The 72,089-nt window shown below is 43.7% G+C and overlaps 3 protein-coding genes across 6 annotated transcripts in view; all 3 read left to right on the forward strand.

Moving 5' to 3' along the window:
• Positions 1-2,760: 2,760 nt before the first annotated feature.
• Positions 2,761-21,654, forward strand: LOC115171025 (male-specific lethal 1-like 1). 3 transcript variants are annotated; one of them, XM_029727478.1, is made up of 9 exons: positions 2,761-2,838; positions 13,565-14,390; positions 14,761-14,966; positions 19,497-19,762; positions 19,987-20,051; positions 20,151-20,218; positions 20,386-20,510; positions 20,761-20,833; positions 20,951-21,654. In XM_029727478.1, exons 2-9 carry the CDS (start codon positions 13,713-13,715, stop codon positions 21,039-21,041), a joined length of 1,572 nt encoding a protein of 523 aa, XP_029583338.1. In that variant the 5' UTR covers positions 2,761-2,838; positions 13,565-13,712; the 3' UTR covers positions 21,042-21,654. The 3 variants fall into 3 exon arrangements, with proteins under 3 accessions (XP_029583338.1, XP_029583336.1, XP_029583337.1); XM_029727476.1 differs by lacking the exon at positions 2,761-2,838 and adding an exon at positions 12,734-12,821; XM_029727477.1 differs by lacking the exon at positions 2,761-2,838 and adding an exon at positions 12,809-12,855.
• Positions 21,655-22,018: 364 nt separating this feature from the next.
• On the forward strand, positions 22,019-38,912 carry LOC115171024 (protein CASC3). The gene is made up of 13 exons (XM_029727475.1): positions 22,019-22,236; positions 27,392-27,416; positions 27,556-27,611; positions 28,528-28,725; positions 28,825-28,970; positions 29,154-29,327; positions 29,707-30,584; positions 31,173-31,234; positions 31,374-31,482; positions 32,909-33,025; positions 34,327-34,529; positions 34,752-34,948; positions 36,329-38,912. Exons 1-12 carry the CDS (start codon positions 22,051-22,053, stop codon positions 34,911-34,913), a joined length of 2,316 nt encoding a protein of 771 aa, XP_029583335.1. The 5' UTR covers positions 22,019-22,050; the 3' UTR covers positions 34,914-34,948; positions 36,329-38,912.
• Positions 38,913-54,360: 15,448 nt separating this feature from the next.
• Positions 54,361-72,089, forward strand: part of LOC115171027 (rap guanine nucleotide exchange factor-like 1) — a 31,305-nt gene continuing 13,576 nt past the window's right edge. For both annotated transcript variants that reach the window (XM_029727479.1, XM_029727480.1), the window contains exons 1-2: positions 54,361-55,640; positions 69,175-69,253. In XM_029727479.1, coding sequence (XP_029583339.1) covers positions 55,259-55,640; positions 69,175-69,253 — 461 coding nt within the window. In that variant the 5' untranslated portion in view covers positions 54,361-55,258. The remainder of the gene's footprint in view (positions 55,641-69,174; positions 69,254-72,089) is intronic.

Below are 72,089 nucleotides of genomic sequence, written 5' to 3' on the forward strand. Positions count from 1 at the left end.
TGATATCATGTCAGTGATTCTCTTGTTAACACAGGTGTGAGTGTTGACGAGGACAAGGCTGGAGATCACTCTGTCATGCTGATTGAGTTCAAATAAAAGACTGGAAGCTTCAAAAGGAGGGTGGTGCTTGGAATCATTGTTCTTCCTCTATCAACCATGGTTTCCAGCAAGGAAAAATGTGCCGTCATCATTGCTTTGCACAAAAAGGGCTTCACAGGCAAGGATATTGCTTCCAGGAAGATTGCACCTAAATCAACCATTTATCGGATCAAAAACTTCAAGGAGAGCGGTTCAATTGTTGTGAAGGAGGCTTCAGGGCGCCCAAGAAAGTCCAGCAAGCGCCAGGACCGTCTCCTAAAGTTGATTTAGCTGCGGGATCTGGGCACCACCAGTACAGAGCTTGCTCAGAAATGGCAGCAGGCAGGTGAGGCAAAGACTTTGAGGATGGCCTGGTGTCAAGAAGGGCAGCAACTTCTCTCCAGGAAAAACATCAGGGACAGACTGATATTCTGTAAAAGGTACAGGGATTGGACTGCTGAGGACTGGGACTAAAGTCATTTTCTCTGATGAATCCCCTTTGCGATTGTTTGGGGCATCCGGAAAAAAGCTGGTCCGGAGAAGACAAGGAGAGCGCTACCTTCAGTCCTGTGTCATGCCAACAGTAAAGCATCCTGAGACCATTCATGTGTGGGGTTGCTTCTCAGCCAAGGGAGTGGGCTCACTCACAATTTTGCCTAAGAACACAGCCATGAATAAAGAATGGGACCAACACATCCTCCGAGAGCATCTTCTCCCAACCATCCAGGGACAGTTTGGTGATGAACAATGCCTTTTCCAGCATGATGGAGAACCTTGCCATAAGGCAAAAGTGATAACTAAGTGGCTCAGGGAACAAAACATCGATATTTTGGGTCCATGGCCAGGAAACTCCCCAGACCTTAATCCCATTGAGAACTTGTGGTCAATCCTCAAGAGGCGGGTGGACAAACAAAAACCCACAAATTTTGACAAACTCCAAGCATTGATTATGCAAGAATGGGCTGCCATTAGTCAGGATGTGGCCCAGAAGTTAATTGACAGCATGCCAGGGCAGATTGCAGAGGTCTTGAAAAAGAAGGGTCAACACTCCAAATATTGACTCTTTGCATCAACTTCATGTAATTGTCAATAAAAGCCTTTGACACTCATGAAATGCTTGTAATTATACTTCAGTATTCCATAGTAACATCTGACAAAAATATCTAAAGACACTGAAGCAGCAGACTTTGTGAAAATTAATATTTGTGTCATTCTCAAAACTTGTGGCCACGACTGTACAGTGCATTCGGAAAGTATTCAGACCCCTTCCCCTTTTCTACATTTTGTTTCGTTAAAGCCTTATTCTAAAATAGATTACTTTTTTTTTTTAAATCCTCATCCATGTACACACAACACCCCATAATGACAAAGCGAAAACAGTTTTTGGGATATTTTAGCAAATTGATAAAAATTAAAGAACAGAATCACCTTATTTACATAAAGATTCAGACCCATTGCTATGAGACTCGAAATTGAGCTCAGGTGCATCCTGTTTCCATTGATCATGCTTGAGATGTTTCTACAACTTGATTGGAGTCCACCTGTGGTAAATTCAATTGATTGGACATGATTTGGAAAGGCACACACCTGTCTATATAAGGTCCCACAGTTGACAGTGCATGTCAGAGCAAAAACCAAGCCATGAGGTCGAAGGAATTGTCCGTAGAGCTCTGAGTCAGGATTGTGTCGAAGCACAGATCTGGGGAAGGGTACCAAAACATTTCTGCAGCATTGAAGGTCCCCAAGAACACAGTGGAGTCCATCATTCTTAAATGGAAGACGTTTCAAACCACCAAGACTCTTCCTAGAACCTAGGTGCCGAAGGTTCACCTTCCAACAGGACAATGACCCCAAGCACACAGCTAAGACAATGCCGGAGTGGGTTCGGGACAAGTCTCTGAATGTCCTTGAGTGGCACAGCCAGAGCCTGGCCTTGAACCTGTTCAAACATCTCTGGAGAGACCTGAAAATAGCTGTGCCTCAACGCTCCCATCTAACCTGAAAGAGCTTGAGAGGATCTGCGGTGAAGAATGGGAGAAACTCCCCAAATACTGGTGTGCCAAGCTTGTAGTGTCATACCCAAGAAAACCCGAGGCTGTAATTGCTGACAAATGTGCTTCAACAAAGTACTGAGTAAAGGTTCTGAATACCTATGTACATTTGATATTTCAGTTTATTTTTTTATACATTTGCAAAAATGTCCAATAACCTGTTTTTACTTTGGCATTATGAGGTATTGTGTGTAGATTGATGAGGGGGGAAAAAAACAATTTAAGCCATTTTAGAAGAAGTCTGTAACGTAACAAACTGTCGAAAATGTCAAGAGGTCTGAATTCTTTCCGAATGCACTGTATTGGCACTTGGCCCCTCCTAGGACCACACAATTACCCAATTGGCAATTACAACCAACAAACTAGTTCTACAATGTAAAATGCATATTCCACATCCATTGTTACATTAGAATTAGAATGATTAATGATTTTTCATCACCATTCATACATGGAACAGTCATTTTATCTTATTCAACGTACTGACTCCAAGGCATGGCGTGCAGCCCACGTAGTCTATTTCTATGCCCACGTACTCCTATTACGCACAACCGGAATGACAGAGAAGTAGGACACAGACACACGGAATTCTAACATAGCCCGTGAAATATGAACAAAAGAAACCATACATAGAATTGAAATGAACTGAACTTCTACCTCGTGAGTCTTGCTAATGTTCACGTGCACAATAAACATCGCGCCCACTCAGAGGGTGAGTAGCGGTAGGCTAAATGAAAATGTATGGTATCAAACATGAAACGTGTTGAAATAAAAGTTACCGGGATGGAATGATGACACGCTAACAATAGGATTAGATGGTAGGATTAGATGGAATATAGATTTACCACATATGCATTTATTTTACTTGTGAAAGCAACTACAAACTTTTAAACTAGCAAAGCTCTCTCTCTCTCCACTGGCAGGAGTTTGGAGAGTGCAAGTAGGACCCAGACACACGGAATTCTGACATAGCCCGTGAAATATGAACAAAAGAAACCATACATAGAATGTGTCTGTGTCCTATTAAACACGTTAATAATTTTAGCAACAAATTCCAAATGCATCAAATTATCAATTGAAAACAATTTTGACATACCAAAAGACTAGTAGGCCTATGCTAGTAATTGTTTATTGATGCCCAATTGTTGGTGAGCTTGCAAAGTAAATGTAAAGTATTATTGATTCCAAACTATTTTTGAAGCTGCATATTGTAGTTATTATGGCAATCCTCGTCTCCCTACAATTTGACGTTTGTGCTGCACCGGATCCTATGGCTGTACAAATCAGCAATCTGTTCGCTAGCTCACCTGTCCTGTGTTGAAGGACAAGAATGATGCTGCGTGGAGAGCAATCCATGGAGACTTTTTGTAACAAAATGAGTGACAAAATGTTACAAAACCTGGCAAAATCATTTCAAGCCGTCAGCTTGAAGTCAAAGTCGAGTCCCGAATCTTGAGGCTCCAAGTCAAGTCTCAAGTTATTTTATTTTCTATCAAGTCCACTCTCAAGTCAAGAATTTGTGACTTGAGTCCATGTCATGTGACTCGAGTCCACAACTCTGCAAATTAGGGTAGGCCTAAATAATTGGCCTTAAATTATTTTTTTTCTATAGATTGATGATAATCCCTTTGGAGACTGTATATCAGACCCACGATTAAGCCCTACAGAAGTATTGACAGTGCAGTATGATTCATTATACAACAGGGTGGGTCTAATCCTGGATGCTGATTTGTTAAAACCGCATTCCAGCCGGTGTCTATTCCACAAGTTACCACCGGCTAAATCTATGAAGTTAAATGTTTATTTACTCTGTTCCATCTGACTGCGCAATCCACTGTCTCATCAGCCCAGCCAGGCACTTTATAAATGTCACTAGAAAACAGCTTAAACAAATGCAAATACGGCTACTTTGCTGTTATTCTTGCTGCACTTTATGACGTGACTGTAAATTAGCCATATCTGGTTAGCTAGCAAGCAAGGGATAAGAATGTAGCCAGGAAGTATGGTAATTGGAACATTTAGAACGAACGACTGGGTCGAGTCCATAGATACAAATCAAAAAGACTGAACGACTCGTGACCAGCCGGTTTGGGTAGCAACCATAGATTTCTGCCGGTTTGCGTAGTAACCCCAGATTTGTGTCAAGATTATATCTTGTGGAAGTATGAAATAGTATGAATAAATTCATCAAAATAAAGTTTTTAAGGAAAATATGTAAATCATCATTTGAATATGTTGGTAACCCGTTGTATAATGTGATAATGCCCTCGAAGCAGCACCCGCCAATATATCCCCTAAACACCGGTTTCTCGGGCATTATCACTTAAATAAATGTGTAACATTTGAAGTGCAGCAACTGGAAATCAAATACAAAAGGTTTGCTTAAAAAACACAATCCACCTTAAATACCCCAAACCAACATTAGTTATGTATTGACGAAATTGATTAACATAAGAGAACACACTATCAAAAATAGACCTAACAGGAATGCCAGTCATGTCTTTTATGTGTGCATAATGAGCACTTGTGTGACCATAAATAAGCACAGGGAGATAGGTGGCCTATATTCGTAATGCTTTCTGTCTCTTTAATTGTGACCTCCTTATCATCTAAGCCATCTCTTACTACCCGTCACTGTCTGCCTATTTGGGCAGGGGTGCCCTTGGCATGGAGAGCCAATGTCCCCATCATGCTAGTTTCCCAGTCAGCATGACTTGGAAAGCATATCTCATCTATTGGGGTAGGAAAGTTTGGTGTTCAGTAAAGGTCTGTACTATAGCCAGCAGCTCCACAAGATCTGTCTCAGAGATGAGATGAAGCAACCCAGCGCACGTTGCCAAACTCCATATTTGGGGATGATCGGGAGATGCACATTTTTTGCTCCAAGTTCTATTTCTATAAGTGAAATAATTTGAAGAATCATAAGCTACTAATGGGTTATTATTCACTTTATAAGGCACACGAGTATCACACAGATTGGTGTATAGGCTTTAACTGGCTACTTGTTCTATTTGTTCAGCATACTGCTGTTTTCAACTCTCTAGAGACAGCAGGAGCGGTAGAGATACTCTAAATGATCGGCTATGAAAAGCCAACTGACATTTAGTCCTGAGGTGCTGACCTGTTGTAGCCTCGACAACCATTGTGATTATTATTATTTGACCCTGCTGGTCATCTATGAACATTTGAACATCTTGGCCATGTTCTGTTATAATCTCCACCCAGCACAGCCAGAAGAGGACTGGTCACCCCTCATAGCCTGGTTCCTCTCTAGGTTTCTTCCTAGGTTCTGGCCTTTCTAGGGAGTTTTTCTTAGCCACCGTGCTTCTACACCTGCATTGCTTGCTGTTTGGGGTTTTAGGCTGGGTTTCTGTACAGCACTTTGTGACATCAGCTGATGTAAGAAGGGCTTTATAAATACATTTGATTGATGATTTATGTTGCCATATCTGTTTTGAATCTAGGGCAGAGCACCACCTTAAGGGTCAAACGGATAAAGAGCGTATCATATCTCGTGCCTTTAGTAATCAAGAGTTGTTTGTGTCGACCCATCCCCGTGCCGTGCTCTGGTTATCAGATGTGCCACCAGCGGTGTCAGTGTTCGTCCTTGTGAGGATATTATTGTGTGCCACGCATGCGCATGCATGCTGCAGCAGTTCGGTGTTTCCGTCTCTGTTGATCTTTTATCACCGGCTCGCCTTGAATGAATGACGTATGAAAGAAAAACACTTTCAGCACGCCATGGCGACTTTTGAGACCATAATGAAAAAGTTTTCTTCACGTTTTGATTCTTTGGAGAACCTTGCCATACAGGCTTTTATGAGACACTCCAAATGATGACTTTGGTCAGCCTTAATTTAGACACTGTATTGGGAATTGCACTTTCAAAATGTCAATATTTTGCTTGATGAGGTTGAGAATTCAGCCTACCTTAATTTTTTCCTATTTTATTTATATTTTAAGAATTCAGGCTATACTTTTCAACATGCTACCAATTTACCTCTTCAATTCTCAGGTCACACACCTAACCACTGTTTCGGTAGCCCATTTAATTGCTGTTGTTTTTTTGTAGTGTAGTGTTATGTTGTTGTGTTGCAGAGCTACAAAATGTAACAGTGACCTAACATCGACCTCCCATGCTAAATATGTCAGTGGTCAAGTTCTACAAAAAAAAGTTGTTATAGCTTATGTTATAGCTTATGCATGAACTATTTCTTAATTTGATGTATCAACTGTGTCTGCCTGTCTCTGTCTTGTCTATTTGTCTGTTTATGTATGAATAGAATGGTTCCAACACTCTTCCTGGAGAGCTACCTTCCAGTAGGTTTGAGAGAGAGAGACTTGGCATACAGCCTACCCCTTGTAAATGAGGAGGGCCACTATGCCCATATCTTGTAACTAACCACACCTACTTATGAGAGATGAATGTTTGCGCATGAGTAGCCATATACAGTACCAGACAAATGTTTGGACACAGCTACTCATTCAAGGGGTTTTCTTTATTTTTACTATTTTCTACATTGTAGAAGAATAGTGAAGACATCAAAATGATTGAATAAGACTTATGGAATCATGTAGTAACCAAAAAAGTGTTAAATAAATCAAAATGTATTTTATATTTGAGATTCTTCAAAGTAGCCACCCTTTGCCTCGATGACAGCTTTGCACACTCTTGTCATTCTCTCAACCAGCTTCATGAGGTAGTCACCTGGAATGCATTTCAATTAACATGTGTGCCTTGTTAAAAGTTAATTTGTGGAATTTCTTTCTATCTTAATGCGTTTGAGCCAATCAGTTGTGTTGTGACAAGGTAGTAGTGGTATACAGAAGATAGCTCTATTTGGTAAAAGACCAAGTCTATATTATGGCAAGAACAGCTCAAGTAAGAAACGAGAAACAACAGCCATCATTACAATAAGACATGAAGGTCAGTCAATCCTGGAAATGTCAAGAACTTTTAAAGTTTCTTCAAGTGCAGTCGCAAAAACCATCAAGCACTATGATGAAACTGGCTCTCATCAGGACCGCCACAGGAAAGGAAGACCCAGAGTTACCTCTTTTGCTGAGGATAAGTTCATTAGAGTTACCAGCCTCAGAAATTGCAGCCCAAATAAATTCTTCACAGAGTTCAAGTAACAGACACATCTCAACATCAACTGTTCAGAGGAGACTGTGTGAATCAGGCCTTAATGGTCAAAATGCTGCAAAGAAACCACTACTAAAGGACACCAATAATAAGAAGAGACTTGCTTGGGCCAAGAAACACAAGCAAAAGACATTAGACTGGTGGAAATCTATCCTTTGGTCTGATGAGTCAGTGCCTTTGTGAGATGCAGTGTAGGTGAACGGATGATCTCCGCATGTGTGGTTCCCACCATGAAGCATGGAGGAGGAGGTGAGTTGGTGTGAGGGTGCTTTGCTGGTGACACTGTCAGGATTTATTTAGAATTCAAGGCACACTTAACCAGCATGGCTACCACATCATTCTACAGCGATATGCCATCCCATCTGGTTTGCGCTTAGTGGGACTATCATTTGTTTTCCAACAGGACAATGACCCAGCACACCTCAAGGCTGTGTAAGGGCTATTTGACCAAGAAGTAGAGTGATGGAGTGCTGCATCAGATGACCTGGCCTCCACAGTCACCCGACCCCAACCCAATTCAGATGGTTTGGGATGAGTTGGACCGCAGAGTGAAGGAAAAGCAGCCAAGAAATGCTCAGCATTTGTGGGAACTCCTTCAAGACTTTTGGAAAAACATTCCTCATGAAGCTGGTTGAGAGAATGCCAAGAGTGTGCAAAGCTGTCATCAAGGCAAATGGTGGCTACTTGGAAGAATCTCAAATATAAAATATATTTGTTTAACACTTTTTTGGTTACTACATGATTCCATATGTATTATTTCATCATTTTGATGTCTTCACTATTATTTTACAATGTAGAAAATAGTAAAAAATAAAGAAAAGCCCTTGAATGAGTAGGCGTGTCCAAACTTTTGACTGGTACTACATATATATACATATATATACATATTTATATATATACATATATATATATATATATACACTACCGTTCAAAAGTTTAGGGTCACTTAGAAATGTCCTTGTTTTGAAAGAAAAGCAACTTTTTTGTCCTTTAAAATAACATCAAATTGATAAGAAATACAGTGTAGGCATTGTTAATGTTGGAAATGATTATTGTAGCTGGAAACGGCTGAATTTTATAGAATATCTGCATAGGCATACAGAGGCCCATTATCAGCAACCATCACTCCTGTGTTCCAATGGCATGTTGTGTTAGCTAATTCAAGTTTATAATTTTAAAAGGCTAATTGGTCATTAGATATTCTTGTCAAGAATGGTAATGAGGTTTTAATGTTTTCTTCTGCATGTCATATGGATGCTGATCCAATTGAGGATAGTGTGAGAGGTTTCCACTATTTATTTTATTTAACTAGGCACTGAACTATGTTCAGAAATAAATCTTATTTACGATGACGGCCTACCAAAAGGCAAAAGGCCTCCTGCGGGGACGGGGGCTGGGATTAAAAGTAAATATATATAAAAATAGGACAAAACACACATCACGACAAGAGAGACAACACAACACTACATAAAGACAGACCTAAGACAACAACATAGCAAGGCAGCAACACATGACAACACAGCATGGTAAAAACACAACATGACAACAACATGGTAGAATCACAACATGGTAGCAGCACAAAACATGGCACAAACATTATTGGGCACAGACAACAGCACAAAGGGCAAGAAGGTAGAGACAACAATACATCACGCAAAGCAGCCACAACTGTCGGTAACATTGTCCGTGATTGAGTCTTTGAATGAAGAGATTGAGATAAAACTGTCCAGTTTGAGTGTTTGTTGCAGTTCGTTCCAGTCGCTAGCTGCAGAGAACTGAAAAGACTAGCGACCCAGGGATGTGTTTGCTTTGCTATGGACTGTGCATTATGGCATAGTTTACAATGTTGTTATTTAAAAAAAAAAAAAATTATTATAATTTTTTCCTAAGGTTATTGTGAATTTTAAAATAAACTTGATGTCCAAACACTCTAGGCCTATACAAGATGTCCCTATTATTTTTAGAGAAAAATAAGGACACATTGGATACGATCATAAAACACTACTAGCTGGACTAATTACTTAGTATTTTGAGAATGAAACATGCTTGAATATAAACTGGGTGGTTCGAGCCCTGAATCCTGATTGGCTGACAGCCGTGGTATATCAGACCATATACCAGGGGTATGACAAAAAATGTATTTTTACAGCTCTAATTATGTTGGTAACCAGTTTAAATAACAATAAGGAAACCTCTGGGGTTTGTGGTTTATGGCCAATATACCACGGCTAAGGGCTGTGTCCAGGCACTCCACCAGTGTGTAAGAACAGCCCATAGCCGTGGTATATTGGCCATATACCACAACCCCTCATGTCTTATTGCTTAATTATATACCAGAGAAGAGAGGTATAACATTTGCACCATTTGACTGTACTGTTGCCCAATGTCTGCAGAATGGTTGAGCCCACCCATTTACTGTCGGTGAGTCACACAAACAGTAGGTTGGGAGGCGGCAAGCCTCGCTATGTGACCTACTTTTACTTCAGTTACGTCTTCACTGAGACTTTTAAAAGATTCGAGTTTAACAGTATATAAGTGGTGGTTTAGATGATGGAACGTTTAGGCAATTGAAAACTAGATTAGGCTTTTTCTAATTTTACATAGGCTATGAAACAAATTATAGTATATATATATATATATATATATATATATATATACTACCGTTCAAAAGTTTGGGGTCACTAAGAAATGTCCTTGTTTTTGAAAGAAAAGCAATTTTTTTGTCCATTAAAATAACATCAAATTGATCAGCAATACAGTGTAGACATGGTTAATGTTGTAAATGACCTTTGTAGCTGGAAATGGCTGATTTTTAATGGAATATCTACATAGGCCTACAGAGGCCCATTATCAGCAACCATCACACCTGTGTTCCAATGGCATGTTGTTTTAGCTAATCCAAGTTTATCATTTTAAAAGGCTAATTGATCAGTAGAAAACCCTTTTGGAATTATGTTAGCACAGCTGAAAACTGTTCTGAATAAAGAAGCAATAAAACTGGCCTTCTTTAGACTAGTTGAGTATCTGGAGCGTATCAGTGAAGACGTAACTGAAGTAAAAGTAGGTCACATAGCGAGGCTTGCCGCCTCCCAACCTACTGTTCGCGTGACTCGCCGACAGTAAATGGGTGGGCTCACCCATTCTGCAGACATTGGGCAACAGTACAGTCAAATGGTGCAAATGTTATACCTCTCTTCTCTGGTATATAATTAAGCAATAAGGCACGAAGGGTTGTGGTATATGGCCAATATACCACGGCTATGGGCTGTTCTTACACACTGGTGGAGTGGACAGTTTCCTTATTGCTAATTTAAACTGGTTGCCAACATAATTAGAGCTGTTAAAATACATGTTTTGTCATACCTCTGGTATATGGTCTGATATACAACGGCTGTCAGCCAATCAGCATTCAGGGCTCGAACCACCCCGTTTATATTCAAGCATGTTTCATTCTCAAAATACTAAGTAATTAGTCCAGCTAGTAGTGTTTTATGATCGTATCCAATGTGTCCTTATTTTTCTAAAAAAATAATAGGGACATCTTGTATAGGCCTAGAGTGTTTGGACATCAAGTTTATTTTAAAATTCACAATAACCTTAGGTAAAAAATATAATACATTTATTCCAATAAAATAACAACATTGTAAGCTATGCCATAATGCACAGTCCATAGCAAAGCAAACACATCCCTGGGTCGCTAGTCTTTTCAGTTCTCTGCAGCTAGCGACTGGAACGAACTGCAACAAACACTCAAACTGGACAGTTTTATCTCAATCTCTTCAAAGACTCAATCATGGACAATCTTACCGACAGTTGTGGCTGCTTTGCGTGATGTATTGTTGTCTCTACCTTCTTGCCCTTTGTGCTGTTGTCTGTGCCCAATAATGTGTGTGCCATGTTTTGTGCTGCTACCATGTTGTGATGCTACCATGTTGTTGTCATGTTGTGTTTTTACCATGCTGTGTTGTCATGTGTTGCTGCCTTGCTATGTTGTTGTCTTAGGACTGTCTTTATGTAGTGTTGTGTTGTCTCTCTTGTCGTGATGTGTGTTTTGTCCTATATTTACTTTTAATCCCAGCCCCCGTCCCCGCAGGAGGCCTTTTGCCTTTTGGTAGGCCGTCATCGTAAATAAGATTTATTTCTGAACATAGTTCAGTGCCTAGTTAAATAAAATAAATAGTGGAAACCTCTCACACTATCCTCAATTGGATCAGCATCCATATGACATGCAGAAGAAAACATTAAAACCTCATTACTATTCTTGAGAAGAATTCCATAAATAGACTTTACGTTATTTTATTTAACTACCCCGCGGTTTTATTATAGCATATAGCATTATGTAAAACATATATATAATCCTTAGGTGCATATTTTGTCGCGCTGTCCAGGTGCTTCATGTGAGCGATATGGCACAGTGGACGGCTCTGCCAGCCGGAGAGCGTGAGAGGAGTGTCGACACTCATAAACACTGCAGCGGATATGCATGGTCACCGGGCTTGTCCACGTGACAGGGGCGCTGTTACGACCAGAGGCATACTGGAGTGGGAGCCGATCCTCTGCTATTTTCATGGAGAAAATACCACTTTAGATTGTAGCATCACCCAGTCATAGGCTACATCAATGTAAACACTTCTCAGAGGAGAGGTAGAGAGACATGTGAGGGAAGAAGCGCCACATAATGTTGGATTTGTATATCTCCATATTATAGGCCTAGGCTATAGTCTATTCGGGAAAAACGACCTAGCACGAGGCATATCTTTTTCTTTTTGAATGTTTCTTTGTATTAATAGGTTATTGTTAAAATATTGTAGTAGGCTATTACTTTTTGGCTGTTGAAGTTGGCCTATCCATGCATGCTTATGAAAAACAGTTTACTAAAAACAGGTGTTGCACCTGAATGCTACTTTACAATGATGGGTGGGACTGACACCCGTTTCAGAATGCCCTCTTGTGGTAAAAGAGCAGCATTGATCCACAGTGACTAACACCAATGTAACAGCCTGTGGTCTACTGTAGAATATGAGATATTAACTAATTTATAAGAAAAGTGGTAGCATGTAATGGTTTATCTTCAACTAATCTCCAATAAACATAACTCCCTTACAAGATAGTGAATTAGGGAGCCCAGAATTGTCCTCTCCCCAAATAGAGAAGAGCCCAAACTAATATCAAGCAAGCAGATGAAATGCCATAGCTGTACCTGTTCCACAGTATTTAAAAAAAGTAATAATTGGTGGTGACTGAGCCAGTTGCCAATTGGTTGCACCTAATCCCAGTGTGAATAGAGAAAATATGACAAGAACTCTCTCGACCATAACAATTTCATCATGGTTGCATGATTGTACAAGATATATTAACTACAACAAGTTGTAACAATCATAAAAATTAGGTAGGAATATGCATTTGTCTTGGCATTTTTATTCTTGGGAAATCTCTTGAGCTCAGTGGAACCGCTCGCTAATTGACCAATCAGAGGCGAGCATACAAGGAACGCATGCGCAGTATCATTATTTTAAAACGACCTGAGAAGGGGGGCATCAAGGCGATAGGTGAGTTCGAATGAGTACATAGAATATCAAATAGGTAGGTGGCCTTTAGTCATAAGTGTAAAGCACAATGTGTTATAACGTTCAAGAGAAAAACGTAACTTTGTAAAGCGTTTAAAGTTAAAATGGCGTCAAATGAGACCGGGTTGGTTGAAGCCAAAGTGGCTGTCATTGTTTTGCTCTTTGCTGCGGACCTAAAATGGAGGACTTGGCTAACCAGTTAGCTAGCCAACTAAGCGACTGCAGCTCAGCTGTAACGTTTGTTATTCTATTACTGTTTCCCTTGTAACCAAGCAATTGCCAGTCCCTGCATAATGTTTTCTTCAAACACCGGCTAGGTCAATTATACACATCATTGGGTAGCTGACGAAACTCAACTCTTTAATGATTGTATAAGCTAGCTAACTACCTCGTCTGCTAGGCATGCCTGTATTGTTGAGATGCAAGTCAGCTTATCTCCGGGTTGCTCGATTGTTGTTATTGTGTCAGTTTGTTGGTTCATGTGTCAATATCATACAGATTATTCATGGGCGTATAGAAATGCGTGAGGAGGGAAATTGTAGAGAACGCTAACGTTATTAGCAAAGTGGCTTTCTTAGTTGGGCTATATCTGCTGTAAGAGAGGCCATTGTGGCTGATTTCCTGTCTGTTTCAACATTTGATTTTAGTTAGTTTTATGCTTGATAATTCAACATAGACACAAGGTTAACTGTGTGCCCATCTGACATCCCTCCCTTGTATTTCAGGCTTGCATGGACATCTAGACAGCCCACTGCTGAGGAGAAACGGCATCCACGGTGTGAGATCAAGCTTTTTGTGCCACCAACGCCCCTGTCAGGAGGACATTGGTGGGCGTTGGTTGGCAAGGGTTCTGGCGGTGGGGTTGCCACGACAATGACATCCACTGTGTTTACAAGTGGAGGATATAAGCTAGACACAGTAGGGAAGATTGATTTGGTCAAAGCTCCAGCAGGAGGAACACCAGATTCCTTCATTGGCCTGAGGAGGGAGCCAAGTGAATACGTCATCGGAGTCCCACACGTGCTCGGCAGTATCCACAACAGCAGCGGTCAGCAGCTCCAGGGGAAAGCCAAGGTGGTGCCAGGACAGGGACTGATTACCTGCAGGCCTGGATCTGGACAGAACCCTGGGCTTGGGTCTGGGCAAGAGGAGAACTGGGTGATCTTTGGAGCCCAAACTCCCCAGGGCAAACCAATGGGGGGCGACGGCACCACACCAGTCAAGAGCAAGGCACTACTAGGACAGACAAACAGCAACATGGGCAAGACAGACCTTGCAGTGCTCAACACTATCAAACAGCCCCGGGACGATGCAGTGTGTGGCAGGGAGGTCAGAGGGGCTGCTACTGCATCAATCATGGGGGCACAGTCATCAGAACACAGCCCAGATGGCAAAAGAGGGAATATTAGGAAAGGACCTGGTCACTCCCCTACACAGACCAGCTGCATACGCCAGATCCTCCTCCTCCAACTGGAACTCATTGAACAACAGCAACAGCAGCTCCAGTCCAAGAGCAAGGAGATAGATGACCTCAAAGCTGAGAAGGAAATGGTATGCTAGCAAACACGAATGTATAACATTTCAATTGTCAATCCTGGTCAGCATATTTTGTGAAAAATTGAATTTTCCAGAATAACCAGCAGCCTAGGCCAGCTCCACAATGCCACCAGTGGTTTTGTGATGTAATAGCAGTGCAGCACTATTATGACATCATTGTTTCTATGAAGTGTAAGGTTATTGAAGTCAACTAAATCGGCCTCAAACACATATAATATTTTCGTTGTACTCTTGTGGACTGTAAATCTCACAAGTGTTGAAGAGAATAGGCTACCCTTAGACAAACTATTTAAATGCCAAATCATAAGGGGCTATAAACCTCACTTGAGCCCCACTGACGTGACGTGTTTTTTCACTACTGTAGCTCATGGCGCGGATCGAGCGCATGGAGCGACGTCTGCAGCTAGGTAAGAAGGATGGGTGTGACCAGCGTCCCAACCACATCCCTAGCCGGCAGGAAGACCAGGCGGCAATGCCAGGGACACCAGAGGGTCAGGGTCTGTCTGAGTGCCGCAGCAGCCATACACCCCGAACGTTGAATTTTGGCAGAGGAGGCAAGGGCCACAAACGGTAGGGCTCCACCTTCAATTTGTTTAACTTTTCTTTTTTTTTTAACTTCATGATATGACGTACTTCCTAGATCAGGCCTGGGTAATTATTTTCCATGGAGGGCCACATTAGAATAGATTTTTGCCATTGCGGGCCAGAAACATATTACAAGCTCCTTCCACAAACTCGGCCATCTCACGTTTGTGTGGTAGGGGAGATCTGCATGACCTGACTCTGTCTTCCAACAGTGCGACAAACTGCCTGTGGTTTAAAGATTTTGCGCTTAAGAAGTTTACCACTTTAATGACTGTATCCACAACATGGCTCATTTTCAGAACACATTTACAGAGCACTTCCTGATGGATAATGCAATGCAGGAAAATCATTTTCTGATCTGGGTTCAACTCAGCTACTTGATCTTGTATCCTTTTGAAAAGGCCAACATTTGTTCCTGTCAAGTTTGGGCAAGCATCAGTGGTGACACTGGATAACTTTTCAAAACTCATTCCCAGCTTTGCCACACACTTATTAACCTTCTCCAATAAATCTTTCCCTGTGGTTGTGCTCTTCGTTGACTGCACTGAAGCTCCTCTGTAATTTCAAAGTCTGGGGTTATGCCTCGTAAGAATATCAACAACTGCGCCATGTCACGTGAATCACTGCTCTCATCCAGGGCCAAGGAGAAATAGGTGAAATCCTTGTCTTTCAACTGTTGTTCCATATTCTCTGCGATGTCCTCAACACGCCGTGTCACTGTTCGTCTTGACAGGGAAACATTTTCAAACGGCTCTTTCTTGTCGGGGCAAAGTATTGCTGCAGAGTCAATTAAACATTATTTAATTAATTCGCCCTCAGTGAATGGCTTGCTATGTTTAGCAATTTTGTGGGACAGTACATAGCTAGCTCTCGCAATTCCATCGTTTGCTGAACTAAGTTTTGTGAAAAGTCCTTGCTGCTTTTGCAACTGAGAAAGCAACTCTTTCGATGCACCTGCCCTCTGCTCAGAAGACATATTCCTATATTTCTCTGCATGCTTCGTCTGGAAGTGTCGGGACAAGTTGTAGTCTTTCAAGACAGCGATGCTCTCTTTCCACACTAAGCACACAGCTTTCCCTTTACCTCAATAAAGAAGTACAGTCGTGGCAAAAGTTTTGAGAATGACACAAATATTAATTTTCAAAGTTTGCTGCTTCAGTGTCTTTAGATATTTTTGTCAGTTACTATGGAATACTGAAGTATAATTACAAGCATTTCATAAGTGTCAAAGGCTTTTGACAATTACATGAAGTTGATGCAAAGAGTCAATATTTGCAGTGTTGACCCTTCTTTTTCAAGACCTCTGCAATCTGCCCTAGCATGTTGTCAATTATCTTCTGGGCCACATCCTGGCTGATGGCAGCCAATTCTTGCATAATCAATGCTTGGAGTTTGTCAGAATTTGTGGGTTTTTGTTTGTCCACCCGCCTCTTGAGGATTGACCACAAGTTCTCAATGGGATTAAGGTCTGGGGAGTTTCCTGGCCATGGACCCAAAATATCGATGTTTTGTTCCCCGAGCCACTTAGTTATCACTTTTGCCTTATGGCAAGGTGCTCCGTCATGCTGGAAAAGGCATTGTTTGTCAACAAACTGTTCCTGGATGGTTGGGAGAAGTTGCTCTCGGAGGATGTGTTGGTACCATTCTTTATTCATGGCTGTGTTCTTTGTGAGTGAGCCCACTCCCTTAGCTGAGAAGCAACCCCACACACGAATGGTCTCCGGATGCTTTACTGTTGGCGTGACACAAGACTGATGGTAGCGCTCACCTTGTCTTCTCTGGACAAGCTTTTTTCCGTGTGCCCCAAACAATCGGAAAGGGGATTCATCAGAGAAAAGGACTTTACCCCAGTCCTCAGCAGTCCAATCCCTGTGCCTTTTGCAGACTATCAGTCTGTCCCTGATGTTTTTCCTGGAGAGAAGTGGCTTCTTTGCTGCCCTTCTTGACACCAGGCCATCCTCAAAGTGTTTGCCTCACTGTGCGTGCAGATGCACTCACACCTGCCTGCTGCCATTCCTGAGCAAGCTCTGTACTGGTGGTGCCCCAATCCCGCAGCTGAATCAACTTTAGGAGACGGTCCTGGCGCTTGCTGGACTTTCTTGGGCGCCCTGAAGCCTCCTTCACAACAATTGAACCGCTCTCCTTGAAGTTCTTGATCCGATAAATGGTTGATTTAGGTGCAATCTTACTGGCAGCAATATCCTTGCCTGTGAAGCCCTTTTTGTGCAAAGCAATGATGACGGCACATTTTTCCTTGCTGCAAACCATGGTTGATAGAGGAAGAACAATGATTCCAAGCACCACCCTCCGTTTGAAGCTTCCAGTCTGTTATTCAAACTCAATCAGCATGACAGAGTAATCTCCAACCTTGTCCTCGTCAACACTCACACCTGTGTTAACTTCTTGGGGCTATGTGGGACGTTAGCGTGCCCCCCGTGGCGCACCCTATCAACAGCAGGTGCATTTCAAGAGCGGCAAATTTGAAACCAAATAAATGTCAAAATTCAAATTTCTCAAACATACAACTAACTTACACCCTTTGAAAGATAAACATCTCCTTAATCTAACCACGTTGTCCGATTTCAAAAAGGTTTTAAGGGGAAAGCATAAAGTTAGGTTATGTTAGGAGAGTACATTGACAATAGCTGTGTGTAATGTATTGTCGATTCAAAGACAGGCGTCACCAAAACCATAAAATCAGCTAAAATTATGCACTAACCTTTTACAATCTCCATCAGATGACACTCCTAGGACATTATGTTAGACAATGCATGCATTTTTAGTTCTATCAAGTTCATATTTATATCTAAAAACAGCGTTTTACTATGGCGTTGATGTTCAGGAAATCGTTTCCCTCCAATACCGGCAGTCAAGTCATGACAACAAAATAATTAATTAATATTAGAAAACATTGGTAAAATATTATATTGTCATTCAAAGAATTATAGATTTACATCTCTTGAACGTAATGGACTTGCCAGATTTAAAATTAACCTTACTGGGAAATCACACTTTGCAATAATCTGAGCACTGCGCCCAGAAAAATACGCATTGCGATACAGACTAACCGCCATGTTGGAGAGATCTAAAATCGAAAATACTATGTAAATAATCCATTACCTTTGATTCTCTTCATCAGATGTCACTTCCAAAGAATCCCAGGTCCATAACGAATGTAGTTTTGTTCAAAAAAGCTAATCATTTATGTCCAAAAACCTCCGTGTTGTTAGCACATGATCTAAGCCAGCCGGACTCCACTTCACGAACGGAAAAAATATATTTACGTTTGTTCAAACATGTCAAACGTTGTATCGCATAAATCATTAGGGCCTTTTTTAACCAGAACATGAATAAAATTCAAGGCGGACCATTGGGTTCTCTTTTAAAACGTTTCGGAATGAGAGTACCCACCATCAACTCGCGCGCAAGGTGTCTAATGGGCCATCACCGTTCCAAGGCTCTTATTCGGTCAGATCTCACTGTAGAAGACTCAAAACACTTTGTAAAGGCTGGGGACATCTTGTGGAAGCAATAGGAAGTGCCAAAACATTCCTCACCCCCTTTGTTTTTCAATGGTATAGGCTTAAAGTCAATTCAACACATCAGGTATCCACTTCCTGTCAGAATCTGTCTCAGGGTTTTGCCTGCCAAATGAGTTCTGTTATACTCACAGACACCATTCAAACAGTTTTTGAAACTTTAGGGTGTTTTCTATCCATATATAATAAGTATATGCATATTGTAGTTACTGGGTAGGATTAGTAACCAGATTAAATCGGGTACATTTTTTTATCCAGCCGTGAAAATACTGCCCCCTATACCCTAACAGGTTAAGGAGAGAATCACTGACATGTCAGCTGGTCCTTTTGTGGCAGGGCTGAAATGCAGTGGAAATGTTCTTGGGGGGATTCAGTTCATTTGCATGGCATAGAGGGACTTTGCAATTCATCTGATCACTCTTCATAACATTCTGGAGTATATGCAAATTGCCATCATACAAACTGAGGCAGCAGACTTTGAAAATTATTATTTGTGTCATTCTCTCAACTTTTGGCCATGACTGTATTTTGATGTCCACTCTTGCTGGAACATCCTACATTCATTGTCTACTTTTCTTTTAAATCTTTGAAACTAATTTTTGCGCAATTTCTAGCTAGCTACTATTTGTGACTGTGGTGTGTGTGTCAGCCTGTCAGTCAATGTGTGTCCTCGTGCAGTTATTTATACGTGCCTTCAAAATAAATGTCCCACAAGTGGTGGGAGTTAAATCATTACACAAAGGCAAGTATTCATTGGGCTTTTAGTTTGAATAACAAATACGTTTTTCAAAACTTTACTATCGCAAATTCTTTGATCTGAGCATGATTCCGCGGGCCGTGTTGAATCAGGTCGGGGGCCCAGGCCTGTCCTAGATCCATACATGGATGGATATATCTATGTACTGTAGATACATGCAAAGCCCCTTATTGTCCCTCACGCAATTCCTCTAAAGGTTGTTTTTGTTCTTGCCAATAGGCGTTTCCTCTTCCAGGACCCCAGGGCAGCCAAACGACGTGCCCAAGCCAAGGCCTCCCAGTCCCCACACAACGAGGCGCTTCTCCCCAAAGAGGAGCCTCTGGACGGGGAAGAGTTTTCAGATGGGTCTCCTGGGACCAGCCCGGCCGCCATTGAGGAACTGGACTACCTGTCCACCACAGACATGTACCTGTGTCGCTGGCATGTGCCTCCCCTGTCACCAACTTCGCGGGAGCCCTCACCCAAGAAGGAGGAGCCTGTGGCCAGTGAGTGTTACAAACTGTCATGAAATGGTTATATTGGATCCCAAAAAATGAGGCAAAGGGCAAAATAAGTATTAACAGCACATAAAGGCTGAGACTTGGGCCTAAGTATTTTCTAATAGGCCACATGATTGCTTTTTGTTGCTTTATCTTTTGTAAAATGTGTGTTAAACAGGATTTGTAAAATTGCATGTGTGGTGGAATGACCTTCTCCATCTTGTACACAGTTCCCTCATGGAAGGAAAACCTTATGGAGCCCCTGGGAGAGGAGGAGGCATCTGATATCCCTGAGGTGGGTACTTGTCTTGCACTGTTTGAAGCCCTAGGCTGGTGGAAGTCCAGATTGGACCCCTGGTCAGGAGGTCTAAAGTCCAACTGTTTTCTCTTACAGAATCTGGATGACAATGTCTTCCTGAAGCGCCACTCGAAGCATGAACTGGATGAGAAGAGAAGGAAGAGGTAAGGGAGGGCTGGAGTTTTCACTATGCTCTGTTTACGTCTGACCAACTCTTGCTACGAGTCAGTATGTTTCTCTGGCATACTTCTGCCTTTCTCCTTATTTTTGTGTCCCTTATTTTGACCTTCCGTCGCTGTGTTCTTCACTCTCCTTCATTCACCTCCTGTAGATGGGACATCCAGCGGATCCGTGAGCAGCGGATGTTCCAGCGACTGCAGCAGCGCATGAACAAGAGGAAGGGTATCCAAGAGAGTGAACCAGAAGTGTTCTCCTTCTACCCAGAAGCCGAGGATGGTAAGCCTACCTATACACTGAATTGTTAGATACTACTGCACTGTTGGAGCTAGGAACACAAGCATTTCGCTACACCCGCAACAACATCTGCTAAATATGTGTATGTGACCAATACAATTTTATTTTTTACATCTGGCCAAAAAGCAACTATCCCATTAGTAATGTCTGTTGAGATGAAATGTAGTCAGTTGAAATACTGAGCAGGGTCTTGGACTCATCACTTATGAAGGTGTTCTTTCTCTCTCCTCAGTGGAGTCCCTCATGATCACCCCCCACCTTCCAGTGGTGGTGTTTGGCCGACCTCTGCCAAAGCTGTCGAGACGGTGAGTTGAGTCATACACACTGGTTCTTAAATAACACCAAGCCAAACATCACTTGAATACAATCGGAGCGCTTGCTTCCTAACCTAAACCCCTGTGTTTCTTTATTCACCCTTGAAGGAGCTTTGACCTGCCCTGGCTGGACGAGCGGAGCCGCTGTCGAGTAGAGTTGCCCAAAAAGCAGACCCCCCACCGGACCTGCCGAAAATAAATCTGTCCTTTCCAGCTGAGTCCAAGAGAGGAGACACCGGCTGGATTGGTGCCAGGCAGCACCCCTCTGTGTGAACGTCTGCCTTGATATTTGGGAGAGTACTACAGACGGGGTGGGGGAATTGCATGCCACAATCCCCTAAAATCAAAAGATGCACTGTGCCACAGTTTGGTCATGGTTGCTGGACTGCAGAGCGGATCCTATTGTTTGTTCATAGTAGGGCTGGTTTGGAAGAAGACTGAGGGTGGTGTGGACTATCCAGGAAGAGCAAAGATGTTTGTCTCCTCTAGATTCCCGCTGGGATAATTTGAGGACAGTTTTCCTCTGTGCAACTTCACCCCAAAAATTCCCAAGAAAACAAGCTAAAGTTCTACAAACTGTTGACGTTGTCATTCACATTGACATGCCTCATATTTGAACAGAGCAGAATGACTCTGTCTCCCATCTGTATGTGATTGCTGTTGCATCCTATAGAAAGGAGACCTGTTGGAGATAAAAGGAAAAAAACATTGGTCATTAGGAGAGTGAGATGTGTTGAAAGCGCTTCAGCAGCACTTATGGTTTGTGTTTCAAACAAGATGTTGTAATTAAAAAAATGCTTTATGCCCATGAACATGACTTTGTTTCTTTTGGATGGTGTCTTTGCCTGATTTGATAAATGTAGGAGATAAAATTCATTTGAAAGCACTGGACCATAATGGGAATTAGGTATGAGTGAACGTGAATATCACTATCAATATGTCTCTGGATAATACTTAATATTCATTCAACTCTGAGCAGATTTCAGGGGATTTATAATTTTGTTCACAGGTGTCATCATACTGACTTAATCGTTACAAAATGCTTCAGCAACCAATTAACGACACTTGCTAATTGAAACGATAATCTGCCAGAAAGATTGAAATTCCTTGATAAAAAAAGAAGCTCGTGGAGCTAAGGCGGAATTGCGTAACTAACGTTCACCCACAATTCCTGGCATTCTTCCGGTTTCCTTTATACGATTTCTAAGATGGCGGACCGGCGACGGCGAAGGAGGCGCGCGTCCCAGGATAGCGAGGAGGACGATGAATCTGGTTCGGGATCGGAAAGTGGAAAGTCCCTTTCGCCAACGACAAAGCCCCGAGTACGGGATCCTGAGCCAGTTGAGGCACCAGCTGTTCGTGTGGTGCCGAAAAACGATGCTGAATCCGAGTGTGTGAGTGTTGTTCTCGAGACGCAAAGCTGATCAATTTAATAGTACTTGATTAGTTGGCTAGCTAGCTAACGTTAGCCTGCTCACTACTATAATTAATGGCTGGGTCAACAAGTCAGCCGGCTATGGTAATGGAACAGTACCGCGGGGATAGTTGTCCAGTGGTTAGGCCAAGCCGCATCCCCATGTTTTGCGTTTGCTGCGTCCAGCTAATGTTGCTCATAAATCAACCAACTCTCATGTTTGGCCGGGAAACGTGTGAAGGGCCAACCCGTGAACTAACTAGACAAGCCAGTTCGTTTGCGCTAGCATGCTTTGTTTGGTAACGCTAGTTAGCACGTTTACCACGATGCTAACGCGTTAGCAAATGGTTAGCAAGATGAAAGTATTTTAATATATTAATATACTGTACTGTGTTTAGTTAAGCTTATAAGCTAGCTAACGTTGGCGCACGTTATCTGTCAGTAACTTGCTAACTACTGTAGTAGCTAGATGCTAATGTTAACTAAAGCCACAGGGAGCTTTGACGTTGTTGGGTTATTTCATCTGACTGTTAAAATGTGCCGTCGTTAGCTAGATAACGTTACAATATTTGCCTCCAGTCACGCCTCAGCTAGTAATTTTTCTTGACCAGTAATAATCAGTAAAGATCTTGACTTCACCCTCTGGTTTTGAATGGCCACCACTACGACAAAGCTTGTTGATATTTATGGAAATCCCTAGTGATGTGAGGAATCCATGTTTGGCATAATGAATGGTGGTTTTAGTTTATTTTTACAGGGACAGTGTACATTAATCAACGTTTAGGTAACAGTGCCGGTTTTAGCCAGCCAGCTAATTTTCAACAGCAGGTCATTAAAAACAATTACAATACAGACAATCAATGAGCAGTGAGCACATGCAGAGCAACATAGGACAATCAACATATAGCATGCAGACAGAGCAATAGCACAAAAAGCAACAAAACAAAATGCATTAAAGCAACAATGTTTCCACACCTCACAAGCATCAAACGACATGGAAAGCGGCAATACACAGTTTGGGATTATGTTCTGAAGACTGATTGGCCTTTAGCCATGTTTTTGTTAAGGTGTGATAGATGGTGCAGTTATTTATTTGATAGCAGTGTGTTCCAGACAAGGGATGCTCTCATGTAGAAAGCCAATTGACTAAAGCTGCTTTTTCTTACGGGAACTATATAGTCACCTCATGTTAGACCTTGAGGATCTGCTGCCATGGGTTTGTGTTTTCTGTGTAACAAAAGTACTAAGTGGGGGCGGAGCAAGGCCATTTAGGATCTTGAATACAAGACATGCGTTGGTGTATTACACAAGATTTTTCCAACGCAGGAGCTCATGCTTTCTGAGGGTGTAAGAGTGATGATGGCTATTGGGCTTTCTATCAAGCACTTTGAGAGCCTGTTTGTAGAGAGACTGAATTGGTTTTAATGTTGTACAGCAAGCTTGGGCCTAAATAGTCAATAGATAGATTTGAAGTACAGTTTTGCTACCTCTGCAGTCAAACAATTTTGTATAAATGGAAATTAGCTAGGTTGAATTTGGTTGAGTTACCTTTTTCACCTGCTTTTTAAAAGAGGTTGGAATCAAGTATGATGCCAAGGTACTTAAAATCGGATACCACCTGGAGCTTCTCCCCTGACATATCTGGCTCAGTAGCATCAGTTGCTCTCTTTGTGAAGAACATGCAGACTTTTTTCTTCTTAGAATTGAGATGCAAACATGAGTCACTGAGACACTTTGGAACCTGGACCATTACAGTAGTGAGTTCTTGTGCAGCTTGTTTGCTCTTTGCATGCACATATATCACTGTATCATCTGCATACATTTGAACTTAAGACCCAGTACAGACAGAAGGCAGATCATTAATGTACAGGCTGAACAGGAGGGACCCCAGTATTGACCCTTGGGGCACGCCCACATCACAGCTGAGAGTGGGCGACAGCTCATTGTTCACTCTGACACGCTGAGTTCTGCCTTCACGATATGATTTCATCCATCTCAAGGCATCAGGGGGGAAAGTTGAACTTGGACAGTTTTGTAATGAGAACCTCATGGTTAACAGTGTCAAAAGCTTTCCTTAGGTCAAGAAATACAGCCCCAACAACACCCCTTTGTCCATCTTGGACTTCACATTTCCCAGAAGAAAGCAGTTGGCTGTTTCTGTGGAGTGTTTTGCTGTGTAATGTGACAGGGCTGTTTTTGAGGTGGGCAGTCAGTTGCTCTGCTACACACTTTTCAGCAACCTTCAACACCACAGGTAGTATACTAATGGGCCTGTAGTTACTCATGTCAGCAGGGTCACCTGGTTTAGATGGCTGTTATTATGGCCAACTTTCAGGCCCTTGGAAACACCCCCTGACCAATAGATGTGTTGGTGACCTTAGTAATGGGGCCAATGAGTGACTCTAGTTTTTAAGAAAGGTAGAGTCCAGCCCAAACCCATCTTTGGCTTTAGAGTTCTTTAGTAAGCTAATCACCTTGTTCACCTCTGACTCAGAAACATCCCTTGTGATGAAGACCGGTTCAGTGTCATTCATTAGCGCGGAGCCCAAGAAACCAGTGGAGGGGTTCTGTGTCAGTACCTTGATAGAGTCAACAAAGTACAATGGTCTTTAAGACACTAACAGCTTAGACGGTAGGCAATTAAGGTTACAATTATGAAAACTTAGGACACTAAAGAGGCCTTTCTTCTGACTCTGAAAAACACCAAAAGAAAGATGCCCAGGGTCCCTGCTCATCTTCGTGAACATGCCTTAGGCATGCTGCAAGGAGGCATGAGGACTGCAGATGTGGCCAGGGCAATAAATCGCAATGTCCGTACTGTGAGACGCCTAAGACGGCGCTACAGGGAAACAGGACAGACAGCTGATTGTCCTCGCAGTGGCAGACCATGTGTAACGACACCTGCGCAGGATCGGTACATCCGAACATAACACCTTCGGGACAGGTACAGGATGGCAATAACAACTGCCCGAGTTACACCAGGAATGCACAATCCCTCCATCAGTGCTCAGACTGTCCGCAATAGGCTGAGAGAGGCTGGACTGAGGGCTTGTAGGCCTGTTGTAAGGCAGGTCCTCACCAGACATCACTGGCAACAACGTCGCCTATGGGCACAAACCCACCGAGGTGGAGGGTCCGTCATGGTCTGGGGCGGTGTGTCACAGCATCATCGGACTGAGCTAGTTGTCATTGCAGGCAATGTCAACGCTGTGCGTTAATGGGAAGACATCCTCCTCCCTCATGCGGTACCCTTTCTGCAGGCTCATCCTGACATGACCCTCCAGCATGACAATGCCACCAGCCATACTGCTCGTTATGTGTGTGATTTCCTGCAAGACAGGAATGTCAGTGTTCTGCCATTGCCAGCGACGAGCCTGGATCTCAATCCCATTGAGCACGCCTGGGACCTGTTGGATCAGAGGGTGAGGGCTAGGGCCATTCCCCCCAGAATCGTCTGGGAACTTGCAGGTGCCTTGGTGGAAGAGTGGGGTAACATCTCACAGCAAGAACTGGCAAACCTGGTGCAGTCCATGAAGAGATGCACTGCAGTACTTAATGCAGCTGGTGACCACAACAGATACTGACTGTTACTTTTGATTTTCACCCCCCCACCCCCATTGTTCAGGGACACATTATTCCATTTCTCTTAATCACGTCTGTGGAACTTGTTCAGTTTCTGTTTGCTGTTGAATCTTATGTTCATACAAATATTTGCATATTAAGTTTGCCGAAAATAAACGCAGTTGACAGTGAGAGGACTTCGTTTTTTGCTGAGTTTACATCTTTCATGCTCTTATTTGAACTTCAGGGCTGTTTTTAGAGCATGATCTCATTCTTTCATCAGTTTCCAGATTTCTCCATTTAGCTAAGGAAGAGTGCTCTTTTTCCCTTGTTTGGATTTGATTTTCTTTAGGAAGTCATTTATTGTAGTCTGGATTGTGAATAGAAAAACTTGACTGTCAGCTTCCACATCTGTATAGGACAAGATAATTCCAGTTAATTCCCTCAGTCATTCACTCTGAATGGCCTGGTCATTTAACCTCTTTTGGCGCATGAACCGCTAGTGGGACACCTACAACAACATCCGGTGAAATTGCAGTGTGTGAAATTCCAAATACAAAAAACGTAATATTAAACATGCATGAAAATACAAGTGTCATACATCATTTAAAAGCTTAACTTCTTGTTAATCCAACCGCATTGTCAGATTTCAAAAAGGCTTTACGGCGAAAGCATACCGTGCGATTATCTGAGGACAGGGCCCCACACCAAAATACTTTTTCAACCAGCACAGGCGTCACAATCACAACTAGCGATTAAATAAATCACTTTTGAAGATCTTCCTCTGTTTGCAATCCCAAGGGTCCCAGCTACACAATGAATGGTCGTTTTGTCCGATAAAGTCCTTCTTTATATCCAAAAAGGGCAGTTTAGTTGGCGCCAATGATCTCAGTAATCCAGTCTTTCAACATGCATACAAACAAATCCAAAAAGTTACCAGTAAAATTTGTCCAAACAAGTCAAACGATGTTTCTAATTAATCCTCAGGTACTCTAATATCTAAATAAACAATATTTAATTCACGTGCCAACAAGACCACTTTTCTAATGAGACACCTTGTAGTTCTTCCAACTACTTGTTCATTTTTCAAAAAACAAGCCTGAAACCCTTTCTAAAGACTTAAATCTAGTGGAAGCCATAGGAACTGCAATCTGCATCCTATCTATTTGTATTTCCCATAGGCAAGCACTGAAATGGCCAGTGACCTAAAAACAAAAAATCTGGATGGATTTTCCTCTGGTTTTTGCCTGCTATATCTGTTCTGTAATACTCACTGACATTATTTTAACAGTTCTAGAAACTTCAGTGTTTCCTATCCAATGCTACCAAGTATATGCTTTATCCTAGCTTCTGGGCCTGAGTAACAGGCAGTTTACTTTGGGCATGTCAGTCATCCGAAACCAGTATGCTAATGATTTAAGAGGGTACATTCCTAGTGACACAGATTCCCCCCCCCCACTACTAAACAATTGACATAAGGGTTGGTATCGTGACGGTGTGTGTATGCTACATACTGTTGCTATTTGTTGTCAATTCATTCACGTTGTTTGACTAGTGTTATCCTTTCTTAACAGGAAAGTGAAGATGGCGTAGGAGAAGGTGAGTCAGTGTTTGGTGACGCAATCCAATGTCCTATCTAGAATGATGCACACATCTGAAGCATTTCCCATTTGGATCACACCAATGTTAAACAGTTGATGCACTTGTTTCAGACACATTTTAATGTTTGTTTTTGCAGCTGTCCTTTCTGACTATGAAAGTGCAGATCCTGAGGAGAATGGCTCCCATTCAGAGGTGAGTTGCCACTGCTGAACAGAGTTATGCTGTAGGGTAAAATGTTAATGTCATTTTTATGGGTTTTATTTTCATGGACGCTTGGGCAACATAGTATTTGATTAACCAGATTTTTTAGAATTTCAGTGATGCAGGCTTCATGAGGCTACCCCAAGGTTCCTCATTCTCCCAACAGAATAGCCCAACTAGTGGATTGGAAAGATCATGATGTATCTAACTTCCAAAGTATTTGAGACATTTTTTTTCAATCACCATGAAACAAGAGTCCCTCCAGGATGTAGCTATTCTGCGACCCATATTTTTTTTTTTGCGACCCAAATCAACAATTCCCAGTATATTATGTGAGGGCTTGCAAATTTGCCCAATCCTGCACTATTACCTCATAAAACAGTCAAATTATCGCATACAACTGACTGATCACAACTAAAAAGAGGGCTTGCAATTTCAACCAATCACTGCAAATTTACTACATAATATTGTTCAGTTAAGCACACATCAACAAACTTTTTTCCCTCGTCAGTGCATTTTTGTAACAAATTGGACAAAATCATCACACATTGCCATGTAAAATGTCAGAATTGCTGCAGTGAAATCCTGGATGGACTGAAGAGATGAGCCGGTTTCAACCGTTGATACAGGTACCGGTATTTCGGAACACAGACCTTCTGCACTGTAGCAGCCCCTCGATGCAAGATACATTAATACATCCTGGATGGATGTATTAAAAAAAATATGTAAAAAAACATTTAAAAAAATCTACTGGGGTTCGGGTGACAAGTTTAATTTGTCCACTATGCATTAATGCTTTTGACTGGAATAAGGACTCCAAGGATATTTGCATTGATCTCTCTGACAGCATCTTGATAATGATACACAAGAAGCAAACTAAACTCAAGTCTTGTATTGTCTCTCTCAGGGAGGTGAGGAAGAGGAGGAGGTGGTCCCTCCACCGGCTGCTGAGCCCAAACCCAGTCCTGCTGCTGACACCCCTGCTGCAGAGGGGGAGCTGCAGGAAGCAGGGGGGAAGGAAGAGGGTGAGAAAGGTGTGAGTAAAGAAGTGAAGTGTGAAGATAAAGGCAACCTGGCAGGGGAGCGGCAAAGCGGGGATGGACAGGTAAAATGGATAATTGAAAAGAAAATACAGTTGAAGAATCGCATACAAATATAGGCCTCTTGGTCAATCATTTTGAGTAATTCTACTCCGTGTAACCAGGAAAGCACAGAAGACTCTGAGAATAAGGGTGCTAAACCAGGCCAGAAGCTGGATGATGACCAGGACCGTAATAACCCAGCCTATATCCCCCGTAAGGGAATGTTCTTTGAGCATGACGTCAGAGGAAACGCACAGGAGGAGGAACGGTAAGGGGGAACGGAACGTTTACCCTTTTTTATTTATCCGTTAAATGTTTGTCGTTCAACTGAAACTAGCTAAACGTGACCAACAACCACACAAAGGATGGGTGACTCCTAGTAATAGACGGATGTCGTTTCATTGGTAAACCTGTTTATTGGTTTATTTGCGGCTTCTTTCCTGTCCTCCAGGCCGAAGGGTCGTAACAGGAAGCTGTGGAAGGATGAGGGTCGCTGGGAACACGATAGGTTCAGGGAGGAGGAGCAGGCGCCCAAGTCACGTGAGGAGCTGGTTGCAATCTATGGCTATGACATCCGCAACGGAGGTGTCTCCAATGAGCGGTCCTATAGACAGCGCAAGCCCAGGTACTACTAACCCTCAACTCTACCAACCCAGTGTTCAAATTCCCATGTCTCTGAAAGCCTGTAACACTAACCACCATTACTGTCTATTGTGCCAATTTATATTTACAGGCAGAATATAAAAGATATATCTAAAGAATTTGAGCAGAGTCGCACAGATTTTTCCCAGGCCGATTTGTTAGTCAAAAAAGGATAAATTATTTGAAAATATATAGGTCCATTATAGTTTCTGTATACTTTCTACCTCGTTTTAGATGTTCAAGAGTGGCCTGGAGTGTTTATAAAAGAATCAAAACATAATCTGGCCCGTGTACCATCGTTTACCAACCGCTGGTCTACTAGCAGCTTGTCCTCACACTAGCCTCTTCTCCTCCCCCTGCAGACACAGCACCTCTCCAGTCCGGGACAAGCGCTGGCGGGACGGAGATGGGGAGAGGCCCATCCATACCTCCTGGCAGCAGGGAGGGAACTCCAACAGCCGTAGCGCTCCCCTAGCCGTGGCCCTGCAGCAGTCTGGTCCTCCCCCCTCAGCAGCCCCCAACACCCAGCGCAACAACAACCCCCCCAGGCCCTCCTCCCACCCCCCACCCCGTGGCTTCCAGGGCAACCGCCCCCCCCAGGCCCAGTACAGGAATGACAGAAACCAGGAGTCTCAACGGCCAGGCCCCAAGGCCGAGCCCCTCCAGACCCGGAGCCTACCGCCCATGGACGGGGAACGAGGCCCCAGGGGCCGGGGGAACAGAGGGGCCCATACGGAGCGCAGCTCTTCGGTAGTGGTGGAGGAGATCCGCAGCGAGGAGGATGACGAGCGCAACACAACTACAGTGACGACGTCTCAGTCCGTCTACCACAATCGCCACTACGGTGGCAAGGGAGATCGAGAAAGGGACTCTGCGCCACGGCGACAGGAGCAGCAGCGAGGGGGATCTGCTCCTCCGGCGGACAACCCGGTTACCCGCGATGCCTCCCCGGCTCCGGAGCGGCCCGTGGAGAAGAAGTCGTACTCCCTAGCCAGGAGGACTCGCACCCGGGCCACTGAGCTGGACAAGCAGGCCTCTCTTGAGGAGCCTGCCTCCACCGCGTCTTCCTCGGCACTGACGAGTGAGCCGTGGCAGGGCCCCGGTCAGAGCCTGGGGGATGCTGGAGACAGTAGCCAGGCGACGGTACTCACAGGGTTGGACCAGGACCTGGCCAGACTCAGCCTGGCTGGACAGAACTGGGCCCAGAACCCATCTTCGTTTCTACGTGCTGAGATGAGGGGTGAGCCTTCTGTCTTTTGCCCTCGCTCTACCCCGTTCTACCTCTCTCTCGCTCTAACCCTCCTTTTTAAATTTGTTTTTATTTTGAGTGTTATGGAGTGACACACATCCTCTCATAGTTCCAGCAGCACTGTTACAAGCAGCTCAGTCACCACTGCACCAGCAGCCCAGGTGAAGCTAAGCAGCAGCTCCCTGGTGCAGCACTGAGTCAGTCGGTCAGTGACCGTTCAGTGAGGCTGATTGACATAATGAGGCCATTAGTCAGTGTGTGAATGGAAGTCTCTTTTTAAGCCAGCTAATCCACTCAGTGCAGGTGGTGGTGCGTCCTTGCATGCAGTCTGGAGCCTGGGAGGTTTTTATCATGCAATACCTTTAGAAATAAAATGTCCTTTTTGCACCCAAGGTTTAAAGTGCCTCAAGTACACATTTTGTCAGGACAGAAACCCTAGTCAGAACTACACGTTGGTAGCTGGTTTGACGTGACGCTTATAAGATGTAACTAAACAGCAGCAGTTAATCAGGAAGTTGGATATGTTTTGATTGCGTGTTGTCGAGACCTTTTTTTTTCTTTTTTTCCATCTCGTTGCAGGCATCCCTAACTCTATGCACATGGGTGGAGCACCTCCACAATACAGTAACATAGAAGAGCTGGTGAGTAGGCCAACTTGTGGTGACTTATGTACAAAGATGGGTTTCTGTCATTTTATATGTTGCCTTCAAGGAGAAGTCTGTTTTTACCTGACATTTTGAGTGGTTCGTTCAGCTCTCATCCTCTTTCTCTCCATCTCAGGGAGCTGGTAACCGGGCAAAGCGGTACTCGTCCCAGCGCCAGAGGCCAAGCCCGGAGCCCGCTCCTCCTATGCACATAGGGGTCATGGAAAGCCACTACTACGAGCCCAGTGAGTCAGTGCCACACACTACCACCAGAAGGCAGGGGCACTACTGAAAACACACACTAGCCGGTGTCTCTTTGTCCATAGGCTCAGAGCCAGGCTCTGGTAGAATCAGTTCTAAACTACAGCATGTTGTAGCTGCGTTAGAATGCTGTCTTAAAAATAAATGGTAGGGTACACAGGTATCTGTGATAAACTATAACAAAATAAGCTACATGGTTTAACACATGATTACATGATTGCCACATCAGATACTTTTGTATATATGTATATGTGGACTCCCCTTCAAATTAGTGGATTTGGCTTTTTCAGCCACTCCCGTTGCTGACAGGTGTATAAAATTGAGCACACAGCCATGCGATCTCCATAGACAAACATTGGCCCATACTGAAGAGCTCAGGGACTTTCAACGTGGTACCGTCGAAGGATGCCACTTTTCCAACAAGTCAGTTCGTCAAATTTCTGCCCTGCTAGAGCTTCCCCGGTCAACTGTAAGTGTTGTTATTGTGATGTGAAAGCGTCTAGGAGCAACAACGGCTCAGCCGTGAAGCGGTAGGCCACACAAGAACGGGACCGCCGAGTGCTGAAGTGTAATACATTGTCAGTCCTCAGTTGCATCACTCACTACTGAGTTCCAAACTGCCTCTGGAAGCAACGTCAGCACAAGAACTGTTCGTCGGGAGCTTCATGAAAGATCTAACATAACCATGCGTCATGCCAAACGTCACCTGGAGTGGCGTAAAGCTCGTCGCCTTTGGACTCTGGAGCAGTGGAATCGTATTGCCTGAAGTGCTGTCCGACGGACAAATCTGGGTTTGGCGGATGCCAGGACAACGCTACCTGCCCCAATGCATAGTGCCAACTGTGAAGATTGGTGGAGGAGGAATAATGGTCTGGGGCTGTTTTTCATGGTTCGGGTGAAGGGTAATCTTAATGCTACAGCAATGATATTCTAGACGATTCTGTGCTTCCAACTTTGCGGCAACAGTTAGGGGAAGGCCCTTTCCTGTTTCAGCATGACAATGAACCCGTCCACAAAGCAAGGTCCATACAGAAATGTTGTGTTGAGATCGGGGTGGAAGAACTTGACATGCCTGCACAGAGCCCTGACCTCAACCCCATCGAACACCTTTGGGATGAATTGGAACGCAGACTGCGAGCAGGGCCTAATCGCCCAACATCAGTGCCTGACCTCACTAATGCTCTTGTGGATGAATGGAAGCAAGTCCCCAATGTTCCAACATCTAGTGGAAAGCCTTCCCAGGAGAGTGGAGGCATAGCAGCAAGGGGAGGACCAACTCCATAGTAATGCCCATGATTTAGGAATGTTTGACGAGCAGACCATGTAGTGTATATGGTTTGGTTGTAGAATGATATATCTGACTGTAGAGCGCAAACATGAGTGTCAATGCTATATTGTCTCCTCCTGCAGTGTCTTACCAAGGACCAATCTATGCCCACGGCGACAGCCCCGCCCCTCTCCCACCCCAGGGCATGCTGGTCCAGCCTGAGATGCACCTCCCCCACCCAGGCCATCCAGGACACCCAGGTTAGTGTCTGTCACCTTGCTGCCAGGGGACCCAGGGAAAACGTGGTGTGGGCAGCAGTTAGCCTCAACTACGATGATAGATATGAACTCGGCCTGTGTCTTCTCTGGCAACAAAAAGGAAGTCAATGACAAGCTTTCTTGAACCTCACTTACCTCTGTATAATCACCATGCAAGTGAAGACATGTTCAATCAACTCATTAATAGTATTGCTTAAATTCTCTTATAAAACTCAAATGAATTGTTATTCTTACTGGTTTAATGAATAACTTTTGTATAGTGCCTTTCAATAAGTTTTTCACGCCATAAAAAGTGGCCTCAAGTGCCTCCAAACTAGGGATGTGACAAATGTACAATTTGTCTTTTTTTAAACGATAAGAAAAAAATGTTAAAATGACATGCGAATTCACAATGCAGATATGGTTATTCATGACTGCTAGGGTGCAATGGTGCTCAATCGACCCCAGTCATGGCTGCCAGCAATGATGGTAGGCTCTCTGTGTGCCTCTCCTCCATGCTCTGGTCAGCACAGGGGGCTTAATGTCCCACTTCTCATCAGTGTGACGGCTCGTGACAATGATGTATGACAGCTTGTTCTGACGTCCAACAATCTGTGGTGTTTGAGAGCTCACGCTTTGTACTTGCAGAGCGATCATTGTACAATTTCTTTCTTGTAGTCTGGTTCTAGATATAGCATCAGGGCATTGAAGCCGATATCATCTACCATTGCAATGGCTGCATATTAACTGCAATTTCTGTCATCGGGGCTGTTACTTTATCCATCCCTTATCGCACTTCTTTGTTGTGAAGATCCCGTGTCTCTTGTTTAGGGTCCTGTGCTGCTGCCAGCAATGTTTCGGGTCTCACGGTGCCTCCCTTTCAGCATTGCACCTGTACCACCACTGTAGCTCAATTCCACTTTCCAAAGTTTGCATTTGATTGCCTAATTTAACCTCACGAAGTATTGCCATACAGGACTGTCACTTCCCTGTCTCACACTGCCATTTTCCCAACTGTTAACAAGGATGATGTGCAAAGTGCTTTATATTCTTTGAAAATAATATCTCCTAACATTACAGCATTGTTGCGTTAGGTATGTTTATTTTTCCCTTTGATGATGATCGGGACCTTTTTTTTAATGGTCGTTTTGTGATAACTAACTGCACTGTGATTTTAATTGGGTGTGGAACAAAAGTTTTTCGGGTAAGGATTTTTTTACCAGAAATGCTGGTATGTTGTTGGCTACTGTATGTTCCTCAGTCTGTCTGGTCACACCCATGAACCCCTCCTGTCTCCCCCTCAGGTCTACACCCCCACCAGTCCAGCGGCCCCATGCCCAACCCGGCTCTCTACGCTGCTCCCCCCGTCTCCATGTCCCCTGGACAGCCCCCTCCACAGCAGCTGCTGGCCCCGCCCTTCTACCCTCCGCCAGGTGTCATGACCTTTGGGAACACCAACTATCCCTACCCGGCAGGAGCCACCCTGCCCCCCATGTACAACCCGCCGGTGAGACCCCTGCCCTCAAGTCCCCATAGCAGCATGTCAAATGTTGCTATATATTGTACCCAATGCAACACATTACTGTTGCAGTATGCTGACAGCTCTGCAATTCTATGCATATTTATGATATTTGATTCCACCCGTACCATTTAGGAATGTGTAGGACTTGCTACAGACATCCAGGTATTTCCACACATGCATAAACCGTGTAACCTCCTCTCCCCTCAGGCCCAGTCGCAGGTGTACGGCCAGTCGCAGGTGTACGGTGGGGTGACGTACTACGATCCGATGCAGCAGCAAGCCCAGCCCAAACCCTCGCCTCCCCGGCGCTCCTCCCAGCCCGTCACCGTCAAACCTCCCCCGCCAGAGGTAGGGTACGGCCCGGAGTGAGCCCCAAACCCCAGCGACCCACCAACCAACAACCGGCAAGTCTTCCCTCTCTCACCCAATCAAAACGACAAGACTCCGACCTGCCTCAGTCCTGACTGGATGAGTCGGTGTGAGAGTAGGACGAAAGGGAAGGTTATGCTTTTAAAACATTTTGATAATGTTGAAAATCTGTTTTGGAGAGTTGGGTGGGGGAGGAGTACAGAATAGGCCTATCCCAGAGTGTTGCTGTAGGTCATACCATAGCCATAAAGGCGCTTGATTTCCTCATTTAGTTTTTTGAGCTCCCGTTCAAAAGTAGGCAACGCGTCTAAATCAAATGGTGTTTTTGCCTTGGACACGTGAAGTCAGGCCAGTGGCTCTGAGTCGGAGTAAAGCAGCTGAATGTGTGTTTAGATCTCTGCTCTTCAGTTCGTTCTGACAGACGAGCTCCTCTTATCCCCTAGAGCTCTTCCTAAAAGCCCCCAGGCAATAAGACTGTCTTCAGACTGATGTCTCTTTTTGAGATGTGAGTGGATACACACACGCACTACAAAGACGTGATTCAAAATCCCAGCAGAGAAATGCTTTGGTGCAGAGGTAACCTTCAAACAGATGAATGCCTAACACCTAGCTGCATGACAGTCAAGACTTTTCAAATCAAATTTATTGGTCACATGCGTGTTTAGCAGATGTTATTACAGGTGTAGCGAAAGGCTTGTGCTTCTAGCTCCGACAGTGCAGTGACATTTAACAAGTAATATTTAAATTTCACAGCATACACACGTAAATCTAGGTAAGGAATGGATACATATGTCAGCGCGGCATTGGACTAAGATGGCGGTATAGAATACATTATATACGTATGAGATGGAAACATTATTAAAGTGGCCAGTGATTCCTAATCTGTGTCTATAGGCAGCTGCCTCTGATGGGCTAGTGATATAAGCTGTTTTTCAGTCTCTCAGTCCCAGATTTGATGCACCTGTACTGACCTCGCCTTCTGGATGATAGCGGGGTGAACAGGCAGTGGCTTGGGTGGTTGATGTCCTTGATGATCTTTTTGACCTTCCTATGACATCAGGTGCTATAAATGTCCAGGAGGGTGGGAAGTTTGCACCACCCTCTGGAGAGCTTTGCGGTTGTGGGCAGTGCAGTTTCCGTACCAGGCGGTGATACAGCCCAACAGATGCTCTCAATTGTGCATCTGTAAAAGTTTTAGGTGTTAAGCCAAATTTATTTAGCCTCCTGATGAACTTCTCCTCTGTGATCCCATCGATGTGGATAAGGGGGTGCTCCCTCTGCTGTTTCCTGAAGTGAGCTCAGTTGTATTGCTGAACCATGCATTCTTGCCACCTCCTTCCAGCCTAATCCAAAGCTTGCGCGACAGAACAGTTGTGCTGATTTGTCCCGTTTCTGCCATTTTCCCTTTTCTCCAGGACCGGAGTGGGAAGCCCAGTCAGGAGGTCAGATCCTAGCACGGCGTTCCGAACGGCTGCGCCAGTTGGAAGAGAGTGAGGGACAGGGAGACGGGGTCTGCAATCGAGGACCAGCACCACGTGTGGAGCGGCTTCGATTTTTTTTATTTTTTTTTATTTTATGTTATCTGGGATGTTAGCCGCCTTGTGTTCAGGTGCCGCCCACAATACTGAAGGGTTGTTGTTTTGGTTCACCTACCAGTGTTTTGCCTCTGAGGGGAGTGCGGTCATAAAAACCCTATAAAACGTAACCATATAAAACCGTTGACGAAAGCCTTTAATAACAACACCTCTGTAAACATAACGTGACACCCGACAATGACATTCGTAGACATTTGTTCCTTCTAACAATCTGTCGTTCAACTGTAGGTATATTCATGCAAAAAAAAGTGTTTTTATTATGGAGAGAATCTAACTGGCATAGTTGGTCATTTATATGGGCTAGCTAGAGCTTTTTGTCCCACCCACCAGACAATCCAGCTCATTTTCTTGCTAACATTTACACTCCCCTATGTATTTATTTGGACAGTGGAGCAAAACTTTGAATGTCTCTCTACTCCAGCATTTTGGATTTGAGATCAAAGATTTCATACGAGGCGACAGTACAGAATGTCTTTTTTTTTAATTTAAATTTGAGTTTCTTTTCATAAATATATTTTTTCCTTTTTAGAAATGAAAGCCAAACATTTTGAAGATGTCATAAATATTTGGACAAATTCACTCAAGTTTCTGAACACTTCTACATTAATGTGGATACTACCATGATTACAGATACTCATGAATAACTCTTGAACAATGATGAGTGAGAGTTTGAGCCACAAAGATCTTGCTAACCTCTCACCATTGCCGATAAGAGGTGAGCATTTTTTGGGGTGGTTATGATATGTATGCCTCTAACTTTCTTACTCATTATTTACAATTTATTCGTGATTATCCGTATTCATGGAGACCTTCCTTATTAATGTTCCAAAACATTCTACTTTTATTTACAATAAGTGACTCCCAAAATGACAATACAATATTTACCATTAATTTCTATTGGGCACAACATAATCTGAAACACAACCAAAAACTGCAAATGCATCCAAGTTTGTATCTTAACAAGCTTGATGTCATTGTGTGCTATGAATATGGGACCAAGTACTACACTTGACTACTTTAATACACAAAGTGAATTTGTCCAAATACTTATGACACCTTCAAATGGGGGTACTAGATGCGTAAAGTGCTTTAATTTCTAAACATAACAGATTTGTATGGAAATACTTTCCAATTAATGGTGACATTCTTAAGTCATCGTATAAAACATTTTAATCTCAAATAAAAATGCTGGAGTATAGAGCCGAATGGACAAAATGTTGCTTCACTGTGCAAATAAATAGGTAGCGGAATGTCCCATTTCATCTCGCAACAGCATCGTAGGTCTTAGTTTTTATTTTATGGTTTCGAGTCTTGTAAACGCACACTTTTTAGATAAAGAATAAAACCTATATACAGATGGTGTTTACCTATAGCTAGTACCCTACAATTTCAACAACTTATTTTCGAGTTCTCTTGATACCTTCCACATTGCCCTGTTTTTTTTAGTTTTTTACGTAATACTGTATTACCAGAGAACCATTTAACCTTGCCTGAAACTGATGTACTTGACAGTGCTACTGCTTTCTAATGTAAGTGTATATAGATAAATGTATATTAAAGCCTGTGGTTTAAATAAGCAGAAATACTACCACCTTGTTATCAAATTAGTACTGTCACTATGAACAAAAGTCGTATACGTGGTTATGAATGGATAAAATAAAATAAAAACGAGGCTAACTCTGGCTTTTGAAATGAAATGGTTGTTTGGAAGTTTGCCGTTTCCTTTATTTCCCCCTCAGAATCCTTTTGTGAAAGTGGAGAGACTGGTGAGGCCACTCGACCACTAAAATGGATCTGATTTGTCTGTTTGCAGAACGTACTGCTGATCCCAAATGATTTTCCCTAAAGGAAATTGTGTTCATTTAGGCTGCATTTCACCAGGCAGCCAAATTCTGAATGTTTTCCACAATCAGATATTTTTCAGATCTGATTGGTCAAAAGACCAGTTAGTGTGTGGGGGGCGGTCAGAATGGGCTGCCTGTCTAAAAGCAGCCAAATAAACCTAACATACATGCATGTTATACATACATAAATATGATTGTGAAAGTAATTCAGTTGGTGCTGGTGGCTGCACACTGTTATAGTGAGTCTGCCCAAAAAAGGGCAAGTTATTGATGCATCTTTAAATTGGCTTTTTTTTCTTTAAAAAAAAACTCCTGAATCAGTATAAGTTGAGTTGTATTCAAAGTGTTTTGTTTAAAAATGGCTGGTAAGAATGTTTAAAATGTTTTATTTTCTCTGCCTTAAGGATAAATTGGTTTGACATGTTTCATTTGACTAGACCTGCCAACACTGTGAGGGCTTGTTTGTTTCATAGATGTTTGAATATATACAAGTTTTCTTGATTGTGGAGCAAATTTTGTTTAGACCGATGAACATTAAACAGAATCTAGGAAAAAAATAATTGTCATGTGGTTGATTGGCAGTTATTCAACGGCTACCACTGGATGGCAACATTGTGCCAAGCCTTCAACTCATAGGCCTATTAAACATTTGAATTATTTTAGTCATTTAGCAAACACTGAACCAGAGCAACTTACAGTATTGAGTGCCAACATTTTCATACTGGTCCCCCAGGGGAATCGAACCCACAACCTGGGTGTTGCAAGCATCATGCTCTACCAACTGAGCCACACGGGACTACCCATCTATGAACTGATACTAATAATCAATGACACAATTTTTCCTTTTCAGTTGACTCTCTAGTTAACATAACTTGAGTTCAGCCATCACATGAAAATTGAATTAGTTGAATTATAATGGGGACATTAATGGATGGTAAAAGTGGCCCATTTATAATGGCTGGGGCCAGTACTGAGACTGAAAGACTTCTTGCTGTGGAGCTACAGAGATGAGTGACAGCTTGAGGGTAAGAGACATTAACAGTAGTCGATAGTGATTCGAGTGGAAAATATGGTTTGTGTTTCAAGGACGAGGTGAACACAATTTGATTTACATCTGAATAAGAGGACAAGGCATGCTATGTTTGTAAAGTTACCTATAGCCCTTGTTTGGTTAGCTACGTTGTATAGGACAGGCTACAAAGGAAATGCACTTGCCTACCATCTCTTTACCAGGGCCCCTCTGTCTCTATGCCAATCTGGTGCTGACATGACCAATAGAGAATCTCAATTTCTGGCATGTCGTAGCAAATTGCAATGTTTCTGTCATGACATCTTCTGGGGAGTGTAGGCATGCAGAGTACACATTGGAAATGATCATCCACTCTCTTACCAATGCGGTATGACTCTCTTCATACAAGCATTGATGAGAATAATGTATCCATTTAAATGTATTTGTAGCGCTTTCCCCGGTCATTTGTCACAGACAGCCATATATTACAAAAACCAGGCGTAAACATACTGAAGGTGACATTTGGCATTGAAATGAAACACTTGTGGAAGAAACATTGAGACGAACCAGACCCTATGAAAGATTTCAAATGAAAGCTGAGAGAGTTGGGCGGCATACTGATCTGGTGTAAGAGGAGTGCGGGAGAGAGGAGCTGAGGGAAGCCTAGGGGTACTGAAGTTTGTACATCAATAATTGTGTTTGAATGAGGTAAAAACTCTGTATATTGCACAGCCATGGGGCTAAAAGCTTAACTAATTCAAACTCCCTAGACTGCTGTGGAGGTTTACTTTGATCTTGGTCCATGGCATAATATGTATATTTTAGCTGAGTTCTCAACGTTAAGCCACTGTTAAAAATTCAACCATTCTTTCTTTGAAGGTTAGTTCGGTTTGTGGAGAAATTATGACCAAAATCATTTTTATTGGTAATTTACCATAACTAATAGGTCTATTTGGGCCACATTCCACCAGAATTCAGGTGTTGGAGGACAAGCAAAGCTAATAGGATGTTTTCCTCTTTCCCCCTAAAAAAGGGTGGTTTGCTTCTTTTGTTTAGTGAACTTTGCTTTCGATACACTCATCCCTTTGGGCACAAATATATAGGAGGTAAATTAGAGAGAAGAGAAAGGTATTGAATGTTAATTGTTCCAGACTCTCATCTCATCGTTCCAGACTCTCATTACTCTCCACACTGCATTTTCACCATCATCAGTGTTGGGGAGTAGTTAACTACATGTAGCTCAACTAGTAATTGAACTACATTTTGCAGTAGCTTAGTGGTAGTTGAACTAAATTCTTATCTTGTTAGTGTTTTCAGAAGTGATTTACTTTTTTTGCCATGTACCAGTGTAGCTAACTACTGGAACTACACACTACTTATTTCGCAAACATATACTAAAATATGTGTGAAGTATGCAAGAATTTCCTTTCATTTTCGGCATCAGACCTGACAAATTTTTACTTGAAACAGTTTTGGTTTTTAATAGGCTCCTGATAAATACTAAAAGCATATTTTTCTTCAGGGAAGTTTTAGTGTAACTTAAGTTCTTTCAGTGTGAAGTAATTAGTATCTTGGTAAACTATGTTTTCATAGTTGCTTCCCCAACATGGACCACCAATCATCCTCCTTGTGAATATTTATGTGCATACAGTCAGAAATAGAGAATTCAGCCACTGGTAGAATCAAAGTGATTCTTTCTCTAACACCCAGCCATATTATGAGTCACACAGAAACTTGTATTGCAGATACTGGACTCTGTTTCGGGTATTCATTCATTAAGGATGTAAGCCTATAGTTTGTACTACTCATCCTCTGCTTTAATAACCATGTTATAAGTGGCCTAATGTATTCAGTACATTTGGAATGAAGGCGCTCAGCATTTACATTACAATGCTGTCCCTTTCCACACCTATGCTGTCCAATAGCATGCTCTGTCTCATGCTTTTTAATGCAGTTGACGAGCGAATCATTTCATCGCATGTTGTTCATGGAGGCAGCTGCCATGTGAGGTTTTGGATTGACAGTTCTAAACTGCTGCTTGTGTTCTGGCCCGGGAGGGATCTAAGCCATGTTTCTTATGTAATCGGGCTCATTTGAAAAAAAATATATATATATATTTTTGCCATTGATGTTTTGTGTATTTTAATTAGCTTTACGAAATGGCTTCACGACACCTCCCACACAATCAACGAAGCTGGCCAACATTTTCTCACAAACCCATTTCCACGGTTTTTTTCTCTCTCTCTTTCACACTCTTTCATGCAGACCTTCTTCTTCTGCTGGTTGTTACTATGGTATCATGCTGTAATCCTATTCTCTCCATAACTGTCAATCTTGTTTTCTTCCTAAGACCCATTTTTCACCCCCTCTCTTCCCCATTCCCCTCAAACCTCTTACCCCTCACCCCTCTCTTTCCCTTATTCCCTCACTATCTACCCCAGCCCCCGTTCTTCCTCTCCTGTGCCTGATGAATGTCTTGCATATGGATTCCCCTCCCTCTTTTGTGTCCGGCCCTCTCTACTTGTGTGGGCAGAGTTGAAGTGAATGGCTCTGTTTTGGTTGTATTGTTGTCGGCCCCTTTGGCCTTCATATGCACCACCAGAGAGTCTATTCTGTGTCCCCCTCGATACCTGCCAACTCCACTAACATGCAGTAGCACATACATGTTATTAATGGCCCATCTTTGACAGTCCTGTATATTTAACGCAGGGTCCCCCGTCCTTGTTGTTGTTCGGCATCGCGGTGTTCGCGTCGCGGAGGCGGGGCCCGTCCTCCCGCCCCATTGTAGCAGTTACAGGCCAAACAAAGCACCCTGCCACCAAGGGTGGTGATGTCACCACGACGCATTCCCCTAACCCCCCATCCATGTGTGTGTGTGTGTGTGTGTGTGTGTGTGTGTGTGTGTGAGACACGTCATTAAACTCAGGCATGATTCACGGCAGCCTCCGCTGCTCTGTATTGCTCATCCATAGACAAATGATGTGTCTGTAAGGCTCCGGCTAATGAGTGATGGTCAGGGCAGCACATCACATGCCCAGATGCTGCTCTTCTTCCTCACTTTTATATAGACACATAGAAAATTACTCGGGCTGTCACACTGTAGTGTGCAAGGGAGTGTAAAGTGTGAGGGTGCTCCTCTCCTCTCTTTCTATCTTCTTTGTTTACCCCTTTCCCAACACAGAAATATATTTTTAAAACAAGTCCACTAAGTTTTTACGTCTTTTATGAAGCCTTAGGGCTGTGTTTAGGTAGGTAGATCATTTGATGACCCCTCTTGAACATCTAAGTCCCGTTTGAGCCAATGTTTGAGCCAATTTATGAGCCAATCTGAAGTCTAGTGTTGGGACACTGAATAGGCCTCAAGATGACCCGCTGACTGCCAGTTTTATTATTATTTTTGTATTTATTTCACATTTACTTAACCAGGTAGGCTAGTTGAGAACAAGTTCTCATTTACAACTGCGACCTGGCCAAGATAAAGCAAAGCAGTTCGACACAAACAACAACACAGAGTTACACATGGAATAAACAAGCGTACAGTCAATAACACAATAGAAAAAGTCTATATACAGTGTACACAATATAACAAATAAAAAAAGTTGCAATAGCAGTAACCCTATGGCGTGTGAGTATACAGATGTAGGATATTAATTGGATCACTCTTTTGCTGCTGAGAATTTTCCTGCAGAGAAGGAAATGCAGACTTGAAGTGTATTCATGGAATAAAAAGGCTTCAAAAGTTTGCAATTTCCACTTTAAAATGTCAGACTTGATTTGCAAAGGTTGAAAAATGTATCAACACCTACAAAAATTTGCCATGAATTATAATTCACATAATTGGCATTTCCTGTTGTAGAAAACTGGCTCAAATTAAGATCCTACACTTAGAAAAAGGGTTCCAAAAAGGGTTCTTCAGCTGTCCCCATAGGAGAACCATTTTTGGTTCCAGGTAGAACTGTTTTGGTTCCAGGTTGAACTCTTTTGGGTTCCACGTAGAACCCTCTTTGTAAAGGAACTCAAAAGGGATCTAACTGGAACCAAAAAAGGTTCTTCAAAGGGTTCTACTATAGGGACAGCCAAAGAACCCTTTTAGATTGTAGATAGCACCGGTAAAGAAAGATGAGAATAATAACGAGAGATGAGTAACAACACGTTAGGCTACTCGAGCAGTATGTGTGAGTTTATTCACTGTTGAAGGACTCTGAATTGGAACAGTCTGAACTGACTCATCTTAGCCGGGCTGAAATCATGAGATGCAATTCAAAACAGCAGAGCCATAACGATGACACATTCTGTCTGTTCTTGCGACCGAGACAGAACATTTAGCAGCTCTCAACTAAATATGCAGCACCAGATAGACTTCTGGAGTGCATGTGTGGGTGGATGTGAAGGGATGGATGAAGGGGTGCGGTGGGTGTTGAGAATGAGAAGTGAAAGCTCCATATATCAGAGTGCTTGAAGGGGGAGTCTGCCTGTTTGAGGAGTTAAGGATAATCTTTTGTGGAACGGCCCCAGAGGGCCCCAGCCTCCCTCCTCCCAGATACCCAGAGGAACGCCAGCTGATCTCCATCCTCAGACACACTCAGGTGACCGGCCTCATTTATCTCTCAGCATGGCTCCCTCCTGGCTTTGTTAGTCTGTGTAGCCCCTGGAGCCCTGAGTGTGTGAGTGTATGAGTGTGTGTGTGTGTGTGTATTTCATTGTGTTACTCTATATTCTGTGTGTGCACATCTGTGTTACTTTATGCTGGATGTAGTGTTTATCTACTACAGTATGTCCATGTCTGTCAAATTAAATCAAATTGTATTGGTCGCATACACATTCTTTCAAATCAAATGTTATTGTGTACACTTGTCTATGTATGGGACATGTTTGTGTGTGTGTGTGTGTGTGTGTGTGTGTGTGTGTGTGTGTGCGTGTGTGTGTGTGTGTGTGTGTGTGTGTGTGTGTGTGTGTGTGTGTGTGTGTGTGTGTGTGTGTGTGTGTGTGGAGAAAGGGGTTCGCACATGGCATAAGGACAGCATTGTGCCAGCGGTATGGGGGATAGAGGGATGACGGACGGACGGACAGTCGGAGGGGGGGGGGGAAGAGGGCGGGGGGTTGTCCAGATGAGTCATCGCAGATGTGCGCCTCCCTCCCTCCAACTATGTCCGCCCATCAGTAGAGCAGAGAGTGGAGCGAGTGCGTTAGGCACGCTGGGTCATTTGTCATCTTGGTGGATGACACATTGTAGAGGAGAGGCACAGCACCGCTGAGAATCACATTCAATGCAGTCCCTGACTGATAGGGTTACGCAATCGCCACGGCAACGTCTGTCCCGCTGTTGTTCAGCCACAGTGAATATCAATTCAATATCTTTTCATGTCCTGAGGTACAAAGCAAGTGTGCCACTATAACCACATTGGTTGAGACAACAAAGCAATTATGGATTCTAAGGTGATTCCAGTCATTCATAACAAAACAGAATGATAGAAATATTGATCCAGTTGAACACAAGGGATATTTTGCTCAGTTTGCTTTGAAATGTTTATTTGACCACACCAAACAGACCATCCACAGTAAAGGACATTGGGTGGAACTCAAAACCTATAGCTCTGGCAACTGCATGTCAATAGACGTCTATATGTGACCCCGTGACCTTGCTGACCTCATCTCCATATAAAACCATTCACCATCGGAAGGGCAGTGCTCCCATAATAGCTAATCTGGTGATCATACTAGAACCTCCATGTGACTTTTTCCACCAGTGTGTGGTAAGCGTAAATGACGGTTATGACCAGTAACCTCATGGTTGGCCCCGCCCCTTCCCGCTCCTCTCCCTCCCAGCCTGTCCATTCACCTTTTAGCACCTCTGTCCTTCCCTTAAAGACGTTTGACTGCATAAGCCAGAGTGGAGAAACTGGTTTCCTCCATAGTACGGCAATAACGTGTAAAGCGCAAGTGCTACTTTTGGGAGTGCAGGGGATTCCTTCGTGGAAATACCCAGTGGTCTCACAGACCAGGCAGTTACAGAGAAAGCAGAAGAAACAGAAAGTCAGGGCTGAGGGGATGTGGAAGTACAGTAACATGATAACCGTATTCTAATTTCGTAGCATGGCAGACCTTGTGACTGAGGGCAATGCTTGCAATCACTACTACGCAACATAGCTCTGAGTCATAGTTTTGTGGTCAAACCTTGTTTGCATAGTTACCGAGGGGAGTTATTGTTTGGTGGGAATTATTTTTAATTCAGGGTATTTCCAGAAATAGAGCATTAAGAAAATGTATGTGTTATTAAGAAAAGCCTAAAAATAAACTTAGAGGAACAAAGCCTTAAAGAGGCCAATCCTTCTCTTTCAAATAAAAGGCTGGAATTTCCCAATAGAATGCAAAACTCCAAGGTCAGTCAAGGTGAAGAGAATCATTTTAGGTATCTGACAATATTTTACAGATGACGGTATTGGTGCAACTTGAAGCCACCTTATACATTCCCTGAGCTATCCATTGCAGCCATACCTCTTTCAAGCAGTCCTGAGGTATCAGATAACGACTTGAGCTGCACCTGCTAGCTAAATCGGTGGATTTTTGACAGCAGCAAAGCTTCTGGAGGGTCAAGTTAGGAATTAGCCCACTGGGCACAGACGTCAATTCAACGTCTATTCCACGTTGGTTCCACGTCATTTCATTGAAATTGCCCAGTGGGAGGTTACCTGTCATAGCAAGACAAATGTAAGTCTATCTGGTTATTCAAGATCAGCACACCATTCACCGGTGGTTATTGTGAGGCTTTTGGTCAGCGATGATTCACTCTCTCTTCGCAGCTTGTGAATAATATTAAATGTTCGTGTGAATTAGAAAAGTCCATGTATTCAGACTGGACAAGTGCATTAGTGATGCATCAATATAACTATTCAATACGACTTCAATACGACTACACGACAGACTATTATGAAACGTCCCACCTACACGCTCTACATATAATCAAAAGTATTGGGAAAAATGCACTTATAGGTGTATTAAAGTAGTACAAAGTTAAGTATTTGGTCCCGTATTCATAGCACGCACTGAGTACATCACGCTTGTGACTCTACAAACTTGTTGGATGCATTTGCTGTTTATTTTTCAGATTACTTTGTGCCCAATAGAAATGAATGGTAAATAATGTATTATGTCATTTTGGAGTGACTTTTATGGTACATAAGAATAGAATATGTTTCTAAACACTTCTACATTAATGTGAAGGCTACCATGACTACCTATATTTCTGAATGACTCGTGAATAGTGATGAGTGAGAAAGTTACAGACGCACAAATATCATAGCCCCCTCCACCTCCTGTGGAGGAGGAGGATGGAGAGAAGAAACAGAAAGCCAGGGCTGAATGGATGTGGAAGTCACAGGAGGTTGGTGACACCTTAATTGGGGAGGATAGGCTCGTGGTAATGACTGGAGCAGAACAGGTGGAATGGTATCAAATACATCAAACACATGGTTTCCATGGTTTCCAGGTGTTTGATACTATTCCATTCGCTCTGTTCCGGCCATTATTATGAGCCGTCCTCCTCCCAGCAGCCCCCTGTGGTGGAAGTACAGTACAGTATCATGATAACCGTATCCTCATTAAGTAACATGACCTTGTGACGGAGGGCAATGCTTGCAATCACTACTACACAACATAGCTCTGCATCATAGTTTTGTGGTCAAACCTAGTCTCCATAGTTACCGACAGGAGTTATTGTTTGGTGTGAATCATTTTTCATTCAGGGTATTTCCAGAAATAGAGCATTATTAAGAAAATGTATGTGTTATTAAGAAAAGCCCAAAATAAACTTAGAGGAACAAAGTCTTAAAGAGGACAAGCCTGTCCTTCTCTTTTTAAAAAGAAAACTGGAATTTCATGATAGAATGCAAAATTCCAAGGTCAGTCAATTCAATGTCTATTCCACGATGGTTTAATGTCATTTCATTGAAATAACGTGGAAACTTGATTCAACCAGTATGTGCCCAGTTGAGAGTGAGAGAAGAGAGGGCGAGAGAGAGAGAGAGAGGGTGAGAGAGAGAGAGGGCGAGAGAGAGAGAGAGAGGAGAGTGAGAGAGAGAGAAGAGAGGGCGAGAGAGAGAGAGAGAGAGAGAGAGAGAGAGCGAGAGAGAAGAGAGGGCGAGAGAGAGAGAGAGAGAGAGAGAGAGAGAGAGAGAGAGAGAGAGAGAGAGAGAGAGAGAGAGAGAGAGACAGAGAGAGAGAGAGTGTGAGTGTGTGTGTGAGTGGGGGACTCCACTCCTGTGTCAGTGATGTGGGGCAGAGGGGTTTCCCTGAGACAAGTCACTCAGTACACATGTTCCCCATCCCTTCCCCCATCGACATCCCTACAGCTCCGGGACAGACGTCGCTGAGCTTGGCATATTGCCAGCGGTGACGGAAGGCTGCGGTCTCTGTGTGTAAGCGCTCCTGTCACTCACAGACAGGAGCTAGGGAGCTAGTGCCTTGTGTCAATAGAGACAGCTAGTGGGGTTGAGCTGAAGGAAACCAGAGACAAGGATGAGGTCATTCCTCAAGGAGACCAGACAATCAGAACTATTGTCTCAGGGGGCTTGCAAATCCATGCACGATCCCATAGCTAAAAACTCAACTATATTGTGGCGGGTTGTGTGCGAGGTAGGCTTCACTACTACTGTCAGGCACTGTCTTGTTTGACATTTTATAGAGGGACACACAGCTTGCCGTTCACTGCAAAGAAATGAACTGATAACTTTGGCAGCGATTAAGATATTTCTACATTGCCTCAATGTCCAGGCAATAGCCTGAATGAGTTAGTATGCAGTAGGTTGCGAGAGAAACGATGCCCCAAGTACATGTTATTGAGAAGAGAAGCCATGCTTTTCAATATCCCCAGCCATGAGCTCTCTAACTCTGACATGTGTTGTATGGCACCTGTGTGCTCGCTGTTTGGAAAGACCTCTTCCATAGGCATGTAGCCGGATCAGTCAGCCGTGAGTGGCCGGAATCGGATCCCGCATTTACTCTGAAACAAAGTATTGAGTACGCGGCAGCTCAGAGTGAGTACACGGTTTCCTCCTGCAGTCCAGTTGATCAACGGGATGGTGGTGAAACCATAAGCGACACATGATAAGGTTCCATTTCATCGCGAGTGCCTCGGCTGCTGGTTGCATACAAACATGATTTAATAACTTCATTTGTTGCATCGAATAGGCTACCACAATCAATATCACTCAATTGGTGATTCCAAAAATACATCCTGAATGATTTTCAATCACAAGCCAACAAGTACTGGAGTAATGAAGTCGCACGCAACACCAGTAGTAATCAATGACACTACTACACAGACCTACTACCACTGACCTTTATTTTCCAATCTTTTAGCAGTCCTATGTTCTAGTAGAATCAATATCTGCTTTTACTACTATTCAAATGGCCGTAGTCGGTTTAAACAGAGCAAATTACATTTGAATGAAACTTAACTAACAAAGGCTTTCTCTGAAATAAGGTCAAATAAATTGCGCTTAGATGAATAATTAATAAATCCCTGAGTTATTTATTTAATGAACTACTAAATCTAATAAGTGAATGGTGATTTTAATAATTGATTAATTGGCTTCCATCCAACCCCTGACTTCTTCACAAACAGTCTGTTAGGCTATGCTCTTCCTTTGATACCTCAGCCCTTGCAATGTGCATTTATTCAATTCTTTAACATAACAGCATATTTGTTACCATGTCCATCATACCTCACTGAGGTGAAAAACAACAACACAATAATCCGCGGTCCATTATATTAGGTGCCTGCCTTGGAACCATGTGTTATTCTGTTATTGTCACAGGTTATGACTGCCACCTGTCCATATAGACAGCACCCATCCACCCACAATTAACAATGGGCCATGGGCCATTTGAGCAAATAGGCACATCCACAACAAAATAGGAGATAGAGCAAGACGACACCACAACTGACATATAGAACTGTCTTGTTCTACAACTGACATATAGAACTGTCTTGTTCTACAACTGACATATACAACTGTCTTGTTCTAGAACTGACATATAAAACTGTCTTGTTCTACAACTGACATATAGAACTGTTTTGTTCTACAACTGACATATAGAACTGTCTTGTTCTACAACTGACTTATAGAACTGTCTTGTTCTTGACCGGTGTGTATAAAGGGTTAACCTGCCACACACGTGTGTTTTCAGCAGGGCTCTAGCCTTTTGAGGACCCTAGGCAGGATTTGGTTTGAAAGCCCCCCTCACCTCCTGGGCAAAACATTTTAGTGGTCCCCCTTTTGACGGCAGAGAGAAATAATTTACTGTATATCTACACATTTTGCCATGGGTGGAGAAAGTTTTTCAGTTTTAAAGCTAATTTCATTCAATTCTACACATTTTGGCATGTTTGTTTTTTAAAATATTTTTGGTACTTTTTTCACAAGTATGTGGTGAATTTTCAAAACTAAGTAGAAACTCTAAACCCTATCTTATGTTCCGAACCTGTGATTGAGTATTCATTGGGGTTTCACACATCGTTCATGAAATCAAAGTTGTCAGTAAAATACCATCAGAACATTTAGTGTAGTGACCAATACATCCAGTGGAGATTTTAGCAAGTTAAATCTTGGTGGGGCAAACTCCCCAGAAATGTTTTAGATGAATGCCAGCAAACCCACAACACAACACTAAACAATACATTAATTGCACTATAACGATGACAAACGATGCCCACAAACTGTTAAAAACATAGCTGATATGGCTGACTTGCTTAAACAAATGTGGTTTCTACTAAAAATTAAGATGTACAGTGAGGGAAAAAAAGTATTTGATCCCCTGCTGATTTTGTACGTTTGCCCACTGACAAAGAAATTATCAGTCTATAATTTTAATGGTAGGTTTATTTGAACAGTGAGAGACAGAATAACAACAACAAAAATCCAGAAAAACGCATGTCAAAAATGTCATAAATTGATTTGCATTTTAATGAGGGAAATAAGTATTTGACCCCCTCTCAATCAGAAAGATTTCTGGCTCCCAGGTGTCTTTTATACAGGTAACAAAGGGAGTGCTCCTAATCTCAGTTTCTTACCTGTATAAAATACACCTGTCCACAGAAGCAATCAATCAATCAGATTCCAAACTCTCCACCATGGCCAAGACCAAAGAGCTCTCCAAGGATGTCAGGGACAAGATTGTAGACCTACAAGACCATCGCCAAGCAGCTTGGTGAGAAGGTGACAACAGTTGGTGCGATTATTCGCAAATGGAAAAAACACAAAAGAACTGTCAATCTCCCTCGGCCTGGGGCTCCATGCAAGATCTCACCTCGTGGAGTTGCAATGATCATGAGAACGGTGAGGAATCAGCCCAGAACTACACGGGAGGATCTTGTCAATGATCTCAAGGCAGCTGGGACCATAGTCACCAAGAAAACAACTGGTAACACACTATGCCGTGAAGGACTGAAATCCTGCAGTGCCCGCAAGGTCCCCCTGCTCAAGAAAGCATATATACATGCCCGTCTGAAGTTTGCCAATGAACATCTGAATGATTCAGAGGACAACTGGGTGAAAGTGTTGTGGTCAGATGAGACCAAAATGGAGCTCTTTGGCATCAACTCAACTCGCCGTGTTTGCAGGAGGAGGAATGCTGCCTATGACCCAAAGAATACCATCCCCACCGTCAAACATGGAGGTGGAAACATTTTGCTTTGGGGGTGTTTTTCTTCTAAGGGGACAGGACAACTTCACCGCATCAAAGGGACGATGGACGGGGTCATGTACCGTCAAATCTTGGGTGAGAACCTCCTTCCCTCAGCTAGGGCATTGAAAATGGGTTGTGGATGGGTATTCCAGCATGACAATGACCCAAAACACACGGCCAAGGCAACAAAGGAGTGGCTCAAGAAGAAGCACATTAAGGTCCTGGAGTGGCCTAGCCAGTCTCCAGACCTTAATCACATAGAAAATCTGTGGAAGGAGCTGAAGGTTCGAGTTGCCAAACGTCAGCCTCGAAACCTTAATGACTTGGAGAAGATCTGCAAAGAGGAGTGGGACAAAATCCCTCCTGAGATGTGTGCAAACCTGGTGGCCAACTACAAGAAACGTCTGACCTCTGTGATTGCCAACAAGGGTTTTGTCACCAAGTACTAAGTCATGTTTTGCAGAGGGGTCAAATACTTATTTCCCTCATTAAAATGCAAATCAATTTATAACATTTTTGACATGCGTTTTTCACGATTTTTTGTTGTTGTTATTCTGTCTCTCACTGTTCAAATAAACCTACCATTCAAATTATAGACTGATCATTTCTTTGTCAGTGGGCAAACGTACAAAATCAGCAGGGGATCAAATACTTTTTTCCCTCACTGTACAAACTATGGCATAAGGGAACGACGAGCGTATAAGAGGTAACATTTCTCTAAAACAGGCTATAGGCTACATGTGCACCACCAAGTCAAAACAGTAGGCAATGTTATGAGGGGGAAAGGGACCCAATTATTAGGGTGAGGCACATGGGCTACTAACGGCTTGCTACACAACATACACTTAGTCTTACTTTCTTAGCTACAGTATATTTATCTCCCTGGCATATTACATCATTTATGCAGCAGCATACAATACATTTTTGGACTCTTGGACAGGAAGGTGGGCAGCGGTCCTTCGTGGGAAAATCTTGTCATCAAAGTCTGGCATTCTCAGGATTTATGGTGCTTTCAAGACAACTGGGAACTAGGAAAAAAAACAAGGTTGAATCATGATGTCTGTGATCTTCAGGTCAGAGCTCTAAAAAGAGGCCAGAGTTCCCGAGTTGGAATTCTGAGTTAGAGGACCGTTCAAAATGTATTTTCCAAGTCAGAGCTCGTTTTTTTGAGTTCCCAGTTGTCTTGAACTCAGTGAAGTCTGAGATTTCCCAGTTCCGAGTTTCCAGTTGTTTTGAACGCGGCAGAAGTCATGCTGGATTGAAAGCATGGCCTATGTATTCAACCTTTTCTGGCTCATGGCATGTGAATATTTATCTTTTTAAACTTAGAAAAGAGACCCATAAACCCAGATTTGGACCACACATCCACTCCACTGAATAGCAGGCTAGTGATTGTTTTGCAACGCTTGCAGTTAGTCATTGATTCCTTCCAAACCACTCATTGTTAAATGTGTGATTTCCAAATTGTTGTGTAATGTTTATGTCCAATGGCCAATGAGCGCCGATACGTTTTATCTGTAATTTCTCTTCATATGACAAGGATTGAAAGGAATTTGCCAGTAGATTGTCGACGTGATTCATGATGACTGCTAGCTTGCTAGCTAAGATTTTGAAAGTATAATGTTGACATGATCAGTCCAATCAAAGCTACAGTAGATATGTGATTTGACATTTTATCTGTGGCCAATGACCTTGAGCCTTCTTGGATGGGCACTTCTAATGTAACTCTATGGCAGCACCCAAGGGGCTTGAATTTTCTAGCACACCCTGTAGATTTTGCGGCAATGTAATGTCCCCATGAGTGACAGAACACAGAGCCAATCACGGCGCAACTAGAGAACATTGCCAACCCCTACGCAATGTATTTTCAGCTTGCTGCCCCACCACCACAGAAAGCACTGAGCTAGGCTGACACACTTGCATTTTGGAGCTGCCTTACTCAACAAAGCAAAAAAGACACCATGTTTGTTTTTTACTTTGTTTGCAAACTGATAGGTGACACATAATGCCAAAATAACAATAATATATCGTTTTTTTTATTTTTGCTAAACAGGTGGGGCTCAAAATAGATGGGCCTCTCCATTTAGTAATTTTAACAACCATTTAATCCAACAGCAAAAATACAAGGTACACATTTCAAAGCTTATTTTTGAAGCACTGAATAGAACAAATAGAAGATGGTAAACATACACTGAGTATACAAATCATTAGGAACATCTTCCTAATATTGAGTTGCCCACCCTTTTGCCCTCATAACAGCCTCAATTTGTTGGGGCATGGACTCTACATGGTGTCGAAAGTGTTCCACAGGGACGCTGGTCCAAGTTGACTCCAATGCTTTCCACAGTTGTGTCAAGTTGGCTGGAATTCCTTTGGGGGGGTGGACCATCCTTGATACACACGAGAAAACGTTGAGCGTGAAAATCGCAGCAGCGTTGCAGTTCTTGACACACTCGGACGTGCGCGCCTGGCACCTACTACCATATCCGCTCGAAGGCATTTAAATATTTTGTCTTGCCCATTCACCCTCTGAGTGGCACACATACACAATCCATGTCTCAATGATTAAAAAAAATCCTTCTTTAACCTGTCTCCTCCCATCCATCGACACTAGTTATAGTGTATTTAACAGGTGACAGCAATGAGGGATCATAGCTTCCAACCAGATTCACCTGGTCAGTCTATTTCATGGAAAGAGCAGGTGTTCCTAATGATTTGTGCACTCGGTGAAATTGTCCATACAGTATTTGACTAACTTGACATGCACCATAAAAAATGTTTTTGTATCCAACGGCTGGTTGTGAGCATGTTGAGAAATATGTTAGTCTTACAGTTACATTGTCCTTATACAGTACGTAGGACAAATCATCAGAACTAGAGGTATTGTAAAGTAGCTATTGTAAAAATGTAGCATGTTGTATGCCATTTCTGCTCCATGCGACATTGTACAAGATCACCGTTTCTATGTGACTTGTCAACTGATACAGTATCACCTGTTTCTCTGCTTGCAACGTACCCTTAGTGCCCGGTTGGTAATTCAGCCATGATTACTACAAGTTTAGAGAGCTGCGTAAACTAACTAATCAATCAAAACATTGTTAGCTGACATGGGCTAATTGAGTGATTGTCAGTGACTGACATAACTAGAGGAAGACCGCTGATGCACAACTACATTTCGAAATTGCCCCTTGTGTATATTACTATTCTAACCCTAAACAGTAAGTTAAGACAACAACAACAAAAAATGTAAGTTGGTTTTTGTTGGTCGTGGCCCCCTAGCGGCCGGTGGCATTAGGCGACCACCTATATCGCTTATGCCTAGAGCCGGCCCTGGTTTTCAGTGGGAGTGAGCAGCTGCCATTCAGCGAGCACTGAGGAGCACTGACGGTAACTGCAGATGAAGGGAGGGAGTGGGCGAGTTAATATAGCAGCGGTCCCAAATTCAGCACATACACACACCCGCGAAGAGTTTGAGTGAAAGAGAGAGGGAGGGAGTGTGTGTTTGTCCACGCAGAGCTCGAACAACTGCATTCAAACGGAGAAGGGGAGAGGGAAACGGCTGCTACTTATCTGAACAAGCTTCTACACATACCGAGGAGCCGAGGCCATTCCCACTGGCGATATTACTGCAGTAGATTGCTTTGACGCCAGCAGCAAGATATACCTCATGCGGCAGAGACGCGTCGCATTTGTCGGTGGATAAAAAGCTACTGGGGCGCCTATTTACCAACCCCCGCTGTTATCCTTATATTTTGTTTCGGTTTATCTCATTCTCTGCTGAGTGTGTGTTTATTCGGCACCTTGCGTTCGTCATCCAGTGTATTTTGGCCGCTGCTTGAAACTGACAAACACTGTTCCTTGACGCACCCGAAACGTCTGCAGAGGTGGAGGAGACGCCAGGGAGCGGTTGTTGTGGAGCAGGTTTGGCTATTTTGCGATAAAAGCTACTCAACCAGAACGCGCAGTCGTGTGTGAGCACGCTGTCGCCGATGTCAATAGACTGCTGCTTCACAAATCGGATTTTTACACTGCCCTTTTAAAATCATGATTTGACAAATGGGTTAATTATCGCCATGCAAGAGCTTACTACGAAGACCGGTCAATAGAATTACGCATGGATGCTTGTATAATGTAGTCACGTTAGTTCCTGCAGAGGTATTCAGATAATATCAATCACCATCGAAAAAAGCCTTATTGCGGTATTGTATCAAAATGCCGGCTGGAATGAAGCCCCTGGAAAAGTTTTTGAAGAAACAGACAACGGCGCTCACTCGAGCTGGTGGCTTTGGGGAGAAGGCGACTGGCACTGGCGCTTCTCGGCGGCGAGCCAGCCTGTCTCGGGTGGTTCCGTTTTTCAGGGAGACTTCTCCAGAGAGCGGTCCGGCCAGGGAGGTGTTCAGCCCGGACACTGAGGAAGCACCGTGCTGGCCCTCGGCCACTGCGGACATTAGGAGCCCGTCGCTGTCTAGTGATGAGCAAAGCTCCGAGGCGAGTCTGGACACGAGCTGGACCCCGCTGCCTGCGGACACACCGGACAACCTGGCGCTGGCGCTCCTGGACAGTGTGGCGGGCAAACGATATGGCAACTGCACAGGTAAATTGACCTTGTCAATCAACAGCATCACACTCAGTGGTTTGACTAATTCCTCAACTGTTTCACACCAAGTCATGGTGTTCTTGCGTTTCACTTTGGCCAATTAGCCAAGCAATTCACTTGTCAAAGGAATGTAGCCCATCCAGGAACCCCAAACTACCATTTTGTCCTTGATTAGGCTATATCCTAGTCTATAGGCCTAATAGGCTATTGAAAATAACTAAGCTTTTGCTTATTTTCTCCTTTTTCTCATAACAATAACATAAAGCCCAAATACTCAGTCAGTGATCTATTCCAGGCTGTAGAATGAGGGATTAGGCGGTGATTCCGTCCCATCATTGCCTTGTTATATTATCTGATTCAACGGTTACATAAGAACGTCTGGCCTCATTAAGAAAAATAAAAAATAAATACAAATAAAAGCCTGTTATTTAAAGGGATGGTCCAGATGTTTCTCACCCCTCAGAAAAGAAGACCTCGCCAAATGAATCATATTTACGCTTTACATTTGTGACACTTAAACCAAAAACGAAAGTCGCCCAAAATCTAATGTATAGCCTCGGTTTATTCAACAAAAACATTTTTGATTGAGCTCATTTACACTTGCTTATTACAGTAGCAGCATGTCTTTCATATGGAAACTGGCTGCTTCATGATCAGTCATGGAGGAAAGCGCTATTTGGCTGCTGAGTTTGTGCACTTGTTTATTTATTTCTAAAAACGAGGTCATGATTCTCATCCTAAAAGACAATGTTTCTGTTGGCAGCTAAAGAGCAGACGATACAATTTGTTTTATCCTGGAAGGGGCCTTGCGTGGAGCGTCTCAAATAGAAGCAAGTTCTACTTTAGCGCTTGGCTAAGCAGACGCTCGTTCACGCACGCGAGCTGGTTGAGTGAAATGATTGAAAAACATGTGTGTGCATTTTTATTTTGCATCGCTCGCTCACGCAATGTAGCCAGTGAGGTTTGCATGTAATGCCTCTATAGGGAAAAGTAATCTTCAACTGAGTCAGATTACGTTACTGAGTTTGGGTAATCCAAAAATCAGGCTACTGATTACAATTTTGAACAGGTAACTGTAACGGATTACAATTAGAAAGCAACCAACGCAACGCGGAGCCCAGATTTGTATGCACTGTTATATAACAACCATAAAAATATGTATGTGATGGGTTATTGGAATGGTGCCAGAGAAGATTCCCAAGCAGTTGTTGAAGTGAAGTACGTTAGTGGTTATAATGTGATTTATTCCTATCCCGTGGGGGATGGTTGGTGAGCGATACACTGCATTAGATGACACCACCGCTGTCAATATCTACCTTTGAGTGAAACCTCCAGTGTGTCCATTTTTACTATGCATCTCATTGTGAGTTTCCCCCCCCCCCCACTGCTTATCTTTTAACAAGTCAGGATTTAACAGTTTTCCAAGGTAGATTGCCAAGGCTTCCTGTGTAACATGCAGATTTCCCTCCCAGCCAATCCTTGAATTCTGCTCAATTTATCTGTTGTGTTGGTTGGTGCATGATGCGGGTTTCACACACAGTCACACAATTGCCAGATCTCTCTGGAAAATCCAATAGATTTATCAAGTACAACTGTGATGTGCCGGTCAGGCATTATTACAGGCAACAATGAACAGATCAGTAGAATATGATCAGGAAATGTCTCAGAATGAACACCTGCAATGAACTGTGTGGAGGACACATATTGAGACCTACTGTTTAGTGACAATCCATATCAGTTCCTGGTGCTCTGTTGCAGGAGGAATCTGCTCTACCTAGGTTCACATAGTGCATAAGGGTTCAATGTACCTCCTGTAAATGATCTTAGAACTATTCTGCTTGCGGGCAACCATCCCCCATTATGCATTGTAAAGCCGGTGTATCTCCTGTCCTATGACCCCTTGACCTCGCCGACCTGCTCCCCAGGTCATCCTGTATGCTCCTGTTAAACTGACTGAGCATGCTTGAATTCCCCTCTCTCGCGCTTTTGTTTTTCTGTCAATTTCCCCCTACAGCATTTTACAGGAGAAGACTTATCTCCACTGCATCATTCATAAGAAGAGAGAAGCGGCATCGTAGTGCTAGAGATGGAATTGGCTCTGTATAGCAGCCAATAGTCATGTTTGAAACAGCAGATGTGATTCCAGAATGTATGTCTGATTCCCGAATGAATCAAAATGGGAGATTTTAGTGATAAATGGGTTGATGTTAAACCTGATCTGTGTATGTTTTGAGTTTGACAAATACACAGGGAAGTTGGTTGGCGTACGGCTGAAGAGGGTTCATGAGAGTTCATCTGGTCCATTCCAAAAGGTCACTATTCTGTTTGACTTTTATTTGTCTGACTCATTTTTCTCTTTGATTTATTTCACTCCAGCGAGCTGCGTTGGTGTTATGAACACTTAGTGAACTACAATCCAGATGGCTTAAATATGTTTATTCTCGTTTAACCTGTTTCTTGGAGGGCCAAGTTTGCTGCTGTTTGGATGGGGATGTTCTAGAATATGTAAAAAAAAAGCGTGGCTAATCCAGGATTAGTTAACAATAGCGGACCTGCCCACTCTTTCATGTGGAGCAGAAATTAATCTTTGGATTATGGATCTAGGTTGGATCTTGATCCTGCCTTCTAGTCAAACATTTTCTAATTAGGAAGTGTGTGTGTGTGTGTGTGTGTCTGTTGGATGCAAATGTGTTTATGGTGAAACAATGTCAACAAGGTCCACTACGACCCGAACACTGCGTGCTCCCCAACCTTATGACCCCCTGTCTCACACACTCCTATATGACCCTCTACCTGACAGACTTGAGTACTCTACACCGTTTAACATTTTACCACTGCATACCACAGTGCTCTCACAGAGATACTATGCACCAGGCTGTCCATATCAGCAGTCCCAGATCAGTGTTGGCTGAGTGGCGCTCCAGATGAACACCATAAACCCTCTGAGTCACTGCCCTCTGCTTGCGTGTGTGTGTGAGAGAGAGAGAGACACTGCCGCAGGTAAAGAACAGATTATAAGCATTTTGACAGCCCCTAAAAAGTCCCGTCCTTTTCGAGGTCAACGGCAATGCTCTTATGTAACCCTGTTTACCTTGTGGTTTCATTTCTCGTCCAACCACGCTATTGGTTCTAGGACCAGGCGTGTTGAGGCAAGGGTTAGGCAATTTTTAGCTGTGTACAGTCTCTCAAAACAGTCTGTTAATGAAGCCATGTCTGACTCGTGATGCGTGTTACAACTTAGGAAACCCCACGTCTGCAGTCCATTCCCACTATTATTGTCTGATAAATAGTCCCAATGAAAACAGATGGATAGACTATCATCATAATAACAAAGAGGGGAATTTGCCACTCCACATCCTGTGTATTTGGACAGTACACATTCTTAGTATACTATAGTATTGCATGTAAAAGCACGGAACTAAACAAGTAGTGGAGATTTAGACCAGTCACCCATGGGTACAATAATGGGTTAAAATGGCTATGGTCGATACAGACGAGGGTGTCAGGGCACTGGAGACGCTGCAGCAGTTGCTTACAGTGCAGAACAGTACATGGCTGGTTTGTCTTGCAGAATGACGAGGACTTGGGGGTTTGATGTTGGCTTTGAAACACTTGCAATGCAGAGGGAACATGTCTTGTATCAAGTTCCACATCAGTTATTCACAAAGCCAAGTGGGATGTTTAAACTAGACTTTGACTTTGCTTGATGCTCTCATTGCTTTGCATTCCACATCCAGCGATACACTCCTTTAGGCAGTTGTTCTGATACTCTGAGCCACGCAGCTGAAAAGTCTTGTGGAACGGAAGGGAGCGGAGGGAAAAGGGACAAAGTGCAGAGAGAAAATGCGATTGCATTGGGCTGTGTGGGAGGGATTCTGATGATTCTTTTATGGAAAGAAAGAGGGATTAAAAGAGAAGCGGCTGCGTAGTGCCCACTCCTTTTGGATGCTTTTACATAAGGAGAGGAGGGACGGCTGACCCTCCCCTGCCTCCTTCCTCTCTACATGCCTGCACTTTCCTCTCAAGCCCACGCACCTTGACCACTGTGGAGAGGAGAGCACGATGGGGCGGTCCAGGGATGATTGACTTGCCTTACTTAGTGTGTGTGTGTGTGTGTGTGTGTGTGAGTGTATATGTGTTTAAATCTCTGTATGTTTTTTTGCATGTGTGTGCGCTTGGATGCATGCGTTTGCATTTCTGTACTTTTTCGCTTGGATGGATGTGTGCGTTGATGTGCTTGCATAAGAGTGTGTGAGAGTGGGTTGGAGCATGTCTATCTGTGTGCCCGGCGTGGAAAAGAGGCTCTCCAGCACAGCACCTGTTCACATGGCAACCAGCACTTCCAGGGAAGCAGCAGGAGGAGGAGGAGTGGGAGGAAGAGAAACAGAGGGAATGCAGGAAGGAAGGAGATGAGTGTTTTGAGAACATGAGACTTGGGAGAGACTGATTAGAGGTTTCATAAACTATATGGACAGTGTGCCAGCCAGTGGGAGGAAGAGGGGGACAGAGAGACTGAGCAAAATACTCTTGTTAACTGGCTTCTATAGCATAAGGATGTTCTCATCTAATCAGCACTTCTTTATCTACTAGCTTATCCAGGTGGCGTGATGACAAGTAGATCAGTGCAGTGGCTTCTTTCTCTCAGTTGGCAGTTAGGTACTAATTCGTTTTGACCATCCAGTGAGAGTCGGGTTGCAGCAGCCTTGCCAGCCGGTTTGTGACTATGACTTACCCTGGTGAACTGCTACACCACTTGACATCCTTTGATGTGACCGAAGCGGTGGTTCTTATCTCTGCCATGCGGTGTGCAACATTAGGCACACACGCTCGCGCACAGATGGTCCCGGGCACGTTGGGGGAAACGCCGCTAGCCAGCGGCAGTAATAACAACCCTTCTTCCTCTGTCCCTCCCCCTGTAACACTGAATACTGACCCAGGGACGGGCCTAATCGCAGGGGATGGTAGACCAATCAACTTGGCAGGCTTAGGAATCTGATTTGGGAACAGTTGTATTAGAGAGAGAGGTTTGACTGGCATGGGAACTGTCAGATTACATTTAAGGGACACACACTCAATCCAGGGCCAAGAAGCATACTCTCTCCAGAATGGTCCCCAGCATAAGGACCAGAGGAAGATGGACATGCTACATGATGATAAACTGAGAGGGTTTGGAGAAGGCATGAAGCCACTATGGCAGGTGCATTGTTATTTATTTTATTTTTGTTTATTTTATTTCACCTTTATTTAACCAGGTAGGCCAGTTGAGAACAAGTTCTCATTTACAACTGCGACCTGGCCAAGATATGGCAAAGCAGTGCGACACAAACAACAACACATGGAATAAGCAAACGTACAGTCAATAACACAATAGAAAGTCTATATACAGTGTGTGCAAATGGCGTGAGGAGTTAAGGTAATAAATAGGCCATAGTAGCGAAGTAATTGCAATTTAGCAAATTAACACTGGAGTGATAGATGTGCAGATGATGATGTGCAAGTAGAAATACTGATGTGCAAAAAAGTAAATAAAAACAATATGGGGATGAGGTAGGTAGATTGGATGGGCTATTTACAAATGGGCTGTGTACAGCTGCAGCGATCGGTAAGCTGCTCAGATAGCTGATGCTTGAAGCTAGTGAGGGAGATATGTCTCCAACTTCAGCTATTTTTTTTTTCTTCAATTCGTTCCAGTCATTGGCAGCAGAGAACTGGAAGGAAAGGCGGCCAAAGGAGGTGTTGGCTTTGGGGATGACCAGTGAGATATACCTGCTGGAGCGTGTGCTACGGGTGGGTGTTGTTATGGTAACCAGTGAGCTGAGATAAGGCGGCGCTTTACCTAGCAAAGACTTACAGATGACCTGGAGCCAGTGGGTCTTGCGACGAATATGTAGCGAGGGCCAGCTGACGAGAGCATACAGGTCTCAGTGGTGGGTGGTATATGGAGCTTTGGTGACAAAACGGATGGCACTGTGATAAGTTTGCTAAGTAGAGTGTTGGAGGCTATTTTGTAAATGACATCGCCGAAGTCGAGGATCGGTAGGATAGTCACTTTTACGAGGGTATGTTTGACAGCGTGAGTGAAGGAGGCTTTGTTGCGAAATAGGAAGCCGATTCTAGATTTTATTTTGGATTGGAGATGTTTAATATGAGTCTGGAAGGAGAGTTTACAGTCTAGCCAGACTCCTAGGTATTTGTAGTTGTCCACATGTTCTAAGTCAGAACCGTCCAGAGTATTGATGCTAGTCGGGCGGGCGGGTGTGGGCAGCGAATGGTTGAAAAGCATGCATTTAGTTTTACTAGTGTTTAAGAGCAGTTGGAGGCCACGGAAGGAGTGTTGTAGGGCATTGAAGCTCGTTTGGAGGTTTGTTAAGTGTCCAAAGAAGGGCCAGAAGTATACAGAATGGTGTCGTCTGCGTAGAGGTGGATCAGGGAATCACCCGCAGCAAGAGCTTGATATATACAGAGAAAAGAGTCGGCCTGAGAATTGAACCCTGTGGTACCCCATAGACTGCCAGAGGTCTGGACAACAGGCCCTCCAATTTGACACACTGAACTCTATCTGAGAAGTAGTTCGTGAACCAGGCGAGGCAGTCATTTGAGAATTCAAGGCTGTTGAGTCTGCCAGTAAGAATACAGTGATTGACAGAGTTGAAAGCCTTGGCCAGGTCGATGAAGACGGCTGCACAGTACAGTCTTTTTTATCGATGGCAGTTAGGATATCGTTTAGTACCTTGAGCGTGGCTGAGGTGCACCCGTGGCCAGCTCGGAAACCGGATTGCACAGCGGAAAAGGTACGGTGGGATTCGAAATGATCAGTGATCTGTTTGTTAACTTGACTTTCGAAGACTTTAGAAAGGCAGGGCAGGATGGATATAGGTCTGTAACATTTTGGGTCTAGAGTGTCACCCCATTTGAAGAGGGGGATGACCGCGGGAGCTTTCCAATCTTTAAGGATCTCGGACGATACGAAAGAGAAGTTGAACAGACTGGTAATAGGGGTGGCAACAATGGCGGCGGATAATTTTAGAGAGGGTCCAGATTGTCTATCCCAGCTGATTTGTATGTGTCCAGGTTATGCAGCTCTTTCAGAACATCTGGATTTGGGTGAAGGAGAAGCTGGGGAGGCTTGGGCAAGTAGCTGAGAGTATGCTCGGACCACACAGTGTGTAGAGCAAAATGTTAGTAGTTGAAACTTTCCAACAAAAGCATTGTGCGGTTGGAGAAATGGGGGAAGGGTGAAAGGCATATGTTTGCAGTCGCCATCTCCTCCGGTGTTCTGCTGTTAGAAAGGCTCAAACAGAGACCCATCAATCCCAACCTTCAGTTCCAACATGATTAAATGTGTGAAAGCAGCCAAAAGGTCACAGCAGCTGCATTGAAGGGCAAAGACTAAAACTGAGGAAAAACATCTAGCCTTTTTCTTTGTTGGTGTAGTCTATTGATTTAAGGGTGTTTCCCGTGGCATCCATGTGTGTTTGTACATGTGCACTTATTTTAGAGCTCTGTCACAGGGGTGTGTACCAGAGAGAGACACCATGTGGGCATATTGCTTACGCCCCTTTGTGTTCCCAGGACCAGGGATTAGAACCAGTGGCTTAGACATCTGGGGTGTGACCCGTAGTCTTGTTTGGTGGGAGTGTCTTGGAAACATAAAAATGTTTTATTACAGTGGACCTATAATAAACATTTGAGCAGTGTTTCCAAATCTATCTATCTATATCTATATAGAGATATACACACACATTTACCAGTCAAGTTTGGACACCTACTCATTCCAGGGTTTTTCTTTATTTGTACTATTTTCTACATTGTAGAATAATAGTGAAGACAAAACTATGAAATAACATTTATGGAATCATGTAGTAAACAAATCAAAATATAGTTGAGATTCTTCAAAGTAGCCACCCTTTGCCTTGATGACAGCTTTGCACACTCTTGACATTCTCTCAACCAGCTTCACTTGGCATGCTTTTCCAACAGTCTTGAAGGAGTTCCCACATTATGCTGAGCACTTGTTGGCTGCTTTTCCTTCACTCTGCGGTCCGACTCATCCCAAACCATCTCAATTGGGTTGAGGTCGGGTGATTGTGGAGGCCAGGTCATCTGATGCAGCACTCCATCACTCTCCTTGGTCAAATAGCCCTTACACAGCCTGGAGGTGTGTTGGGTCATTGTCCTGTTGAAAAACAAATGATAGTCCCACTAAGCGCAAACCAGATAGGATGGCGTATCACTGCAGAATACTGTGGTAGCCATGCCTGATTCACGCAGTCTCCTCTGAAATGTTGAGGTGTGTCTGTTACTTGAACTCTGTGAAGCATTTATTTGGGCTGCAATTTCTGAGGCTGGTAACTCTATTGAACTTATCCTCTGCAGCAGAAGTAACTATGGGTCTTCCTTTCCTGTGGCGGTCCTCATGAGAGCCAGTTTCATCATAGCGCTTGATGGATTTTGCGACTGCACTTGAAGAAACTTTAAAAGTTCATCATTTTCATAATTGACTGACCTTCATGTCTTAAAATAAGAATGGAGTGTTGTTTCTCTTTGCTTATTTGAGCTGTTCTTGCCATAATATGGACTTAGCCCTATTTGGTAAAATACCATCTTCTGTATACCACCCTTACCTTGTCACAACACAACTGTTTGTTTGATTGGCGCAAACGCATTAAGAAAGAGAGAAATTGCACAAATTAACTTTCAACAAAGCACACCTGTTAATTGAAATGCATTCCAGGTGACTACCTCATGAAGCTGGTTGAGAGAATGCCAAAAGTGTTCAAAGCTGTCAAGGCAAAGGATGACTACTTTGAAGAATGTCAAATATAAAATATATTTTGATTACACTTTTTTTGTTTGTTTACTACATGATTCCATATGTGTTATTTCATAGTTTTGATGTATTCACTATTATTCTACTTACATTTTTTTTTTAAAACACTGGAATGAGTATGTCCAAACTTTTGACTGGTACTGTATGAATGTGTCCTGTAGCATTAACCACAGTGGTGGGAAAGTCAAATCAAAGTTGATTTGTCACGTGCGCCGAATACAACAGGTGTAGACCTTACAGTGAAATGCTTACTTACAGGCTCTAATCAACAGTGCAATTTCAACAACAAAAAAGGTATTAGGTGAACAATAGGTAAGTAAAGAAATAAAAACAACAGTGAAAAAACACAACCTTCAAGTATGTGACTGGCAAAGGCATTGCCTCAACTTGGATGGTCTTGGGTGCATATTTGAGCCTTGCTGCAAGCTCACTGGATCGAGTGGCCAGACAAGTCTCTCCACTGCCCAAAATGGAAGGTTGCGGTTGGGGAGGGGATGCCGCAGAGTAGCTACTGGGTGCAGTTTGAATTAGGTTACTATGAACAGCAGGGAACCACTGCTGTGTGTCTGTGTTTGTCACCATTTTGGTTTAGGGTTACTTATTAAATCCAGATTGTCCATACATATCTGTGTGTGTGTGAATTCTTCCTCTGCCGTATCGACACAGGATTGCGTATGTGTTTTTATATTTGCCCTGATGTTAATTTGCATCTCAACGGCTGTGTGTTTGGAGGTGGAGAATGGGAATTGGCGTGGGGAAGATGCACCAGATTAGTGGAACAAGCGCCCACAGGCCGATGCAGAGTACACACACTCGCCCACACACACACACTCTCTACCTCTCCATCTGACTGCTTCATGCTGAAACCCAAACACTTAAGAGAGAGCTGAGAGGGCGTGTGTTTTTGTATGCGCATAGTAAGGTAGAGTACAGTCAAAGAGATAAGGTCACCATAGAAACGGGATACGTATCCCAGTTTATATAACTGCATACCAGACTAGTTCGGCTGGTAGCTAGGGATGGGCTGAAATCTGCCTTTCTGTCTCTCCAATATCAAATTGATTTATAAAGGCCTTTTTACATCAGCAGAAGCCACTAAGTGCTGTACAGAAACCCAGCCTAAAACCCCAAACAGCCAGCAATGCAGATGTAGAAGCACGGTGGCTAGGGAAAAACTCTCTAGAACGGCCGGAACATAGGAAGAAACCTAGTGAGGAACCAGGCTCTGAGGGGTGGCCAGTCCTCTTCTGGCTGTGCTGGGTGGAGATTATAAGAGTACGTGGCCATTAAGGACAGATTGTTCATCAAGGTGTTCAAATGTTCATAGATGACCAGCCGGGTCACAGTGGTTGTAGAGGGTGCTACAGGTCAGCACCTCAGGAGTAAATGTCTTGTTTTTGAATCAGTCCCACTGGTTCAGATCCAAACCACATGTACAGCTGCTGCTTTATGAACGTTCTCCAGACCCTGTGTTGTTATGAGGCTACCCCCCCCTTCCACCCTGGTATAAGGTGGTCCACAGCTGTGACTTGAACCACAACCTCCTTCCGTCTCTCCATCCTGCCATTTTCCACCCCTGAAGGGAGTGTGCACTCCTCCCCTCCCAGCCTTTATGCTTCCTGCAGGGCCAGAGAGAAAGGGGGATGAAGGACAGGGTGTACTTCAAGGCTGTATGCTCTGCCCACTTCACCCCCCCACCACCACAGCCCTCTTGCCATTTGGATTCAGGCACAGACTGTGGGAGGTGGGCAGTAGTGCTTTGACCCTGAGATCAGGGGCATTGCAGGGAGGGAGTTTTTTTTTCTATTCATGCACAAGTGTTTGAATGAGAGAGTCTGTCGCCTGTAAATTAGTTGTTTGTGTACGTGCCTGTATGTGTAGTGTCCATTTGGAATAATCTACCTCTGTATGAATGTGCACGCACGTTTATGTGTACGTGTGCGTGGGGGTGCACATGTTTGAGATTCTGGGCGTATGTGTTTTGTGTCTGTGTTTATGTGGGAGTTGGATTTGTGCTCCTCTCTCCCACTCCTGTCATGCGGAGCAGTGTGCTCACTTCTAATCTGAGCCAGAGATTTTCTGCACTTTAAGCTTCAGCATAATACGTGGCGGGAGGAGAGAAAGCGAGAGAACAGGCTTTGGAGAGAGGGAGAGTGGGGAAAACGTCTCTCCACCCTGTTACGTGCACCGATCCATCTCCGGCACATGCTATTTTTCTCTCTTTGTCGTGGAGGTTGGACACTGTATTAGTTTGACAAAGGAGCAGGGAGATTATCAGTGGCCATCTCTCTCTGTTACCACTGTGTGGATCCAAGAGCCTGTCACAATGGGTCTTCCCCCTCGTCTAGAAGGTGAATGACCTGAACAGACGTCACCAATGAAACGCGGTGGCAACCTGCCCGAGAGCCCGGCAGCCGTATTGGATGAGTCAAACATGATGACTTCTCTCAGATCTATGCTGGCCTCTTACTATGAGACTTTAGCATGTAAGCTACACATGAAACAAACAGGGAATGTGTCCTCTCTATGCTATTAGTTTCTATGGTCTCCTCTGCCGTGCTGCACTTCATAGCTAGCTCTGTAGCGCCCTGCTGTTCCTTTGCAGGTAGAGTTGAAAGGATGTGCTATTTTCCTGTGGTCACACACAGAGCTCCAGGGGAATAGTGATGAGGAAGGTGATTGAGACCCGCGTCCCTTCACCACTCTTCCTCACCCACTCACTCACTTCTTTCTTTTATTCTCTCTTTCTCATGCACTCTCCTCTCTTTCCTCTGGTTCTCTCTCCTTTGCATCCCATTTGTTTCTCACCCGCCACCCACGTTCGCGCTCTCTCGCTTTCTCTTTCCTCTCCTCTCTCTCTTTGCTTTGCCTGTCTTCTGACTTTCATACTCTTTCTTTTTTTTATCGTTCCGTTTGCTTCCTCTGCTCATCTTTTGCCGCTCTTCCACTCTCTCTGTCTCTGTCTCTCTGTCTCTCTGTCTCTCTGTCTCTCTGTCTCGGCTGTCTCACTGCAGCCACTCAACGTGGCATCTCCCAGGCAACTGTGGGAAACCAGTACTGCCAAGAGGTCGACGATGCGTGGACTCACTCGCTGCAGCACGCAAGGACTACAGATACACACACATTAGCCCACAAACTAGCATGTTTGAACACACACACACACACCCACACACTGGCATACACAGTCGAACACGCACAATACCACACAAGCACACACATTTAAATGTCATCCACACATGGACACTGACAAATATGTCATTCATTGGAAGCGCCTAATTACCATATGTAGTGGCTACTTCAGGAAGTGAGTGGATCAGAAGCCTCTATTACAATCAAGCAATAAAATCACATGCAGAGAATTGGTTCTGTAGTTTTCGCTATATCCAATGTCACACAGTATTTGTCTTTCTTTCCTGTTGAAATATAGTTAGAATAGCCAGGAGAAAGAGCGGTCTGAACAGGTCTTAATCTAGTAGTGATCAAACAGCAACACCTCCATGCTTTCTGCGCGTTATGAATTCAAAGCAGGTATTGCCATTCCACTGTCCCAGCCCCGCTCCAACATGTGTCAAATTCTGTCACACACACACACACCCTCAGAGGTCAGTGGGCTCCGTTTGTGACGGTCTCAGTCTGGGATCGAGCATGGGGGCAGTTTGATTAGCACGGCTAGTGAGTGCTCTCTTAATGATGCACTCTGGGTAATGGAATGTGTGGCGCCCCTTTTTGTGTCGCAGCTTCTAGTCATTTTCATCAAAACCTTCGGTTTCTTTTTTTTCTTTTTTTTTTACATATCCTGAACAGACACGTCTGCAGGCCTACATTGTCAACATCCTCACACCCCTAGTGTGCGCGTGGTGTCTTGTTGATGGTCAGTGTGTTAATACCTGTCTGTAAAATACAACACTCTTTAACTCATGTCTGACCCTGTGAGGTTAAGTATCCACGAGCCTGCTTATCCCCACAACACCAGCAGTAAACTAGGGAAAGTATATCCTGTCACCGGGAACGATCCCTCTGCGCTCCGTCTACTGCTTTTCCAGAATAACAACTTCCCCTAACCAGAGAGGAAATAGGCCTACACTTTCCTATTTCGTCCGCCTCGTTTGTTGTCATTTGAAATAATATTAACAACATAGCACGAGTCATTGGAATCTCATCTGATTTAGTGGGATTGGGGCGATTTAACCGCAGTCCAGCCGGTCCGAGGCTCCGTCAGGGTTTATAAATAGAGGCCACCACATTGCCTCCCCTCTGGTGTGTAGAGCTGTAGACTGGAGACTGAATTGGTGCACAGAGGACCAGGTGGCGGTTTCACTGAGACAGGATTTATCTTAGCCCAGTAGCAGAAGCCCCTCCGCTACGCCAGGGCCAGGGATTTAACAGCAGACAAAGGTGACGTTAAGGGATTTCAGACACCCGTTTTTATCTCTCTCTGACACAATAATCAAATTTGAGCTTTTGGGGCATGACCGGTTAAACAAGTACAGTGGAGCTACAGCTGCACTGGCTGTAGAAGCACAGCCATACATAATTAACCTGTTTTTCTCTCTCTCTCCCGCTCTCTCTTCCTCTCCTATCTCCCAATATCCCCTCTTCATAATCCCTTTTTCTTACTCTCTTTTCCTCCCTATTTTCTGCTCCCTCTCCCTTTCCTCCGTTCTCTATTCTCTATTCTCTCTCGCTCTCTCGCTCTCACAGAAACCCTCCTGGATGACTTCATGTTGACACACCCCATCTTCCTGGCCTCAGACAGGTTCCAGCAGGTCCTACTCCAGCAGTATCCTTTACCTTCCCTTTCCTTCCTGGCCTAGCCTGACCTGGGAGCCCCAATGTGTAAATACACACCCTTCCCAGACATCCCCAGGAAGAATTGGGATGCAGGGAGACTGGGTCCGAGCACTCCCATCCGCTGTGCAAGGCGAGGGTGGCCCACTTCTGGTTTCCTGTCCGAGTGCTCGTTAGCACCAAGATAATGCTGTTTTGTTCAACGCTGCTACTTCGCTAGGCTAATATAAACAATGGCACTGAACTAGCCTTGACACCGAATTTGGACATGGACAATGTTTTTTTTTTTTTTGCTTTAGAAAAGGTTCTCTTTGTCTTTTGAAGCAACATGTTAAGTAGTCTAGCATATGATGTTCGCTATGTTAAAAGCAAGGGCTATTTTTCATGGAACATGCACACAGTGTTCAAGTAAAAACTCTTGCAAATTAGCCGATTTTTAAAAAATACAATAATAAATAAATAAATCTTTATGAATATTTATATTTTCTACAGTATCAAAGCCATATTAGGCTACTCAGTCAGGCCGACACTCAATTTGAGTAAGATTATCCAGTGCTGTTGCTCGTAACTTGGCAGGAGCACTCGACCAAAGGTTTAAGAACCGAAAACTCCTTGGTAACAACAACTCCTCTGGCTCCCGTCTGCACCAAGCCAAGGAACAGTGTTTCTGTTTTGGCACCACCACGGGGGGTTCAGTAAAGTTGAGCAACATTCCCTGACGCAGAGCTGGGAATTTGGGTCGCAGTAGTAGTGCATTCACTGGCAATGAGCCACACTGCTACTTAACGTCTGCCTAGTGGCTAACTCCGTTTCCCATATTATTACACTACAGTGGACCAATAGATGTAGATAAGCAGAAGCCTCATATCATAATTAACATATTTAGAGCAATGATATTATCCTGCCTATCTCTGGCTTTAGAATCTTCCCTTTCCCTCCCATTATGATCGCTTGCTTTTTTGAAGGGTGTAAGTAAAGACATTCATCTTTAGTGATGAGACAGTATGTATTCCACCAGATAGTATGTGTGTCCGTGTGCATTTGTGAGTCTGTCGGTGCATGTCTGTGTGTAAGGGATAGTGGTCTATGTTTGTCAGAGTGTGGATGGACACTACACCCCCTTTTCTCCCAGAACCCCCGTTCAGTGTGTCTGACCTACATTTCCTCACTCATTCCCCCACATTCCCTCACTGTGTGTGTTTTAGAGGCCCGAGCGGCCCTCTAGACGACAATGGGACTCTCGACGGAGACTGCAACACAAAGGCATTCTGGGAAAGACCGTCCGCATGCCTCGCTGCCGTTAATGCCGTTTGTCTGGGCCCTAGTGGGACGCCCCAGTGTGTGTGTGTGGGGGGGGAGGAGAATATGGAGAGGGGTGTTCTTACACATGATCAATGATCCAGCCTGTTCTCCATTGTACCTCTTAACCCTTTCCCCTCTCCTCCTCCCTCCCGCTGTCTTTCTCTCCCACCTATTCTTTTTCTCTTCTCCCTCTCTCCATCCACACCTCTCCCTCAGTCTCGCTGGCCCTAATCAGATCTTTTGTTGTGGAAACACGTTTGGCTTCCTTCTGGAAATGAAAACAAATGCTGCCTCCCCTTCCATTAGGAACACAGAATTCCTCCCTTTACGTCACTCTCCCTGAGTAACTCATCCCAAACCCTTCACACACACTCAAAAGGCGTGCACGTGCACACACACACACACACACACTACACTTGTAGTGGCTGAGCGATCAAAGCCCAGAACCCCGGCTATGTTGAGGAGCTTTGGAGGGACTCCAAGCCACTGTGGAGGCTGGGGCCAAACTCCCACACCAGCAATAGAACTTAACCTAATAGAACAAAACCGAGAGAATAAGATACTGCAGTGCAATATAAACCCAGCAGCTGGCCTTAGGGTTAGGTTGCGGTTTCTGGAGCTGGGAGAAGCAGGTGAACAGGGGATCATAGATATAGAATGACTAGATCTGGAATGTCATCCAAGGCATTGGTAAATACTGTTCAGCGTGTGCGTTTTGTAGGTCACAGGCCTGTGGTGGACTTGGATTGTGGTCTGAAATAGAGGAGGGTGTCAGGGATAGTCTCCTTCAGTTTAGCCGTGGAGTCCGGTGGGTAGTCCCTTCTTCTATTTAGGATAGGATGTCAGGTTTCCCCATGCGTGTCTGCATGCGTGCGCCCGTATGACTCCTCTTTGGCGGCGAGTCCAACATAGACGCGTGATGGTATACCATCAAGTCACAGGATGGAAAAATATCCCAATATCACACTAATTCTGGTGCTGCACCGTGCAGAGCTCTTTAAACTCTTTGCTGCTCTATTTGCTAAGATGCTCTCTTCTCCTCCTGCTGTGACTGGGAGCTGGAGGGAAAAGGAGAGAGAGTGTGTGTGTGTGTGTGTGTGTGGGGGCAATGGATGGGTGTGTCTGAGCCTTCGCCACACAGCTCTCTGCTCTGCTCTGGCTAAGCTGTAATTACGAGTTGCTTGTTTGACTCTGAACACCGCACTGAAATACTGTGTTTTTCCATCTGCGTGTCAGGTGACCATGGTTCTACAGCTGTGTGTTTCAGTGAGTTTTTATTAGAGGTTCTGCAGGGTGTTTTTGAGCGTCTGCATGTGCTTGTGTGAGTGGCAATTTAATGTGTGCCTTCTGTCTGTCAGTGTGGTGTGTGCGTGAATGTATTCGTAACCGATGTTGTGCAACTCTGATAGAATTACAAAGTGTGTGTGTGTGTGTCCTTTGCTAGTATGACATATAAATAATTTTGGTGTGGATAGTAAACAAGTACTAGAAAATAGCTTTCTCCAAATGATTCCATATCTTCCCCA

Source organism: Salmo trutta, chromosome 32 (assembly GCF_901001165.1).
Source record: "Salmo trutta chromosome 32, fSalTru1.1, whole genome shotgun sequence".
In the NCBI taxonomy this organism is placed as follows: domain Eukaryota; kingdom Metazoa; phylum Chordata; class Actinopteri; order Salmoniformes; family Salmonidae; genus Salmo; species Salmo trutta.

Coding starts and splice junctions, on each gene's coding strand:
- LOC115171025 (XM_029727478.1), top strand. CDS start 13,713: ATGACATCCACTGTGTTTACAAGTGGAGGATATAAGCTAGACACAGTA. Junction 20,219..20,385: donor GATGAGAAGAGAAGGAAGAG/GTAAGGGAGGGC, acceptor CACCTCCTGTAG/ATGGGACATCCAGCGGATCC. Junction 20,511..20,760: donor CTACCCAGAAGCCGAGGATG/GTAAGCCTACCT, acceptor CTCTCTCCTCAG/TGGAGTCCCTCATGATCACC.
- LOC115171024 (XM_029727475.1), top strand. CDS start 22,051: ATGGCGGACCGGCGACGGCGAAGGAGGCGCGCGTCCCAGGATAGCGAG. Junction 31,235..31,373: donor ACAGTAACATAGAAGAGCTG/GTGAGTAGGCCA, acceptor TCTCCATCTCAG/GGAGCTGGTAACCGGGCAAA. Junction 34,530..34,751: donor CCCCCATGTACAACCCGCCG/GTGAGACCCCTG, acceptor CTCTCCCCTCAG/GCCCAGTCGCAGGTGTACGG.